The following is a 72089-nucleotide window of genomic DNA, read 5'->3' as shown; positions in this document are numbered from 1 at the left end:
GGAATCAAGTGAGGTTATAGACAGGAAATGGCAGTCACGTCTGCGACGATGTACACCATCACCGCTGCCGGTGATCCCCATTGGACACTGTACTCCGTAGAGCCTTATTTTAGCCAATGGGGAATAGCAGAGCGGTGCAAGACCGCCTTCCGCCATGATGCCTAACACCAGCGGAGTTACATCACTTCCACCTGTCCATACTTACAGGACAGGCGCTCGCCGTTTTATGGTGGTGGACAACAACCAGGAATTGGAAACTGCGTCATTGCTGTAAATTGTACATACCTTGCCATTCACTGTCCGATTACATACATGCTTTGTTACACTGAGGTTGTGGTTCAATTATTCAGTTTGTGACAGCCTTCTCACTCTTGTGTCCCTTAGATACCTAACAATGCGGAGGAATAGGAGGAGGAGACAAGACCCCGTGTATAGACCACTTGTGACCTTGGCTACAGTGGAGAACAGGCACATAATACTGACCTATAGACTGGATAGGGCCACAGGCACAGAGCTGTGGACTCAATTGAGCCTGATCTGATATCAGCTATCCATCATCCCACTGTTATCCCCCCTCTTGTGCAAGTTCTGTCAGTGCTCCATTTCCTGGCAAATGGTTATTTCCAAGTGACAGTGGGCTTGGCAGCAGGAATGTCACAGCCAAAGTTCTCAATATTGCTGGCAAGATTTTTGTCTGCCTTGCTCAAACACATATGCAGCTACATAGCTTTCCCCCAAGTGGAAGATTTGGATACTGTGAAGGCTGGACTCTATGCAATGGGACATATTCCTAATATTATTGGGGCAATTGACGGAACACATAATGCATTTGTCCCCCCTCCCCGGCACAATGAACAGGTGTTCAGGAATTTAAAGAGTTTCCACTCACTCAATGTGCAAATGGTGTACCTGGTGGACCAGTACATCTCCCACGTCACTGCCAAGTATCCAGGGTTGGTGCATGACGCCTTTGTCCTGAGGAACAGTAGCATCCCAAATATGATGGCACAACTACAGAGACATAGGGTGTGGCTAATAGGTGAGCCTGAGTCCCCACCCAATGTATATCAGTGTATGCCTTCAGGAGTCATCCCCCATACCATTGTGTAAGGCCAATGTTTGTCCCTCAATTCTTGCAGGTGATTCTGGCTATCCATACCTGTCGTGGCTCTTGACCCCTGTGAGGAATGCAGGAGGAGGAGATTGGAAATGCCCCTGTGGCAGCAGTGGACCCTGAGGACAGTGAGGGTGAGGAGTCAGAGGTTGAGAATGTGGTCAACAGAACATCAGTAATACGGCAGTACTTCCAATGACACACAGCAAAGACAGTGGAACTGAAGATTCCTCTGATTATTTGTGTTTTTCAGTGTGGCTGTAGCCGGATGGCAGTCACTTCCTTTTCATCTCAAATGACTGTCACCTATGCCTTCTCATTTTGCAGATGTTGGTGTTATTACAACTGTGTACTGATGTGATGACTACAGACAGCTACAGGTCATTTTATGTATGCTATCACAAAGTTCAGGTCAATTGCACAAGATGTAACTGTTAACATAGTGGCACATTTTTATCACATAAAACACTATCACTCACGTTGTGTTCAAGGGTATTTATTGTAGTGAAAACTATAGAAGGAATAGTGCAATGGAATGGGGTGATGGTAGAGGTAAGTAGAGGGTATTAGTCCAGTCTGTTTGTAGTCCAGCTCCAGTGTCCCAGGGGCCATAAGAATGCGGGCAATTGTAGTTCAAAGTGGACAAGGTGACAGAGTGGAACAAAAGTGCGACATTCAGGAGGGTCTCATTTCCTGGCAGTGGTCATGGCCTTGGCAAGTGTCTCTGGCATCTGTCTGAGTCGCAGGGAACATTTGAGGGGTAGTTCACCTTCTGCAGGGGGAGGGGTGCTGGTGGCCTGTGGGTCCTGTGGCAGGGCCTCCAGTCCACTAGCTGCAGCAGATGTGGTGGGTTGTTCAGTTGACTGGCCAGTAGAAGGCTCCTGCTGGTGTGCTGTTTATTTCCTTATGATTTTGCCCATATCAGCCAACACCCCTGCTATGGAGACATTGGTGATGTTGAGGGCCTGCAAATCTTTTTGGATCTCCTGATGGTGTTCCTCCTGCAGCTGCTGGTTCTCCTGCATGATATTAAGAATCCGGCCCATCTTATCCTGGGATTGTTGGTAAGCTCTCAGGACATTGGTGAGTGCCTCCTGGGCAGTCGGTTCCCTGTGCCTGTCCTCCTCCTGGCACACAGCCGTCCTCCAAGTGTCCCTGTCCCCCTGTGCCTGTGTCCCCTGAACGGTGTGCCCACTGCCACTGACCTCAGGACCCTGATTGCCTTGGCTGTGAGGTGTGGACTGCGGTCCCTGTACAGGTGGGCTCACTGCTGATTGACATGTCCTGGGGACAGATGTTGGGTGGGTACTGTGGTGTTGGATACTGACCGAGAAGGCTCTGTGGTGGACTTTGTGTGGGCTGGGGTGGCTGACTGACCAGTGGTCCCTGATGGGCCAGGAAGTGCATCCAGATCCAGAAGTCCTGAGTTACTGTCATCACTGGGGGCATCTTCTGTTGGGGTTCTGGATAGTTGTGACACCTCCTAGCTGCTGAGATTGGCTGGGGCACCTGTGGGGATGTAAGTGATGTATTATGCTTCATGTCTGTGACATATTCTACATCCCTAGCTTCCCCTTTATCGTTGCTGTTGCCCTGACACCTTTGTTTGTATATTGTGATGCATTGTGGGATTGTTAGTTCTCCAGGCTGTGCATGCATTGGTGGTGGGTGCACATGCAGGGCTAGGAGGGCTGTACATGCATTGGTATGGCATGCAGGGCTTGGCATTGGGGTTAGTCAAATGTGTAGGTGCACTGAATGGGATGGAGTGGAATGATGGGAGTCAGGGTGAGGGGGTGAGATGGCATGCAGATATGGGGGGTGATAGGTAGTAAATATTGACTTACCAGTGTCCAGTCCTCCGGCAACTCCAGTGAGTCCCTCGGGATGCAGTATTGCCAAGACTTGCTCCTCCCATGCTGTCAAATGTGGGGGAGCAGGTGAGGGTCCACCGCCAGTCCTCTGGATAGCGAGCTGGTGCTTTGCTGCCATGGAATGTACCTTCCCGATAGGTCGTTCCACCTCTTCCTGATGTCGTCCCTTGTTCTTAGATGTTGTCCTATGGGATTCACCCTGTCCACGATTCTCCGCCATAGCTCCATCTCCTTTGCAATGGTGATTTGCTGTACCTGTGCTCCAAACAGCTGTGGCTCTCCCCTGGCAATTTCCTTCACCATGACCCACAACTCCTCATCAGTTAAAAGGGGGTGCCTTTGTGGGGACATGGGTGTTGTGTGGTGTGTGTTGTGAAGTTGGTGTTGTATAATGTGGTGGGGTGCGTGATGGATGGTTGGGTGTTAGTGGTGTGTGTAGTTGTTGCTGTGATTTGCTTGGCTATCTCTTGGCTATTTTTTGTGTTCGTAATGGATTGTGGGTAATGTGGGTGGGTGTTTTATTGTGCTGTGGGTGGGTGGGTATGGTGGGTGTATCAGTGTCATGTGTGTGTTTTTGGTATTGGCCAATGTTGTGTTTTTTTGTACTTGGGTGGCCATTCTGACTGCGCTGGTGTGTACCGCCAATGGTTTACTGCCGTTGAATGTCCGCCATGGTGATTCATGGGTCATAATGTGGAGGGCATTGTTTTGTTGGTGTGATGGTATGGGTGTTCCCACTGACACTTTACCAGTTACCTTTGGACTGGCGGATATCTGTTTGTGGCAGTATTCTGTTGGTTTAGTGTGTGTGTGTGTCATAATATGGCAAACGGATGTTCGCCGCTGCAACAGTATGTTGGCAGCCGTCACCGCGGAGGGAAGCAGCATTTACTGCCAATGTCATAATGACTCCCTTTGGGTGGTTACTCAGACTCCATTAATTGGTTGAATATCACTGGATCCCTCTGAATCTCTTCATTTTACTGGGTGCAAGGTGGGCGGTTGAAAGAGACCCTTTGAACATTTTGTGGCTTGTTTGATTGAAATGAGGCAAGCCATTTGAGAAAGATGCCCATATGTGCAATTGTGTTGTGCAGTATTTCATCTTCTATTTTGTCAAAGGCTGCCAAAAGGTCAGGATCAAAAGATCACTTTCTGCAGTGATTGGTATGGTCCTGGACAGTGTTGGAACCTGAGTGGTAGACTCGTAGTTGGTTGTGCTGCCCTATGTGGCTTTTAATTTGCAGAACTACTGCTTTCTCAAAGACTGTGCTCATGGATGGGAGATGGGTGATTTGGGAGAGGTTTACCAGGAATTGTAAGTCAATTTGTATTTCGTCGGTAGGGAACAGCTTTGGATGTTTATCAAGAATATTGGGAGAACTCCAGTGTAACAGAAGCTGTCACTGAGTAGCAAGGCCACAGCATTAGCAAGGAAGGACTTGATGATGGATGAAGTGAACAACAAAATCACTGTAGGATAGTGCCTGAAGGATTAGAAAAGAGAAGGAAATATTGATTCCATCAAGGGTACAGGTGACTACCAATATGATGGTAGTCCCAGTTAGATTAAATGCATTGTTTGTTTCAATTGGTACAGTGGTCATTTTGACAACCTGAACAAAAAGATGTCATTTAGAGATGTTTCATGGACTCTGACTCACGAAGGGCCTCCGCACTGGTGGCAGAGGCCTCACAGTCATGGGGACCAGCACTCGTGGTGGGGGCCCACACTCGTGGAGGGGCCTGCACTCATGGCAGGACTTCCACAGTGGGCAAGTGCAGTAAGGAGATCCCGCCATGAATGTAGAGCTGCCAGCATGCCTCCCCCTCCACCACCACGACTGCAGGGCCTCAGCCACAAGTGTGGAGGCTCTCTGTGAATCAAGTCCATTGAATTTAGCTTAAAACTAGGTTTTATGAATCCCTTTGGCATAGGGGGGCTTCAATGAAGACAAGACAGTGTACCAGCTTAACAGTGTACTGTTATTGACATTCAAAATACAAACACGATCATTCAGTCATTGAAAATACACATCACACCCATCAGTGGATTACTCCCCAATTAATGTTTAAAGTGAGTTTATTTAATGAATTACAAATCCCTACAGGAGAAATAAGCAATACTCAAAGAGTGTTCACATTCAAACATGCATTGACGTTAGTTTATCCCACACCCAAACATCCTACAACCAGCCAATGAACATGAGAGAGATCTAGGCATACACAACTATTCATGATCAAAATTTGTGAGATTAGAAAGAAGAAACGTTGATATTGCTGTTTTGGCTGAAAAGGAAATTAATCATCAACCTTCATAAAAATGTATATGCAACACACACCTTCCACAGCATGTAGAATGTAGAGACATAAAGGACAGGGCAGCAAGTTGGTAAGTAATTTCACATTCTAAGTTAGCAGACTTAGTGAATGGAGCATTTCAAAGATTCACAATTTTCATTATCATAGACATATCTGTCAAAGAAGACAAATCTAAAAATGGCAAATGTATTAAGGCACCCAAAAGTCAATATTTTCGAAGTCTTTCCTCAAATGTAACAAGCAGAGGACATTTAGGCGGTCATTCCAACTTTGGCGGGCGGCAGTAGCCGCCCGCCAGTCGGGAACCGCCAATCGGCCGCCATGCGGCAAAAGACTGCTGCCGGCATTCCAACATTCCCGCTGGGCCGGCGGGCGCTAACCAACTTAGCGCCCGCCGGCCCAGCGGGAAGGAGGCCGCAACACATAAGCCGGCTCCGAATGGAGCCGGCGGTGTTGCAGCCGTGCGACGGGTGCAGTTGCACCCGTCGCGCTTTTCACTGTCTGCTAGGCAGACAGTGAAAAGCTGGCCGGGGCCCTGTTAGGGGACCCCTGCACTGCCCATGCCAGTGGCATGGGCTGTGCAGGGGCCCCCAGGGGCCCCTGGACACCCCTTACCGCCAGCCTCTTCCTGGCGGTGAAAACCGCCAGAAACAGGCTGGCGGTAAGGGGGTCAGAATCCCCAGGGCAGCGCTGCCCTGGCAGATTCGCCCAGCCGGGGCAAAAATGGCGGGAAACCGCCGGCCCCGGTTTTCCAACCGCGGCTTTACTGCCGCGGTCAGAATGGGCTTTGAAGCACCGCCAGCCTGTTGGCGGTGCTTCCGTCATTCTGCGCCCTGGCGGTCCAAGACCGCAAGGGTCAGAATGACCCCCTTAGTATGGAGCTATGACTAAACGACTATGAAAGTAAGTGGAAAGCATCCAGTTTCTTCATAGAGCACTTAAGCGATTTTATTGCAGATGGGGATTCTTGCAGCTGTTTACTCAAGTGAAAAATTTACAAAAAAAAATGTTTATGTTTTTGGACTTCTTTCTGGGGTACTTGAAATTGATGTGCGATAAGTTTACCTTCGGATAAATTTGCTCCCTGTACCGTCTTTTTCTAACAGCAATTTTAACACTCGATTTTGAGTTTTTTATGTGGAAATGTTTATATCACACAATTATTCTGCACATTTCCCATTGTTGCAGTCTATATACATTTTGCAATACTGTATTATTGGATTTCTGAATGAAGAGATCACAAAGTTTAAATTAATTTCATTAATTCTTAAACTGCAGTGTCATCCCCTGACTACCACTCTGGGCATATCTAATGTGTCACTGCTGGAAAGTATGGTCCTTTAGCCCATACATGGACACATGCTCCTGTTCAGGGGCACAAGTATGATACTGTGTTGGATAGCCCTGCATGATGGTGTCCCTTCTGCAGACCGTGACTTTTTCTGGCTTCTAAACAGGGAAGTATTGAAGAGAAATGGCCACATGATGCCCCCCCATTGGAGCCTTTCAGAGACTTCCAAATTTGTTGTGGGGTACTGTGGGTAAACTGCAACCTAGTTTCAGGTCGTGTGGGTGGTGGGATGTATGAGGGAGACAGTGTATGATGTTACATGCTTTTCACAGTGTGTCACAAAGGAAACAGTTATATGTTTCATTCAGATTTGTACATTGTATCCAGTACATTGCTAGATATATCATGATAACCAATGACAACAACATAGAGTAGACAACCAACTTTACTTATTGTAAACGTCCTCACATGGAATGTTTCACTCCAATGCGCTAAGGACCAGGCAAGAATTGGCATATCCTGACCATCAGATTGTGGCTATAGCCCTGGTACAAGAGACACACTTACACTCACATTCCGAATCGGGAATTGCACAGCACTGGAATGAGGACAGATTTTTTACTTTCTACTCAAATTATGCTACAGGCGTTTCCATTTTATTAAACTTAGCAAACACCATACAACAAAACCCTAGAGACACACTGCTGTGGAGGGAGTACTTTAATCGTATACTAGGTCCCTATACAGATACGTCTTGGACAAGATCCTTGATGCCATTGGCCGCCAAAGCATTGCAGCAAATCTTCGAAGAGTTTGATCTTATACACATATGGCAACATCAAAATCCAGCTAAGCTTAAAAATACACATAGCTCCTTGGCAAATGCCACACTACATAGATTGGACTACTGTCTGGCTACCTGCTAAATATGCTTGTATATGGGTGGCTGGAGCTCAGCTATTAGCTAGACAATGTGCGATCATTCACCAGTATTACTTACACTAGTGATACCTGTGGAAGCATAGATTATAGCATTTCACCTCAGAAGAGCTACTTATAGCACTTAATTTTCTGTGTAAGTTAAAACTTTCACAATAACAATAACTCAGTACTAGCCATAGTATCTGACAGGCATTTAAGGATTATGCAAGAGGCACCTGTGTTTCCAAATCATGAGGAATTATTAAATCCATTAGTGCCTTGCTAAATATGTTAGAGAAAAAGAGCTTCAGTTTGGAATCCAAACCAGGGGAGATGCTAATGCACAAAGATCTTTTGCAGACTGTACAGGAATATCATGCTAAAGATACGGAAATACACTTCCTGGGGAAACGCCACGCTCCTATTAGACATGGAAAGAAGTAGCGCCCAAAATATTGGTTGCTTTGATTTGTAAACCTTGGCCCACAGGTGGAGTTACTGAGATCCATGCCTCTGAAACATCTTATGAAAAACCATATGAAATCCTGATGACTTTTGCTAAATTCTGCATGTCACTTTAAGAGTCCATAGGAACTTTCACAGAAACCAAAATCAACAACTATTTAGATGAGGTCACCTTTGCCTAGTTGACTAATGGACACCGACAAAATCTGGCCTGCCCCATATCTGAGGAGGAAAAGCTAGGTTGGTGAATGGAAAAGCATCAGTAATGATGGGATAACTTTTGAATTTTATAAAAGATATGCCACACTCATTGCTCCCTACCTTATTAAGGTCTATCAAGAAACTTTTGATGTGGGTCACATCCATACTATAATGCAAGAAGCCCTTTTGATCACTTTGCTTCAGGACCCGACCAAATGGGGGTCATTGTCGATCATAAACACAGAAAACAACGTGTAAGCAGATCTGGCGCCAGCACTCCACTCCTACTCATGCCTATCATAGCATTGCCTAAGCAATCTGGTGTTTGTGCCAGGATGGTCCACAGCTTCTAATCTTCAGACAGTGTTTGCCTTCTTACACTAATTAAGCCTTGAGATTAGCTCTGCAGCAGTGTTTCTTGAAACACCAATGCATCTGATTAATTCGAATGGCCATATTTGTTCCGGCCCCTAGTGGGATGGGCTTTAGTCCACTGTATTTCAAGTGAATGAACTTGCTGCGTGCCCAACCCACAGCAATATTAAGGGTTATGAATATGAGCTCCCGCCTAATACATATTCAGCACAGAAACAAACAGTGCTGTCAGTTATCTCCATTGTTTTTTGCTATTCGGATGGAACTCATTTCATGTTTGCTGCAACAACACCATATGCACCAGGGCCTCAGCTTCTGAGCATTTCTCATTGTGGTGTCTTTGTGTGCAAATGATGTCACTCTCTTTGTTAAAAAACCCTGAGAAAAACCTATCAACTGTTATTAGAGAGTTCATGAAATGTGGCACTATCTCGGGTTAAAAAAATAACCGTCTGTGATATTTCCTTTAACAGAAGTCACACATGGGTAAGCTGGGCATTATCACCAGTAAAGTAACTAGAAAGCCACGTAAACTCAACAGCCAAAAACGTCCTTAGAGGGAATTTTGGGGAAGCTATTATTAAACGTACTGGTCAAGTGGAACGAGTGATAAAATTGCCCCCAAATATAAGTGGGAAAATAGCTTTAATCCACTTGAGCATAATGCCGAGGCTTTTATACCTTCTTCATAATATACCCATGCACATGACAGCTCCAATTGTTTACTTTACAAACTGCATTTATCCAACTCATTTGGGCAGGCAAGCAATCTCGAATAACATAGAGCACATTGATACAAAGATGGTGGCCTTAGCATATCGGATCCAATTTCTGTTATAGTTGCCTGCAAGCACAATTTGTTTTTCACTGGTACCGACGTGAGCCCCCCACTCGGCACAGGGCTGTGGAAACTGATGTAGTCAAGCATATGGCACTAAACACTGTAATTTGCCTGAAGGTGATCCGGCCTACACAGGAAATCAATCCCATGACTGGTACAAATCAGGCATGGCTTCTTCTAGCTGAACACACTGGCTTGTGCACACCATGTGCCAGATTTACTAATAATTCATGTCATTCAACTCAGCGAGGCAACTTGCAGCATTCCATGAAAGCAAGAGAGAGGGAGAGCAGAAGTGGGCCATATCTTCTGAGATATGGCCCACTTCTGCTCTCTCCTAGTGATGGTGCACTATGTGCTTCCTTGTGCTGGTGCAGGCACCTTTGCTTCATGATGCTGGAGTAGCCTCATTACAGACAGGATTGTTTTTGTGCAGGAAAACATATTATCGTGCACAAAATAATCCTAAAAGGCATATTCCTATTACTTTGTGTGCTGCAGAATGCAGCCCACAAGGAAAGACAAAGTAATGAGGAGAAATAAAGATAAATATATGTATCCTTGGCACGCCTCTGTCAGGTTGGTGCACCATTCCGGCACAAACCTGGGTTTACAAGTGTTTTGTAAATCTGGGATTGCATCAAGATACTTGGGTGGACGCATAGTAATGCCCATGCTCCACCCATGTAAAGCCTGCAGAGGCATAGTACCGCAAGGGTGGATAATGCGCTGTGTAGTGTTACTTTGTACTTACTAAAACACTCAACCATGCTTAGTAAATGCCAAAATGGAGTTTGCATCGAGGTGTGCTACAAAAGTGACACACCTCGATGCAAACTCTTAGTAAATCTGGGCCAGAATTCCCCGAAATGCCTTAAATAGCAGAAACCTAAATCAGGGCGTTAGCTGGATAGTAAAGGACACACCACGTTATGAACTCTATTTCAAAACAGGTCATTTGTTACACTTGAGGTTTATCTGGGGAATACTGAAGGATTACCTCTAGAGATATTTTTATATCACAAATAACATTTACAATGAAACAAATGCTAAGCGGTTTTGCAAAAGAACTGCTGTAATTACCATAATTATTATACATTAAAGGGGCTCCCGGAGCTAAACAAATGGTGTCAAATCTATATAATACGTCAGTGACATCTAATCCCAAAATGCTGTTAACAGTTTAAGGGAGAGGGGAACAACACCTCAATATACCAATAACCGAAGAACAATGGGCATGTTACTGTCATCAAACTTAAAAGGTATCAATAAATGGCAGATACAGAGCTATTTATTGCTTTTTTAACAAATGGCATACTCTACAGTGGCCACACCCAGAAGTTTAAAACACCAAGAGGAGGCTGATTGTGAGTGGTGTGGCCACCCCAACACAGATTTTCTACACCTGGCCTTGGACTGCCCCCACATTACACAATACTGGACAAGTGTGCTCAGAGTCCTAGTGTTAATTGTTGACATGCACTTCTGGTACTTGCGATGAGATAGCTGTGTGGCATTTTGCCAATGAAGACAGTCTGCCACAAAGGGTCTGATTTAGAGCTTGGTGGAGAGGGTACCCGGGCACCCTAGCAGAGAGAGCTTTTCATCACCAAGTTGAAAGAATACCTTGTCCACCAAACTGAAGTTCTACCTGCCTCATTTAGAGCCGGGTGGAACTGAAATATGTTAGTGGTAGAGACTATTGTGTCTCCATCGTTAACATACACCTTTGACAGCCCAATGAAGTAAGGGTTGTCTGAAGTTTGCCCATTATACCATCCACCTGATTTAGAGTTGGCAGTCAAATGGCCATTTTTTACTGTCTGTCAGTGCAGGTAAAACCTAGTGGTAAGGGGCTGTGACAACTTGTAATTTGCCCCCACACCATGGGAGAAATCCCCTATGGAGAGGGAGAGTCATTGTTTATTTATTTATTTTTTTGAAGAAAATCCCGCTTTTGTTTTTTGTTTTTGCCAATGTTGACTGTGTCGCCTGTCAAACTTTCAAGGGACTGCTGGAAACTGCCATAACGGCAGTTCCTGACAAGGCAAGAGATGTTTTCTGGGCTCTCGGTTCATCGGTCGGAGTACCCTCAGCATCGTGGTAGTTAGAGTATTCCACCTTGCCGACAGTACATACTCCTTCCACTGAACTCTAAACGAGGCACTTGATTTATTGGAACGAGAAATGGGGATGACGGCCACAACTGCAACACGTTAAAAACAGACCCAAAGACTTTTGCGACCCTTATGGAATTTCCTAGTATCAAATTGAAAATGTTCTGAGTGAGTAAGGTATAGTAGGTAATGTGAGACCACACGAGTTGGTCAACCACTCAATATAGCCATAAGACCAAAAAGAAAATTGCTTGATGTGATTGCCTGTTGTGAGGTGTCAATTTGTTTAGCTATATAATTATTGAAATACATTGTTTTTTTTTTTTTTGTTCGTATCGCTCCTATTGATCTAAATGTTTTGAAATGAAAATAAAGTTAAAAAGAAAACTTTCAGTGACATGCAAGGAATGGCCAGTATCTAAACTGAAAATACATTCCTATATGTTGCTGGATCATGCTACTTAAGCGTTCTCTGTTTCTGGACTAACATGTACCTTAAATATATGAACGGCGCACTGGGAGGAATTATTTACTAAAATAGGAGGGATGTAGCAGATTACAATATACGTGCATTTAAGGAAGGTGTGGCACCTGGAAACTCTGCACTGGAATGCAGTCAATTATGTCCACTGCTACCTACCAATATATTAATTGAGTATAACACAAGATTTTTCTTTCCTGTGGTTTAAAAAGCTAATTGCTATTTGGCAGTCTGTCATCTGCTGCCCTGCACTATTATCTTCACTTTAAAATATATGCTGCTGTTCGCCTTTGAGCACTCCCATTAATAATAACAATGCTCCAGTGGTCTGTCCTGCTACAATGATTTCAAATTACAGAGGTGGCCTAGCCCTCTTTTTCTCCTTTGCGGCCCATTGTACGAAGCAATCTATGTAATAAGTTGTTCACTTGACATTTTTTTTCTTAATTTATTGTAGTGGGTTCTCTACAAACAATACAAAAATGCTTTTCATGTGAAGATGACAGTTTAGTGTGGGAGCTACATCCCCTGTTATATGTACAGTTGACCCAGACCAGACATCTAACTGGGGTCGAACAGAATATCTGATGTGGTGGCTCACAGGTCATTGGTGTGTTCTGATGGTAGGTCAAATACCTCCAGCCCATTAAACTGTGATTTACTGGAATAGTTTGGTGACTGTACAATAGGCGCAAAAGCTCTTTGTCTCAGTGAGGCCATTTCAGCACCGGTACCTGCAGCACACACTATCAGATCACTCTATAAAAGAAGTGGTGTTACCAAGTTAAAAGTCTGGTTATTTGTACAGCACAGCCATCGTACGCAAAATGTGTTACAATTGTACAAAAGGTGCTATACTAACAAATCCTGTTTTGGCTAATCAGCTGAAAAAGGGCTTTAAAATAGTTCACGCATAGCTCGTATTTCTCTCTCTGCAAGTTAATTCCACCACAACTTGATGGGCCTAGATTTACATATACGAAATGTATGTATGTGTCTTTTCCAGCACGGATGTTAGGCTTTCATGCCTGTAGAAAGTGATGCACAGGATATACAAATGGGCAAACATGGGAAAGAGATTTAGGCTTATAAGTGAAAATGTTTCTCCATTTATTAGTTGATTCTGTCGATGGGTTTGTTTGGATAGGTGAATGGATGAAAAAGAGAATGAGTGTATATATAAGTGAGTGAATGTTTCCATTCATTGGAAGATGTATGGGTGAATGCGCAAATGGATAAAGATGAAGGGCTGTTTGAGGGGAGCAAGAATAGGGTAGTGAGGCTGGCACAGTAAGTATTTCAGTGTGGGAGAAGGGGCAGTGGTTGGGACGGGACAGTGAATGGGTAAGTGAGTGCATGGGCGGATGAGTGAGCACATGGATGGATTGGTAGGTAAATGAAAGAGTGAGGGCATGAAATGTATTGGGGGCATAGGCAGCACTAGTGATCAAGCAGTCTGCACATTTCAACTGTGACTTACCTTATCCAGCTTCCTGGTGGGAGGATACTGTATATACAGGTCCACATCCCGTATTTTAAGTCAACAGCAGTGATGATCACATGCCAGATGATGAAGGTAGAGATAAAGGTCTTATTCTGAAGGCCTGCTTTGGTCAAGTCAGTTCCAGGTGGTCACTGAAGTGCGGTGTGCTAGGAGGCCATGATTTTCTACATAAAAGCCCTGTGTCGGGTTGTGCAGTGTTGGCAGATGACAGATCATTCACTTCCCAATCCTCACATATCGCCACTTTTCATACATGTCAACCCACCCCACCACTGTAAGATTGTGTCGATATCTTTCCTACACTCAGTGGAAAAATAAACACTTTTTGCACCTACTTTTCTTCTGTGTATTATCTCATGTAAATGAACAGGTAAAGGTCAAAGCATATTAAACATGTGTTTAGCAATTTTGGTAGTATGCTATGTTAGGTCCAGTCATAAAAAAGGTCCTATGGGGCTAGTACCAGAGATTTGTAGAGCATTTGCTATGTATATACCATATTTTGCGATTCGGTAATCTATGTATCAAATCGCAAAATAGGTTTGCAAGTCGCAATTAGGAGGTGGCGTTCCCTTCCTAATTGCGAGTCGCAGTGAGATGTAGGATTTTTTTGTGACCGTGAATGTGGTAACAAAATAATTGCAGTTAGCACCAATTTCAAATTGGTGCTAACCATTCGCATTCCCCTTTGTGAATGGTAGCAAAAATATTTTTTTCAGAGTGGTTCCAAAGGACCACTGCCTGCTCTGAAAAAAAGGTAAAGAAAACTTTTCATTTTTGTTTTTGAAATGCATCCCGTTTTCCTTCATAGAAAACAGACTGCATTTTTTTTAAAAAACTGCTTTATTTAAAAGCAGTCACAGACATGGTGGTCTGCTGTCCCCAGCAGGCCACCATCCCTGTGAGTGCAGCCATTCCCAATAGGGTCGCAAATTGCGACCTACGTCAGGAATATTAATGAGGTAGGTCATTTACGAACCCACTGGGAATTGCAAACAGTGTGAAGTGCACTGTTGTACATATGGTTTTGCGACTCACAATTTGCGACTCGCAAATGAGTCGCAAAACTCATACATTTGGCCCTAAGTGCTGTTTTCAAGAATAGATTGGCAGATATTGTGCTGGCTCTTCAACCCATAAAGCATCCCATTTGCTCCTACAGAGAAATAAATCTTATGAATATCAACCAACATAATAAAGTATTAGAACACCTCATGAGTTTGTATTCATAACTGCTTGTAAAACGTGTACGTCAATGTATTTGGAATTTTTTACTATGAAATGAACCTATAGGACTCAGTTAAAAAATAAACATTTGCAAAGCCAAATCATCTGGCTTTAATGTGTTAACCCATGGAAAAAAAGCCAGGCACAAATGTGAACGTACTATCCGTGCCATATCTTAGTATAACATAATGCATGGCACCACTACTTAAGAAATAAACAAGCATTTACAATGCAATAGGTCTCACATTTGCTTCAGCTAGAGCTAATGGCATTGTAAATACATAACTGGACTTTTCATACCACATGAATTGGTCAACCCTGCCTCATAATTTCGTCTTTTCCTGCCATATTATTCTGGTGGCCCTGCATAGCACCAAAGTACTTCCATTTACCTTCTTCCTCTATCTGCAGCAAAACAATGAAAATGTTGACAGTTAGTATCATAATTTAAATCTGCCATGCTAATTCAAATAGAATACCACTTTCATCACCCCGCCATCAGAGTTGCTTGCTGGCTAACACAATTCCCCCCAAAAAGACATAAGACAGCCACAGAGGAGACATAAACTACAAGAGTCACCGAAACATATCAAGAGTGTTCAAACAGTTATAGTGTAATAAGGATTACAAAATGACCACGGCACACAGAAATGTAAAGTCCAGATTCGTATTGAGGAAAAGTGTCCCTGGTAGTATGATTCAGGAAGCGGAGAAAAATGTGATGATTCCAGGTTGGTGTTGCACAGTGTCTTTATTCATAGGCACAGTTTGCCAAAGGTTTATGTCATCTTGAAGATACAGCCAACACGTGTTTCGTCACTCAGGTGACTTCATCAAGGCTGGGCCGTCCGGCCAAGGAAATGAGTAACGGCATAGCCGATGTTGAGGTATGTTGGTATTGACGCGCTCCCTCGGACTTATCAGGTTCTCCTCGAACATTAAACAGGGTCTCGACCGGAGGCTTATCAGGGCCTCTTCATTTCAACCCACGATCACTGAATCAGTAAACACTTACTTTTGTCTGGTTTTACTGCGCAATACCAACATACCTCAACATCAGCTTTGCCGTTACTCATTTCCTTGGCCGGACGGCCCAGCCTTGATGAAGTCACCTGAGTGACGAAACACGTGTTGGCTGTATCTTCAAGATGACATAAACCTTTGGCAAACTGTGCCTATGAATAAAGACACTGTGCAACACCAACCTGGAATCATCACATTTTTCTCCGCTTCCTGAATCATACTACCAAGGACACGTTTCCTCAATACGAATCTGGACTTTACATTTCTGTGTGCCGTGGTCATTTTGTATTTGTTGTCATTGTGTACCTTGGTACACAACTTTCTGTGCCTACTAGGGTATTAGGGCACCCGACCATTTGGCACCGGTTTCTCACTTCATTGACTGTGTTCTGTTATACTAGTTGTTACCTTACGGAGGTGCGGCATCTTTCACCCTTCCTACCCTTATGTTCTAGTGTAATAAGGATGTTCAGTTCGCCTGAATTATGGTCATAATTGTAATAAGGAGAGATTGTTAAACATATACAGTTATCACATAAACCTTTATCAGAAATAAACTTTTGGCATTAGACTTAACGCTCAAAATAGCCCTACATGGCACGATAACATAAATATCATTTGGAAGAAACATGGTGATGCAATCATATTGTTAGCCCCTAGAGGAAATAACCCAATAAAAAAAGAAACAATATAAAGTAATACAATTAAATCATGTACTTAATTCCTTGAGGACTTTTGTAGAGCTAGGAGGCCTACTACAATGATATATTACAAACAAGGCCATTAAAACAAAACTTCTTCCAGCTATAAAACAAAAGATCTAGCCATGACAAAGCTTAAAAGACAGTGACTGGTGGGAGGGGTTATTATTATGGGGTTCCCACTAACCTAGTGTGGGGACCCAGAGATGACAGAAAGAACATTTTGAAGGTGATCCTATTGACCTAGCACCATCACAGGTTGAGTTCTGAGCAACAATGTTTTGTAAAAGTAATGCCCTGCGAAGCATTATGGGACGGGTTTTCGTGCTGTGAATATTATAGCATGTTGACTGCAATGCTCAGAACAGCCCCTAGAGAACACCAAAAATACAGCATTTGGAAGACACACGGTCATGTAACCATACAGTCAGCCCTTAGTGAGCATGACCACATGAAAAAAGAATGGGAGAAAGTAATGTAGTATAACCATATTGTTAGCCCCTAGGCAGCATAGTGCATTACACATTTCCAAGGCTAACAGAAATTGCAAGGATATCACAAACAAGGCCCATAAAACATAATTTCTCCTAGTTGTAAAATAAAAGTTCCAGTCGTGAAAAAAACTTAAAAATATAATGAATGGTGGTAGGGTTTATCATTTTGGAGTCCCCACTAACATAGTGTGGGGATCCAGAGATGATGTAGACAGAAAGAGTACATAGTTTTCAATGTTTTGAAGGTGGTCCATTCTCCTTGGACCACCACAGTCTGAGTTAATAGTAAAAAATATTTAGAAAAGTAAGCTCTAGACAGAAAGAGTACATAGTTTTCAATGTTTTGAAGGTGGTCCATTCTCCTTGGACCACCACAGTCTGAGTTAATAGTAAAAAATATTTAGAAAAGTAAGCTCTGCGAGACATAATGGGGCAAGTTTCCGTGCCACAAATATTTTAGTATGTTGATATAATTGTGATGCTTAGAACAGCTCCTAGAGAACACAACAATGAAAATAACATTTTCAAAAAACACAGTCATGTAACTGTATAGTTAACCCCTAGAAAGCATAACCACACAAAACGCCAACAAATTATGCAGTGTAACCATATCTTTAGCCCCTAGAGTGCATAGTACATTCTATATTTTCAGGAACAGAAGACCTATAGTAACAATGTTACAAACAAGTCCCCTAAAACACAAGCTACTCCTAGCTATAAAAACAAAAGTTTGAGCCATGAGAACACTTAAAACAACAATGACTGGTGGGAGGGGTTATTATCATGGGGCCCCTATTAACCTAGCATGGGGACTCAGAAATGATGTAGACAGAAAGAGCACGTTGCTGTGAACATTTTGGTGGTTGTCCTATTTTTCTAGAACCACCACAGCTGAGTTATGAGCAGAAATGTTTTGTAAAAGTAATGCCCTGCAAAGCATTATGGGGCAAATTTCCCTAGTGCAGTGAATATTGTAGTATTGGCTCTCCCACTGTGCCGGGAGAGCCGATTTCACTTTGAGAATTTCTGTTTTAGAAAAAGCATTTACCAATTTCAAGTGTTTTAAGGGGAGAGCCACAAGAAATGACTCTGATTAGGTAACTATGAACAATGTGACCAGCGCACCAATTCCGCCGATCAAGGTCACACTGTTGTGCCTGTTCATGCTGTGAGCGCCATGGCCGCCATGCAGCATAAAGGGGAGAGACAAAAGAAAAAAAAAAATAGCTCACCCACACTGAAGTATATCGGCAATCGAGCAATAATCCATGTAACAGGCAATCTGCAAGGAGTGACAAAAAACAGCCTCAAGGCTGGACAAACAAAGCATTTACTAATGACATCAAGTGATTTTTTTTTAAAGGTAAGCCCAGGAACGAATGAAAGTGATGGGCACGGTTAAAAGCCCACAATACTTACAACAGGTCAAATACGCTTGTGCACTCAACCTAAAAATGAAATGCACAGAAAGTGATAGGCTGCATGGAGAAGAAGCTTAAATAGTCTATTTACATTTGTGCATAGGTGTGTTTACAAACATTAGCATGTTAAAGGGGGACCCACTGACTTACCAGTTGTTTTTCTCAATGAGATACCCTTACTGAAGATTATACCCAAACTGTGAGCCCCATGCTCACTGTGCAATAGAACTAAAACTGTACCTCAATAATGAGTCCCATCAGTCCAAAACTGGCATGGTGTTGCCTATGTCCACATCCAGATGGGAGACACCTTATTAGTGTGGGCTAACTGGCTCCTTTAGGAGCCAGACCAATGCTGTTTCAATACTGTTGGCTCCTGTCCATTATGGCACAGTGAGCAAACGTTTATAGCAGTGGTTCCCAATCTGTGCGCCGCGGCTCGCTGGTGCGCCATCAAAACTAGCCAGGGGCGCCGCACACAGTTTGGGAACCACTGAGCTATTTATAGCCCTTGGGCCAGTTCGTACAAAATAAAACTACTCAGTTGTAGCAGCTCTTTTTTAATTTTGTCCTTGAGCGCCCTCTGGTGGTTAAACACAACTAAAGGGATTCTACATTTCACAATATTTAAACAGTTATGTTATAACTACATAAAAATGAGACCTGCCCATTTTACTAGGGTTACCGTCAACCAATATTTTCCCCTTAATAAAAAACCCTATGCATGCTGTAATTAAACTACTGTTACATTTTTATTTTTTACAGTTATATATAGAATTACAATACCTTCATTGGCGTCATCCCAATTCTTTTCAGGGAGAAAAATGGATGTACTCCCTAGGCCAGGCTTACATCCCCCACCCGCCAACAAAAATTAACATGATGGGGAGCCGCAGCCAGTGGCCAATAGATCAAGGGAGCCGTGGGTCGAAAATGTTTGGGAACCACTGGTTTATAGAATAGAATGTTGCCCTGTAGTTGTGATTAATTTGAGCAAATCACTCATCCATGTGTTTAGTTTTTTTCAGTAGATGCAACTTGGCTCACTGTAGTAGCAGTAGTGGTTACTGTTTGGTCTCATCTGTTATAGCAGCCATGTCTGCTGATGTTGTGACAGTTGTTGTCTCTGCTGTTGTTGCTGCTTTGATAAAAGGTCTAGGGCCATATTTATACTCCGTTTGCGCCGAAATTGCGTCGTTTTTTTTGACGCAATTTCGACGCAAAACTAACGCCAACTAACGCCATATTTATACTATGGCGTTAGAGGCGAATAGCGCCAAAGTTCCCGGAATGTGCGTCATTTTTAGCGTGAACCCCTTCCTTGCGTTAATGATATGCAAGGGAGGCGTTCCCGTCTAAAAAATGACTCCCAGGCCTTTACGTGGTATTTATACTCCCGGGCAAAAGAGACGCCCGGGAGTTGGCGTGGCTAAAAACGGCGCATTTGCGCCACTTTTTAACGCCTGCTCAGGGCAGGCGTTAAGGGGCCTGTGGGCTCAAAATGAGCCCACAGGTGCCCTCCCATGCCCCCAGGGACCCCCCCTGCCACCCTTGCCCACCCCAGGAGGACCCCCAAGGATGGAGGGACCCACCCCAGGGACATTCAGGTAAGTTCAGGTAAGTATAATTTTTTATTTTTTATATTTTTTTTTGGTGGCATAGGGGGGCCTTATTTGTGCCCCCCTACATGCCACTATGCCCAATGACCATGCCCAGGGGACAGAAGTCCCCTGGGCATGGCCATTGGGCAAGGGGGCATGACTCCTATCTTTACAATGATAGGAGTCATGTTGATGGGGGATGGGCGTCGTTAAAAAATGGCGCAAGTCGGGTTAAGACGATTTTTTCGACGTAACCTGACTTGCCCCATTTTAAGACGCCCATGCGCCATTTTCCCCCTACGCCGGCGCTGTCTGGTCTACGTGGTTTTTTCCCACGCAAACCAGGCAGCGCCGGTCTGATTGCGCCGTCTAACGCCATTCCATAAATACGGCGCCCGCTTGGCGCTTCAGAATGGCGTTAGACGGCGCAAAACTTTTTGACGCTAAACTGCGTTATCGCGCAGTTTAGCGTCAAAAAGTATAAATATGGGCCCTAGTGTTGTTGTATTTCCTGCTGAATGTACTGCTATGGTTGCTGCTGTGGTTTGTGTTGTTGTTACAGGTGCTGGTATTGCTGTTGCCAGTGATGTACTGCAGTGCTGTGGTTCTTGCAGTGTTGAACACGATTGTTGCTTTTGTAACTGCTTTGATTTCTGCTTTTGTTCCTGTCTGAGAAGCAACTGTGGTTGCTACAGTGATCTCTTCATTGGTGACAGCTGTGGTGTAAGGCTGTCATAACTGCTGTGCTTGCACCTATTGTTGAGCTGCTGTTGCTTTTGTAGTTGTGGCTGTGCTCACAGCTGTTCTTGCTATGGTAGTCCTTACTGTGGTAAAGGTTTCTTTTGCTGGTATTGTTGCTGATGTGTTGACTGCTCTGATTGACTCTGTTGTCTCTGCTGGTTTAAGAGCAGAGGTCACCCCTTGGATTCATGCTTTGTTTACTGCTATGATCAATGTTGTGCTTGCAGCTGTTGCAATTGTTCTTAAGATAGCTATTGCTGCTTTGATTCCTTCTTTTGTGGCGACTGTTACTGTAGTCCCTGATCTGGTTCCAACTGTAGTCACTGTTGTTGCCAATGCCAATGTGGCAACTGTGGTCAGTGCTTTGTCCCTGACTGTGGTTATGGCAGTTAGCAATGGTAACTGCTTTTGTCCCTGTTGTGTTGACAGCTGTTGTTACCCATTCACTTAATGGCAGCTGTGGCTGCTGCTGTCATGCCAAACATTGATTCTGCTGTAGTCCTCTGCAACAACATAGTAGTAGTTGATGCTGTTGCTGTTGTTCCTGTCAGGGTGGACACTGTGGTATTTGCTTTGATTGTATCTTTGGTTGGTGTTGTGGCCCCTGTCCCACAGGCAGCTATAATTACTACTATGAGTGCTGTTGGAGTTACAGTTGTGGTAGAAGTTGTTGTCAATGCTGTGTTTTCTTCTGAACGTGCAACTATGGTTGGAACTGTTGTTGCTGCAATGGTCCCTGCTATGCTTTCAGCTGGTGTTGCTGTTATGGCAGATTTTGCTTTTACGGTGGCAGTCATTGTTGCTCCTGTTGTCCCTGCTGTAGTGGCAGCTGTTGTCACTGCTGTATTTCCTGTTGTTGTTGTCAATGTTGGCGCTGTCATGGGTACAATTGTGATCACTATTGTTACCCCTACTTTGCTGGCTGATCGTTACTGATCTTGTCCCTCCTAGGGTGGCATCTGTAGTTACTTCTCTGGACCCTGCAGCAGTTATAGCACTGTTTGCTGCTTTGTGCTACCCCTAAAATGGTGGCTGACATTGTTACTGTTGTCCATGCAACAGTGGCAATAATGGTCACTGCTCTGCCTGTTGTTGCTGTTATAGCACATGTTGTGGTTGGTCATACACCATCCTCCCCAGCCTGGGTGAATGTAAAGAACCACACAACACATAGAGCTTTTTGCTGCCTCTTGTTAACCCCTTCCCTGCCACGGGTGTAGTGGTTACGTCTGGTGGCGCGGCGCTGAGGTGCCACAGATGTAACCACTACGTCATGGTATAGGCCCTTGGGGGAAGCGCTGGTGCTCCCCCCGAGGGCCTCCCCCAACTCCCCCAGGGCAGAGCTGGAAGGGGAATCACTTCCCCTTCCACCCCTGACCTCCCCCCGGCCCCCCAATGACGTCTGATGACGTCAGCATTTGAACGCGTGCTGACCTCATCAGAGGTCAACTCCCGTCGCGCTGGAAGCAATTCAGGGGAGGCAGAGAGGCATGAAAAGGGAAGGAAAGGCTTTTCCTTTCCTTTTATGTCTCTGTGCATTCATGCAGCACTATCGCAGGAATGCCCACTAGACACCAGGGACTTTGTTTACTTTAGGTAAACAAAGAAAGGGAGCGGCCCCTTCTGCAAGGGTCGCTCCCCAAGGGGGGCAATTTATTATAAGCACATTTTTGCCCCTCCTGGGGGCAGATCGGCCTATATTAATTAGGCCGATCTGCCCCGAGGCGGGGCCGAAGCCACTAGGCACAGGGATGGATTTTTTTTCTATATTGATAAGGCAAGGGTCACTCCCCGGGGGGTAATTTTTTTACTAGGCCTTTTCTGCCACCCCCCCGCAGGAGCCACTAGACACCAGGGATTTTTAAATTTGTTGATTTATGTTGATAAGTGGAGCGACCCCTTAGACAAGGGTTGTTCCCCGGGGGGGCAATTTTTTTACTAGGCCTTTTCTGCCCCCCCTGGGGGCAGAGTGGTCTATATTAATTAGGCCGATCTGCCCCCAGGGGGGGTAGAAGCCACTAGACTCCAGTGATTTTTTTTATTTGTATTTATATTGATTAGGGGACCGACCCCTTAGGCAAGGGTCGCTCCCCGTGGGGGAGGGGAGAGGGGGGAATTGTTTTTAGGCCATTTCTGCCCCCCGGGGGAAGATCGGCCTATTTCTGTTAGGCCGATCTGCCCCCAGGGTGGGCAGAAACCACTTAGACACCAGGGATTTGTGTCTGTGTAGATGTGTGTGTTTTGTTTGGGGGGCAGCCCCTTGGGCAAGGCTCACTCCCATGGGAGCTAATTACTGTTGCCCATGTCAGCCTATTTTTGGACAGCCCATCTGCCCCAAGGGGGGGCAGAAAGCCCACCAGAGACCAGGGAAGATTTGTTTTTCAAAATAGAAAGGTGAGGGTTTGGCCATACTCCTACCCCAAATAAATGGGGCCAAAGTTGTTTTGCCCACCAGTGGGCAGATGGGGCTATTACCCCTGATTCACACCCGAGCAGGGCAGAAAGTCTACTAGATGCCAGGGAATAAAAAAAAAATATAGTGTGGTGGTGGCTACCAACCAGTATGGCCATGGTTATGCCCCCACCCCAACTGAAGGGGGTAACAGTCTTTCAGCTCTCCCCCGCACACTAAAACATCTTATTCCACAGCAATCAAGAGGACATTTGATTATTTTGGGTTTTGGTTTTACGTTTGGGCCATAAGAGCTTGGCTAATTCTCAAAATCGTCCCACTTGGAATGTTGAGGGCTGCACTTTTTGGACTTTGGGACACTGCCATGTAGAAAACTCCACAAGACCTAGACAAATCTGAAAACAAAACATCTGGGTGAGTCCAGGGTGGTGTGTTTCACATGCACTCCGCACCATTTTCTTACCCACAATGCCCTGCAAACCTCCAACTTCGCTGGAAATCACAAATTTTTTCCACATTTTTGTGATGGAAACTTCCGGAATCTGCAGAAATCCACAAAATTCCTACCACCCAGCATTGTCTCATCTATACCGATAAAGATTCTGCCCCACTTAGCCTAAAAAGTGTTTTTTCAAACTGCCCTTTTGGACCCGCTTTGGTTCCCCCTCAATTTTGACATGCTTTTGGTTCTGCTTTGTCACAGGCACTTGGCCCACCTACACAAGGGAGGTGTCATTTTTACCAGGAGACTGTGGGGAACGTTGGGTGGTAGGAAATTTGTCCCGGTGCAGTGATCCCACATAGAAATGTGTGAAAAATTTGATTTTTTAGCTAAATATGAAGTTTGCTGAGGATTATGGATAAGAAAACATTGGGGAATCCACACAAGTCACACCTCCCTGGATTCCCTCGGGTGTCTAGATTTCAGAAATGTTTGGGTTTGGTAGGTTTCTCTATATGACTGCTGAGCCCAGGACCAAAAACGGAGGTCCCTCCCCCGCAAAAACAGGTAGTTTAGTATTTGATAATTTTGATGTGTACACATAGGCCCTCATTCTGACCCTGGCGATCATAGACCGCCAGGGCCGCGGGTGACAGAAGCACCGCCAACAGGCTGGCGGTGCTTCCTTGCCCATTCTGGCCGCGTCAGTACAGCCACGGTCAGAAAACCGGGTCCGGCGGTTTCCCGCCGGGTTTCCCCCGGCTGGGCGAATCCGCCATGGCGGCGCTGGGGATTCTGACCCCCTTACCGCCATCCTGTTTCTGGTGGTTTTTACCGCCAGGAATAGGATGGCGGGAACGGGTGTCCTGGGGCCCCTGGGGGCCCCTGCACTGCCCATGCCAATGGCATGGGCAGTGCAGGGGCCCCCTAACTGCACCCGTCACACACCTGCAACACCGCCGGCTCAATTCGGAGCCGGCTTCAGTGTTGCAGGCCCCTTTCCCGCTGGGCCGGCGGGAAAGTTGGAATGGCCCCAGCGGTCTTTTGACCGCGGGGTGGCCAAATGGCGGTTCCCTCCAGGCGGGTGGCAACCGCCGCCCGCCGGGGTCAGAATGACCCCCATAGTGTTTTCCACTAGGTGTCTAGTTTTAAAAAATGTACAGGTTTGGTATGTTTCCTGTTAGAATTGGGGTCTTTGGTTGACAGTCAGGTTACCCCCTGTTCAAGCAAGGACCCTCACTCTAGTCAGGGTAAAAGAGAATCACCCTCAGCTAACCCCTGCTTACCCCCTTGGTAGCTTGGCAGAGCAGTAGGCTTATCTTCAGAGTGCTAGGTGTAAAGTATTTGTACCAACACACACAGTAACTTAATGAAAACACTACAAAATGACACAACACCAGTTTAGCAAAATAGGAAATATTTATCTAAACAAAACAAGACCAAAACGACAAAAATCCAACATACACAAGTCAATTGTGAATTTTTTAAGATTAAACTCAAAAATAGCGCTTAGAAACACAAAAAGCTTTGATGAGGTGTTAACACGGCATCGTGACGGAGTCGTTCCCAACAAGCCGACACCAGCGGCGCCGGACACAGAGTCGCGTAGACCCCCAAGTACAGTACCTTTGGTGAAGAGTGAAAACAAGTCGATGCGTGAAGTCGGGGATCGCGGTGTCTGTGTGAAACGCTGAATCCGCACACTTCGAGCGGCGTCGGTCATGACCTGGTGTGGCGACTTCCACGTAGTCACGGACTTCAGCGGGGCTGCAGCGGCGTCGGGCCTGCGAAGGGCGTCGCGTTCCAGCAAAGATCACGGAGTCGGTTGCAGGCGGCGTCACCGGATTCAGCAGCGGCGGCGGTCCGGAGTCGTCCGAAGTCGATTTTCTTGGATTTTCACCAGCTTTCCTTCGAAGGGCCCAGGGACTGGATAGGGCACTACTTGTCAGAGCAGGAGTCTCTCCAGAGACTCCAGGTGCTGGCAGAGAGAAGTCTTTGCTGTCCCTGAGACTTCAAACAACAGGAGGCAAGCTCTAAATCAAGCCCTTGGAGATTTCTTCACAAGATGGAAGGCACACAAAGTCCAGTCTTTGCCCTCTTACTCTGGCAGAAGCAGCAACTGCAGGATAGCTCCACAAAGCACAGTCACAGGCAGGGCAGCTCTTCTTCCTCAGCTCTTCAGCTCTTCTCCAGGCAGAGGTTCCTCTTGTTTCCAGAAGTGTTATAAAGTCTGTGGTTTTGGGTGCCCTTCTTATACCCAATTTCTCCTTTGAAGTAGGCCTACTTCAAAGTAAAGTCTCTTTTGAATGTGAAATCCTGCCTTACCCAGGCCAGGCCCCAGACACTCACCAGGGGGTCGGAGACTGCATTGTGTGAGGACAGGCACAGCCCTTTCAGGTGTAAGTGACCACTCCTTCCCTCCCTCCTAGAACAGATGGCTCATCAGGATATGCAGACTACACCCCAGCTCCCTTTGTGTCACTGTCTAGTGAGGGGTGCAACCAGCCCAACTGTCAAACTGACCCAGACAGGGAATCCACAAACAGGCAGAGTCACAGAAATGGTATAAGCAATAAAATGCTCACTTTCTAAAAGTGGCATTTTCAAACACACAATCTTAAAATCAACTTTACTAAAAGATGCATTTTTAAATTGTGAGCTCAGAGACCCCAAACTCCACATGTCCATCCGCTCCCAAAGGGAATCTACACTTTAATCAGATTTAAAGGTAGCCCCCACACTAACCTATGAGTGGGACAGGCACTGCAACAGTGAAAAACGAATTTAGCAATATTTCACTGTCAAGACATATAAAACACATCACTATGGGACTGATTACAACTTTGGAGGAGGTGTTAATCCGTCCCAAATGTGACGGATATACCACCAGCCGTATTACGAGTTCCATAGGATATAATGGACTCCTAATACGGCTGGTGGTAAATCCGTAACTTTACCGTCACTACCCTAACCATACGCTGCACCCTGCCTTTGGGGCTACCTAGGGCTTACCTTAGGGGTGTCTGACATTTAAGAAAAGGGAAGGTTTAGGCCTGGCAAGTGGGTACACTTGCCAAGTCGAATTTACAGTTAAAAACTGCACACACAGACACTGCAGTGGCAGGTCTGAGACATGATTACAGAACTACTTATGTGGGCGGCACAACCAGTGCTGCAGGCCCACTAGTAGCATCTGATTTACAGGCCCTGGCCACCTCTAGTGCACTTTCCTGGTGACTTGCTAGTAAATTAAATATACTAATTATGGCTAAACCAATCAACAATACAATTTACACAGAGAGCATCTGCACTTTAGCACTGGTTAGCAGTGGTAAAGTGCTCAGAGTTCAAAAGCCAACAGTAACAGGTCAGAAAAAATAGGAGGCAGGAGGCGAAAAGATTGGGGATGACCCTGCATAAGCAAAAAAGTCCAACATTTCCCTATGTGCCGGCTGAGCTAGAGGCAAAAATCCACAGCTGGGCACTTTGCAAAAAACAGCTTTGTTTTCTTTGGGAAAATGTGATGTGTCCACGTTGTGTTTTGGGACATTTCCTGTCATGGGCGCTAGGCCTACCCACACAAGTGAGGTACAATTTGTATCGGGAGACTTGGGGCTCCTCTCAGATTCTAGAACTTTCTGTCAGCAAAATGTGAGGAAAAAGTGTTTTTTTAGCCAGATTTTGAGGATTGCAAAGGATTCTGGGTAACAGAACTTGGTGAGAGCCCCACAAGTCACCCCATCCTGGATTCCCCTAGGTGTCTAGTTTTAAAAAAATGCACAGGTTTTGTTGGTTTCCCTAGGTGTCAGCTGAGCTAGAGGCCAAAATCTACAGCTAGGCACTATGCAAAAAACACGTCAGATTTCAATGTAAAAATGTGATGTGACCATGTTGGGTTTCCTGTCGTGAGCATTAGGCCTACCCACGCAAGTGAGGTACCATTTGTATTGGGAGACTTGGGGGAGCACAGAATAGCAAATCAAGTGTTATTGCCCTTGTCTTTCTCTACATTTTTTTCCTTCCAAATGTAAGACAGAGTGTATAAAGGACGTCTATTTGAGAAATGCCCTGGGATTCACATGCAGGCCCTCCAGAATTCATAGATGTGCAAATAACCACTGTTTCTCTACACCTTATCTTGTGCCCATTTTGGAAATACAAAGGTTTTCTTGATACCTATTTTTCACTCTTTATATTTCAGCAAATTAATTGCTGCATACCCGGTATAGAATGAAAACCCATTGCAAGGTGCAGCTCATTTATTGGCTCTGGGTACCTAGGGTTCTTGATGAACCTACAAGCCCTATATATCTTCGCAACCAGAAAGGTCCAGCAGACGTAACAGTATATTGCTTTCTAAAATCTAACATTGCAGGTAAAAGTTACAGAGTAAAACGTGAAGAAAAATGGCTGTTTTTTTTCACCTCAATTTCAATATTCTTTTATTTCAGCTGTTATTCTCTGTAGGAAAACCTTGTAGGATCTACACAAATTACCCGTTGCTGAATTCAGAATTGTGTCTACTTTTCTGAAATGTTTAGCTTTCTGGGATCCAGCATTGGTTTCACACCCATTTCTGTCACTAACTGGAAGGAGACTGAAAGCACAAAAAATAGTAAAAATGGGGTATATCCCAGTAAAATGCCAAAATTGTGTTGAAAAGTGGGGTTTTCTGATTCAAGTCTACCTGTTCCTGAAAGCTGGGAAAGCTGGGAAGCTGGTGATTTTAGCACCACAAACCCTTTGTTGATGCCATTCTCAAATTTTCGCTGAATTTTGGCTAATTTCTTGGTCTCCCTCAGGGGAACCCACAAAGTCTGGGTACCTCTAGAATCCCTAGGATGTTGGAAAAAAGGACGCAAATTAGGCATGGGTATCTTATGTGGCCAAAAATCTATGAGGGCCGAAGCGCGAACTGCCCCAAATAGCCAAAAAAAGTCTTGGCACCTGAGGGGGAAAAGGCCTGGCAGCAAAGGGGTTAATTCTTTGGTCCCTGCTGTAATTGAAGCTATTGTGGCTGCTCTTATCACTATAATGATGACAGCTGTGTTGGATACTGTATCCCTGCCATTGCTACAGCCTTGGTCACTGTTGTCATCCCTTCTGCGCTTGCAGCTTTTGTTCTTGCAGTGATGGCACTTGTTGTTGCTGCTCTGGTCCCTGCTTCAGTGTCAGCTTTTGTCACTGCTGTATTCTCTACTGTTGCTGTTCTCTTTGCCGTGATAGGAGCTAGGGTCACTGTTGTTGTCCCTGCTTCACTGGTAGCTTTTGTTACTGATGTTGTTCCTTCCGTAGTGCCAGCTACAGTCACTGCTCTAGTCCCTGCTGCAGTTACACCAGTTTTTGCTTCAATGTGCTGTAAGTCATTGTTACTGTTGTCCTTATCATGGTGAAAGTTGTTGTCATTGTCATTCCAGCAGACATGGTCGCTGCTATTGTGACAGCAGAGTTTGCTGCTGTGGTCACTGTAGCTGTTGATGATTTGGTTGCTGTGTAGTCCCTGCTGTGAACGCTCACCAATGTCCCTGGAAGTCCTACAGGGACAATATGTGTAAGGGACACTTTAGTGCAATCACAGAGAAGAATTACTTTTCCAGCCACTACACCAATGTAAAAGCACAGTGAAAAGCATATAACTACTTAAGTTACTAATAAAAGGACCTCTCTGTAGTCCCTTTTTTTAGGTCCAGCTTGACAGTGCATCCAGACCATATGTGATCAACAGAAAAAGTGCTTTAGGAATCACTAATGAGCGAGGTTCTTTGGATATGCCTATATATTGATCTTCATTTCTGCGGACTAGATGAGACTTTGGCTGAAAAAAATCCTGTACTACAGAGATTATGCTCAATGGAGTAGGTCTGGTTTAACCAATGAGGAAGACTAAAGACCTCATTGCTTCATTGGGAAACGTTATGTTGGATGTGATAGGTCTGACCTGTTTATTTTCAAAGTTGTGATAATGCAATATGCTTGACTTCTTTACTGTACAAAGCTCATGTTGAAGCTGATAGCCCATTACAGGGATATTGTTATTTCAGTTTTCTCAAGCCGTTAAACTGGTATTCTGTCACATGGAGTCTAAAAAATTACAGAAGTAGATTATGATTTTGGCTACCTTCCATTACATACAATGTTAAGAGGGACTCTATATTGTTTTGCCAACTGCAGTTTTTCACATAGTAGTATTTTTTTGAATTAATGCCTGCTGGTTGACTTATGTGAATGCTTATGCTCAAAACAATTGGCCTAAATTAGTTATTGTCAAAAGCCAATGATGAAGTCTATGGGCCTGATTGGTTCATTGTGAGATTTTATGTTGAGTGGACTAGGTTTCATCTGTTTCTTATGTAAAATTATGACAAAAACAGTATGGATGACTCACTTTTTTGCAAATAGGCTTTTAAGAGTAATAGTTAATACACTCTGTTAAAGCTTCTAGCTAGTTATTATGTTTGATGGGATCTCCCCGGTTACTGTAGTATGCAAGGGTTTTGGTGTTGGTTACCTATTCTGACAAACCCTGGAAGTAGAAGATTTGCACTGTGAGAAACCTTGATAGGCCCTTTTAGGAGGGGTTGTATATTGTTTCAATAAGTTTAATTCTGTACATATAGATATTTTCATTCATAGAATCTAAGCTATGTATGTATGATCAGGGGCTGTATCATGATTAACTTTTCTGGTGCTGGCAGAACACCTTTGTTATGTGCCTGCAGGGTGTAAAATGAATCCTTTAACTTTCTATTAGTCTATGATAGTACCACATGATCAGATAGCATAGTTATCTCTTCTGTTTCTGGACTCTGCTGTCTGAAATTAAAGCACCAACTCAGAGAAATATTGGGTTAACAAATTAACTTTAAGCTCTGCTGGTGCATAAAAAAGACATTCAACTCTGAACAGCACTAGAAAAGCTCATCATGATATGGACCCTAGCCTGACAGTTCTAGATGTCTGTCAGGCTCTTATAATAATAACAAATCTTACAAATTCATGCATATGTATGATACATACACATGACTCAGGTCAGCCCTCTTTAGCCATTGAGCTGTTTTAGTGCTGTCCACATTCTGCTTTCACCTGTGACATCATGAAGCATGGGGGAATAGACAAGCCCACTTTAGAGTCCCATGAGTGATAGTATCCCCTTAGATCAAATGTGCGCTTCTGACTCAAAATGAATGCACCTCTGATCCTGGGCTGGAGGGCAGGTAATTTTTCATTTTCTCTTTCTACAGTTCCCCTTTCATTTATTTTGCTTTGTAATTTTTTTTGCGCAACCAGCTGTTTTTCAGAGAGTGCTACCAGGCGAGAGGCAGCCTAAACCACGACTCCCTAACAACAAAGTAGTGGACAACAAAAGTGGAACAACGCTTTCGTTAACCACGACTTCCTTGTTTGGTGTCTTAACCACGCATGTGCTGAACCACGCACATGCGTGGTTAAGGCACAGAAGAAGGGAGTCGGCTTCGGAGGAGGACATGATCAGGTAAGTGGGGGTGTTTTAGGGCCGGGGCGTGGTTGGGGGGTCGGGATATTTTAGTTTTAGAGGTGTGGTGGGGGGCCGGGGTGGTTTAGGTTTAGAGATGGGGGACGGGGACGGGGTATTTTTAGTTTTAGGGGCAGGGGTGGGGGTTGGGGTATTTTTAGTTTTTGGGGGTGGGGGTTGGGGTGGTTTAGGTTTAGGGCGGGGGAGGGGGGAAGGGGCATTTTTTGTTTTAGGGGCGGGGTGGAGGTTTGGGGTGGTTTTAGGGGTTGGGGTGGGGAGTTAGAGTGGTTTTAGGGGCGGGGTGGGGAGTAGGGGTAATTTAGGTTTTTGGGGCGGGGTGGGGGGTTGGGGTGGTTTTAGGTTTTAGGGGTGGGGTGGGGGTTGTGGTAGTTTTAGGTTCGGGGTGGGGGGGTTGGGGTAGTTTAGGGTCAGGGTTGGGGTGGTTTAGGGGCGGGGTGGGGAGTCGTGGTAATTTAGGGTCAGAGTTGGGGGGTTGGGGTGGTTTAGGGGCAGGGTGGGGGCCACAGTAATTTTAGGGGTGGGGTGGGGGGTCGTGGTAATTTTAGGGGTGGGGTGGGGATTTGGGGTGGTTTCACGGTAATTTAGGGGTGGGGGATTGGGGTGGTTTTAGGTTTTAGGGGTGAGATGGGGGAGGCAGACATTTTAGGAGCGGGGTGGGAGGTTGGGGTGGTTTTAGGTTTTAGAGGTGGGGGTCAGGAGGGTCGCTTGCTGGAACCATGCATGCCATTCCACGCATGCCTTTACCAGGAATGCCTGTACAACGATATATCGCTGTTAAGTCATTCGTGGTAAAGGCATTAGTGGTAACAATCAATCAATCAATCAATCATAGCATTTATAAAGCGCGCTATGTACCCGTCAGGGTTTCGAGGCGCTGAGGGGGGGGGGGGGAGCGCTGCTGATTTAGCGGTCGAAGAGCCAGGTCTTGAGGAGCCTTCTGAATGCGAGGAGGTCCTGGGTCTGGCGAAGAGATGTGGGGAGAGAGTTCCAGGTCTTGGCGGCGAGGAAGGAGAAGGATCTGCCGCCGGATGTCTTGCGCTGGATTCGGGGTACGATGGCGAGGGCGAGGTTGGCGGATCGGAGTTGACGTGTTGGAGTGTAGAAGTTAAGTCTGGTGTTGAGGTAGGAGGGTCCGGTGTTGTGAAGTGCCTTGTGAGCGTGGGTCAGGAGTTTAAAGGTGATCCTCTTGTCTACCGGGAGCCAGTGGAGTTCCTTTAGGTGAGGGGAGATGTGACTTCGGCGGGGTATGTCGAGGATCAGTCGGGCGGAGGCATTTTGGTCGTGGTCGTTGTTCTGACCGCGCTGTTCAGGCATGCGTGGTTCCAGCATGCATTGTTCCGACATACATTCCTACCAGGCATGTCTTGCCAATAATTTGTCATGTTATTTTATGTCACGGAGATTTGTAAAGTGCACTTTTCACCAGAGGGGTATTCAGGTGCTGGAGTAGGTGAGCAGGCCAATCGGGCTCCTAATCGAATAGCCAGGTCTTCAGTTTCCTGCGGAATTTGAGAAGACATGAAGAGGTTCTGATGTGGACTGGAAGTTCATTCCAGGATTTGGCAGCGAAGTAGGAAAAGGTGCATTCTCCAGACTTGCTCTTTCGGATGCAGGGGATTTGCACGAAGAGGTGTGAGGCATAACGCAGTTACCTGATGGGTTCATGGAAGTTGAGGCGGTGGTTGAGGTAGGCAGGTCTGACATTGTGGAGAGCTTTGTATCCATGAGTCAACAGTTTGAACAGGCATCACTTCTGGATTGATAGTTGGTGTAGCTCTCTGAGATGGGGCATGATGTGTTTGTTGCGGAGGATGTTGAGAATGAGTCTGGCGGCAGCTTTCTGTGTAGTATGCAGTCTTTGTAAAAGTAATTTTGTTTTGCCAGCGTAGAGTATGTTGCCATTGTTGGACTTTTGGCCATACGCATGGTCATCCCTAGTCTTTTTGCCTCCTTCCTCCTGGTTTTTCTGACCTCTCGCTGTTGGCTCTAGGACTCTGAGCACTTTATCATTGCTGACCAGTGCTAAAGTGCAGGTGCTCTCCCATCTAAAGTTGGTATGATTGGCTTATAACTAATTGGCATATTTAATTTACCTATAAGTCCCTTGTACAGTGGTATCTCTATACCCAGGGCCTGTAAATTAAATACTACTAGTGGGCCTGCAGCGCTTCTTGCGCCACCCACTGAAGTAGACTTTCAAACCTGTCTCAGGCCTGCTAGCGCAGGGCCTGTGTGCGCAGTTTTCTGCCACAGGGACCTGGCATCTAAATTTACTTGCCAGGCCCAGAACTCCCCTTTTACTACATGTAAGTCACCCCTAAAGTACGCCCTAGCTAGCCCTATGGGCAGGGTGCCATGTATGTAGAAAGGCAGGACATGTGCCATATTGCATGGCCTGTCCTAGTAGTGACAAACAGCCTAACTTGGTGTCTCACTGCTGTGAGTGCTGCCTTCTCATAGGATTGCATTATAAATGCCCTGCCTTATGTGTAAGGGGTATTGTCTGATTTATGAGGGGTAGCGTAGGCGTGTTTGGTATGGTTGTGATGGTGATAATAAATACTGCTTACTGGTGTGGGTGTATTTTTTATTACTATCACAGAAATGCCACTTCTAGAAAGTGCGCATTTATCTGTGCTTATAATTCTGGTGTTTTGCAGCTTGACTCCAATCCACGTCTGGGCAGAGTGACAGTTGGGGCTTTGTGCATACTTTTCAGACAGCCTGTACACAGGGAGGGTGGAGGTGTCACCGAGGTGCATCTGCATACTGAATAGTCTTCCTGGGCTGAGAGAAGGGAGAGGCGGGGCACACCTGCATTTGTAAAGACTGTGCCCTGGCCTCACACAATAGGGTCGTTAACCCCCCACTGATGTTTGGAGCCTGTGCTGAAAGGAGAGAGGGGGCACTCCCAGAACCAGTTGTAACTGGCTGGAACCTCCTCTCCCTACCATTGTAAAACACTGTAAGAACTGACTATAAGTACAGGGGAATTTTCCCCACAATTTGAACATTCTTGGAACTTGAAACTGGACACAGAACGCTGATGAATGGACTCACCAGGAAACCGCCTTGGACTGCTGCTGCTGTGCTGACCTGTGACCTGCATGGTCACTAGGAGGAACTGCCACCATCTGCACCCCTTGTGCTGGCCTGTAGCTGGGCCCACCAGCCCTGTACCTCTTCCTTGCATTTTCGTTCCCAGGGCAGGGTGCTGTGGCCCCTGGCCCCTGCCACGATCTCCACAGCTTTGCGGAAGCGCTTAGCAAAAGTGCTATCTTTTAAAAGAGCTGGGAAAGATCACCGCCGCAGCCCGAGTTTTAGGTGGCTTTAGCGCTTTGGGAAGCGCTTTATTCCTGGCCCCCAGTGATCACGGGTCCCAGGAGGGGCCCGCCAGGAATGCTGAGAGGGGGCGTGCCGCCCCTCTTAGTCCCAAATATTCACAGGAGGCCCCCGTTTTGCGCAGAGGAGCGCCGGGGGCCCCATTGGTTGTTTTAGGCACTGGAAGTGCCTCCCCATCAAGACAGGTACTTGTTAAACGGACCAATAGAATCATAATTTAAGTTCTTGCTACAGACTTTATTAATTGTGTGATATTACCTACCTGTTCTATGATGCTTTTACATATGTGTGCACATGTTCCTTTTATGGGCATGACTTGCTAATATGTTTCCCTAACTTGCCATAGGTTTTCTAATGTTCCTACTATGGGCGTTTTATGATATTCTTATGACAAGTGTTCTAATGTGATTACGTGTTTCCTGACTACTGCTTATGTTGCAGAATACTGAGTAACCTGTGTGTTATGTGTGACTACTGCTAGTTTGCAGAGTAACTAATGTGTAACGTTCTGACAACTGCTAAGGTAGCAGGATAGTACTGTTATGTGATGTTGGTCTGATAATTACGTTGTGTACAATACAGTATATTTTCATATAATCTGGTGTTGTGTTTCCTTTGTGGTGGGGATATTGCGTCACATGTGTGTGTGTGTTGTGCAAACGCTTTACACATTGCCTCCGGGTTAAGCCTGACTGCTCGTGCCAAGCTACCAAGGGGGTGAGCAGGGGTTATCTTGGACGTGTAACTCCCTTGCCCTGACTAGAGTGGGTAAGTTCTGCCTGGCTGAGGTGCATACCCTAGCCAACCAGAAACCCCATTTCTAACACCATAGTCTAGTCTGCTGGTGATGAGGGCCTGGTTGGCCATGCATCTGGTGTTAGTGGGGAGCCAATAGAATATTTTGTGAAGTATGCATACGTTGAAGGAGCAGGAGGAGGTAACAGCGTTCACTTGTTTGGCCATTGTGAGGTTGTCGTCATGTTGATACTGAGGTTTTGGCATGGCCATTAGGGGTGGGGGTGGGTCCCAGGTCTGTTGGCCTATTGGCTCTTTGGATATGCCTATATATATATGCCTATTGGAGGAGTCCCATGGGGAGCTCTTTTTGAAGAACATCAGGACTACAGTTTTAGCTGTGTAGAGCTTTAGACAGTTCTGTTTCATCCAGTTGGCTATGTTGAACATGCGGGTGTTGAAGTTGGTCCTGGTGATTTTGTTATTATGTGAGGGAGAGGTTGAACTGGGTGTCATCTGCATAGGATACAGCGTTGATTCCTTGGGATCTTATGATGTGGGCGAGTGGTGCCATGTAGACATTAAAGAGGATGGGGCTCAGTGATGATCCTTGAGGGACTACGCAGATAATGTTCTTGGGTTCAGATGTGTAGGCTGGGAGCCTAACTTGCTGGGTCAGGTCATAGAGGAAGGAAGCCAGCCAGCTCAGGGCGGGACCATTTAATGTACAGTGTGCCATGTCCCATATGGCTGCTGCTTCTAAACTAAGCAGCCATCTTGGACTTTATTGTCCATCATGTATCATTATCTTACCATTATATGATGGCCAGCACATTGCTTCTAAATGTGGCAGTCCTGTTTGAAGTTTAAAACAATGATAAACTGTGCACACTGTCATATCAAGATGACTGCGCATTGTAATTTGTACTTTTTGTATTGTAAGCATGTGTTTAAATCATTTAGTCAGCTATTTTCCTATTTTTAAATGTTCTTCTTTTATTTATCTTACATATGCTTGCTGAGTTCGTGTGTATATTTTATTGTGGTTGGATGTCTGCTTGAATGTAAGAATAAGTGAGAGGGTGGATGAAGTGATGTATGAGTGAAAGGAAGAGTGACAGAAAGTACATGAATGATGAGTAATTGAGTGCCCAACCTCGCCAGTGACTGAAGAGGCACTTTCAGTTATAATCAAGACCTAATGCCATTGCCAATACGTGTTAATGTCATATGAGCTCCTCCGCCAAATAAAGCTGTTTACAGCCCAATCTAAAAAAGGTTCTTGATGGGGGGTGCTTCAAACCATTTTAAGAGAGAGGTACACACTCCCTGAGCCTCCATATTGCACTATGAATGCGGCATTAAAACATTTTGCAGGGCTGCTTTTAATTCTCAGTCAAGCCTTGGAGGGAAGCAAATTTATATGTCACATTTCTCAAAAAATATTTGGGAAGTGCTATGAAAATTAGGAATTGTGCTTCATTGTTGAATCTGGACAATCTGGGCTAGCTGTCATTCACGAATTCTTGATGTGGAAATATGTCCTGCAGGAATTGGACTGAAACCTCCTGCTTGGATCACAAAGGCTCCTGAGCAGTTTGTAGATGAGACTCCCTTTCACCACCTACACGCTTGTCACAGGCGCGAGTTGATAACCTAGAAGTACCACATTCTTGGACCGTGTCCCAAATACTGTGGCAAAACCTGCTTACTTTCCAGAACTATAACAATGCATTAAACATGTTACCTGCACTTGTATACTTTCAAACCTGCATATTTCAATGTCTTTACGGCTGTACAATTCCTCTTTCCATATTAGATCTTTTATTTTTCATTTCTATGATCTGACTTTTACCCACGCAAGCACGCGCACCCACGCACAATCTATTTCACTGGCACTCTGTCGAAAATGACTCACTGATAAAGGATAATGTTCCTGAAGAACATGGCTGCCTGTGACTTTATATTGGCTAATATTGGCCCACTAAGAAACATGAATTAAGTAAAAATGTACGAAAAAATATAATTAATGGGTTATTTGGTAAAAAGGCCGCACACATTTTATGAACAAAGCGCTGCACCATTGGAACATGAAGCCCTGTAAAAAGCGACACACTCTACCGGCATCGGTCCCTGTGCAGGGGAGGAACACATTGTTGGAAGGCTTTCAAATAGTCCCTGTGGGATTACAATGCTGGCATGAGCTCATGTCACAATCAAAGCCTTACTTTATTAAAATGTGTTATTTATGGCTTGCATTGAATATTTCACCTCTGTGTAAGAGCAATGAGCTGGGAAATGAACCACTTGCAATTAGCAAATTCAAGTCAAAGCACTTTTTGGTGGGATTTCTCTCTAAAATGATTCATGAAAATGCAAAAACTATGCCACATAGAGTATATCACTTAACATTTTGAGAATCTTAAACCGCGCTTCGAGAATTATTTAGCTGTTAATTGTTTTCCTATTAAGTTACAGAGTTTTAAGGTCTGAAATATAAATATGTGTTTTCTTTGCCTGAAATGTATGCCTTTAAAGTTATTGTTTAGGAATTGTGGTCATGTACCTTAGCACATGCAGTTGAAAGCAAGCTTAATGTTACTTGGTTATTGCTTGCCAAAGTCTGATATCAACATTTGTTCTTGAAATAAGCAAGTTTAATGATGATGTCTTCGTATTTTAAAATATACAATACAGATGAACATGATATATGCATTGCCACTAAAATAAACGAGTTGAAGGAAAGTTACAGTTCTTTAGTGAGACTACTGAGTGAGATACAAATGACGCTAACGTCTTCATTATAAGGAGCTTTATAGCTCTGATTTACTTTCACACAAAACGAGGCATAACAAAGATTTTGGTGCTTACTGCACCAAATCCGTATATCTCAGTATTTTCCAGGCATATTTTGCCAGATAATTTCAGCAGGATTTACCTGCTCATTTGTGTCCCAGGATGCCGATTTTATCTCATCCAGTATTTATTTGCCAGGTGTGGTAAAATCCCCACAACTCATAATTCCGATATGTGCAGTACAGAAGTTGCTGCACATGCGGTGCATTATGCGGTGCACTTGTAATAATGCCCAAAGCCCTTAAAAACCACCGGCTATGGTTAGTTAGACAAAGATAATCACTCGTGCACAGCTCATGAACGTTTATGATGAGATTACAAATAGCATAATTTGAAACTTTCACTGGTGGTGTGACATCCTATAGCACACGAACAGACACTGCCGTTGACTTCCTTTTCCTTACAGTTTACTAGGCTCAAGCTGTGACTATGTTCAAGATCTCTGGCCCCGTAGTTTGGCCTTTCACCTGGCCTGCACTCATTTCCACGTCCCTAAGGGCATACAGAGCTCAACCTTTACATAACTGGCAATCTGCTCTTTTGCTTCTTAAATCTATCCTGCAAGCCACATTCAGACCTCTCTTTTTGTCAAGGAAATGTGACAACATCACTCCCAAGCTAGTTGAGCTACTCTGGCTTCCCATGGAGGCCAGAATCACGTTTAAATTGGGATGTCTAGCCTAAAAAGCAGTCAGGTCAAGCACTCCTTCTTATCTGGCTAATCTCCTCAAGCCATCTGGCAACAAGAGAGACTTCAGGCGCCAAACAACCTTTTACTGGAAAATAACCAATTGCAGAAAATCGTATGTCTTGAATCATTCTGTTTTTTGTGGAACCACGCTCTACTCTGGAGCTCTCTTCCTGCAGGAATTGGGATGACACCTACACTTCACCCCTTCTGCTATCTTCTAAAAACATCTTGTCAGACAGTATTTGCCCCATTAACTCAACTTTACTGTAATTTCTGGTGTTCTTATGTGCTCTCTCCTCTACCTTATAATTTGGCTACCTGTGTACATACAGTCTCTCTCTTCTTTATCTACCAATAAATTGGAACCCACTCTGACCCCACCCTTACCTGACCACCTTTTGCTCCCTCGCCTCTTCCCATCCTACCTCTCTTCTGCCTCCCCCTCTCTTTCCCTTCTACTCTATGATCTATCAGTCCTCTTTCCTGTTAGACCTGACAGCCTAGTGGGTGGTCTTTCCCCCCGACTGCCTACATCCTCCACTTTTCTGACCTAGTTTTTGCTGGCTTTAGGACTCTGTGCCCCTTATCACTGCCAATCAGTGCTCAAGTTCTTGCACTCTCTCCCTTAAGAATGGTAATATTGGCCTCTCCCCACTTGGTATATTTAATTTATTTTTAAGTGCCTAGTACAGTGCACTCTATGTGCCCATGGCCTGTAAAATGAATGCTACTTATGACCCTGCAGCACTGATTGTGACACTCACTTAAGTGGCCGTTTAACCATGTCTGAGGCCTGTCATTGCAGAGCCTGCGTGTGCAGTTTTACACAGCCATGTCGACCTGGCAAGGTAACCCTTTTGCCATGCCCAAAACCTTCCCTTTTTATAAGTATAAATCACCCCTAAGGTAGGCCCTGGACAACCCAAGGGCAGGGTGCAGTGTATTGAAAAGGCACATGTACGTTTAGGTTTTACCTGTCCTTGTAGTGAAAAACTCCCAAAGTCGTTTTTCACTAAAGCAAGGCCTCTCTCTCCCATAGGATAACATTGGGATTACCTTATTGCTTCTTATAAATGTATATCACCATCTTGAAGATATACAATTTTCGAGTTTAGTGTCTCTGGAATCACAATTTAAAAAAGTATGGTGAAGTTGGATTTTAAATTGCAATTCTGAAAATACCACTTTTAGAAACTTGGCATTTTCTTCCTTTAGCCGTTTAGTGCCTTCGCCTGTCTCGGATCACATGTCTGGGGTGTAGTGGCAGCTGGGCTGTGTGTATTCCTCCTAGACAGCAACACACAATGGGAGATTAGGTGTGACGTGATGGGACATCCACATCCTCTGGTGGCATATATACCTCTGACTTGATCCAGGCTACGAAGGACCAAGTAGAGTATTTTCCATACCCCATACAGATATTCTAAGTTATACACTAGAGCACCCTACACCAGTTGTGGCATGTGAAGTACAAGAAAAAACAACTAAGTGTAAACCATTATACAAGGAGCTGTGCGTGATGAGAAACCTAGAAGTAGGCTGATTAAAGGCTAGTGGTCAAGTGTAGAGAGTCAGAGCTAATCAAAACCACAATAGAATTTAAGCTGTCACCAACAGGCAATCCCAAACAAGGTAGTGTATGAATATGAAATAATCATGTGAAGGTACACTGCACTTAGCACCTCTATTAGAGACCACAAGTTAGGTCTTACCATCAAATGAATCCAACAGTAAGTATTAGTCTGCTAGTCTTACCATGTCCTCTTTTTAAAACAAGAAAAATAATTGAACTAACCTCCTAACTAAGAAGTACAAGACTACTATTATGAAATTATTTGTTACAGCCACCTGTCAAACCTGACAAACAACCCCTATCTACTGTAAAAACAATCAGCACAATAGCTGGGCAGAATATATGCCCCTAATACTGACCAGGATAGCTTTCTCCCCCATCTCTCCTCTGTACTAGCTGACTGGTCCCACCTACTGTGGATTATTGGAGGAGACTTCAATGCAGTACTAGATACACAATTGGATAGCTCCCATCCTCCCTAACCCAGTGCCCCGTCCTCTAGAAAATTGCAAGACTGGGAATCAGAGTGGTCAGTAGTTGATGTGTGGAGGGAATTAAATGCAGAGATGCGTGAACCATCTGTCATTTGCATACTGATGAATTTTCCTCCTGCATTTGACAGATCTACTGTCAGAGGTTTTAATTATTTTTAGGGTTCAGGAAAGTAGTGATGTTTGCACATTATAGTTGGAGTTAGAAGAAATCTTGATGGCTACCCTTAATGAAATGGCTAATATTTATATTTTTTATGAAAAAGACAGTTGCAGTGATAGAGCAAATGAGGTTTGTTTTGAAGTCTACTTGTTAATTTCCTCTCAATTTAGAACAGGTTTGCAGAGAGATCTCTCCAGATCCTAAGTGCACACTAGTGTACTGCAACCTAACTCCTCCCAGTTCCCTCTTACTCTACGTCACCCGCTTACTTTTCTGGTAGACTCCTCTGCTGTTTGCCTCCACTATGCCAATTCTGTCCTGCTTTAAAGGATGAACTATTAATATTCTATTTATGACCTATGGGGCCCTGAAGGACAGTGTTTTTTCTCTTCTTCCTATTATGATTTCAGGAATTTGATTTATGCACACAGGAAGAGAATACCCACAACACAAATAGTATTGATAAGATTGGTGGGTGTGATTTCCGATCTCTTTAAAAGATTGTTATTATCATTTTGAATACAGTTTATGACATTTTGCTACCTGCTACACTAACCAGTTTGACTTAGAGGTAATACTACCTAGCCATTAACAAGTTGTGAACACCAGTTACAGTATAATGCACTATTTTCTCCCTTCAGTTTTTTTCTATTACTGTTCCTTTGCTTTTTCTTCTTCTTTTTTCTCCGGGAAAGACACTTCAAAGGGTTACCAATAGTGCTGGCAACCAGTAGATCTGCTATATCAACTAGGTTATTGCACATGCTATGGCAGTTCAAGAAACATATATAAAATGTGTGTAACCGGGTGTACCTAATTAACAAAGGATTGGTAATTTTCCTTTTTAGGTCTGGCGTTAATCAAGATCTTTTGTTTAAAGGGGCTTTCAGAAATCTGTCTTCATCTGATGGTGTGTCATTCACAGTTTACTGGCGCCCACTACAACACTGAGCAGGGGCTCAGCCCACTCCATCCACTGGATAACTTCACTTTGAGTGACTGCACATTTGCACACAATGTAGTTCTTTTCAATATCCATGTATTTTTGTACTTTATTACTTTGGTGTCGACTTTGTCTTTAGAATATGCAGAGTGCTTTCTACCAGCTCTCCATGTTAAGCAGAAGGCACATTCCAACTTCATCAGTTCCTGCTGATGGTGTTGTAAATTCATATTCAAGTGGCCTATTTATTATTTATCTGACTGCTGCTAATTCACAAAATACCAAAACTGTGCCCACTTGAACTGTTCTTCATAAAGTTGTCATTCATTTTTTTTGTATGCATGCAATGAAGTGCCTTTGAAACTGCACCCCTGTGCGCCATGCTTATATGTATTTTATATGCATTTTAACTGAACAAAGCAGTTATATTTGTAAACCAATTTAGTGTGTATGTCTTGCTGATATGACTTTCTAGATTAGTTTCTGTGCTCTTATATGTGATGCTTATATAGACATTTAACTTTTATATTACTAATTGTAGCTATGCTTTTGCCTGTCTATCTATCTATCTATCTATCTATCTATCTATCTATCTATCTATCTATCTATCTATCTATCTATCTATCTATCTATCTATCTATCTATCTATCTATCTATCTATCTATCTATCTATCTAGCCACTTGCGTGTCTAGGGACCTGTCTGTCTTCCTGCCTATAGATCTACCTATCTATCTATCTATCTATCTATCTATCTATCTATCTATCTATCTATCTATCTATCTATCTATCTATCTATCTATCTTGCTGGTGTAGGAAAGTACCATCTTGCCTGGCATGTTACCCCCATATTTCACTGTATGTATGTTGTTTTAGTCCATGTGTCACTGGGACCCTGCCAGGCAGGGCCCCAGTGCTCATAGTATGTGCCCTTTATGTGTTCCCTGTGTGATGCCTAACTGTCTCTCTGAGACTCTGCTAACCAGAACCTCAGTGGTTATGCTCTCTCTGCTTTCCAAATTTGTCATTAACAGGCTAGTCACTAAATTTACCAATTCACATTGGCATATTGGTACACCCATATATTTCCCTTGTATATGGTACTGAGGTACCCAGGGTATTGGGGTTCCAGGAGATCCCTATGGGCTGCAGCATTTCTTTTGCCACCCATAGGGAGCTCTGACAATTCTTACACAGGCCTGCCACTGCAGCCTGCGGGAAATAACGTCCACGTTATTTCACAGCCATTTACCACTGCACATAAGTAACTTATAAGTCACCTATATGTCTAACCTTCACCTGGTGAAGGTTGGGTGCAAAGTTACTTAGTGTGTGGGCACCCTGGCACTAGCCAAGGTGCCCCCACATCGTTCAGGGCAAATTCCCCAGACTTTGTGAGTGTGGGGACACTATTGCACGCGTGCACTATTCATAGGTCACTACCTATGTATAGCGTCACAATGGTAACTCCGAACACGGCCATGTAACATATCTAAGATCATGGAATTGTCACCCCAATACCATCCTGGTATTGGGGTGACAATTCCATGATCCCCGAGTCTCTAGCACAGAACCCGGGTACTGCCAAACTGCCTTTCCGGGGTCTCCACTGCAGCTGCTGCTGCTGCCAACCCCTCAGACAGGTTTCTGCCCTCCTGGGGTCCAGGCAGCCGTGGCCCAGGAAGGCAGAACAAAGGATTTCCTCTGAGAGAGGGTGTTACACCCTCTCCCTTTGGAAATAGGTGTGAAGGGCTGGGAAGGAGTAGCCTCCCCCAGCCTCTGGAAATGCTTTGATGGGCACAGATGGTGCCCATCTAAGCATAAGCAAGTCTACACCAGTTCAGGGATCCCCCAGCCCTGCTCTGGCATGAGCGGGGACAAAGGAAAGGGGAGTGACCACTCCCCTGACCAGTACCTCCCAGGGGAGGTGCCCAGAGCTCCTCCACTGTGTCCCAGACCTCTGCCATCTTGGAAACAGAGGTGTTGGGGGCAGACTGGACTACTCTGGGTGGCTAGTGCCAGCAGGTGACATCAGAGGATCCTTCTGATAGGCTCTTACCTCTCTTGGTAGCCAATCCTCCTAACCTGGTAGCCAAACCTCCTTTTCTGGCTATTTAGGGTCTCTGCTTTGGGGAATTCTTCAGATAGCAAATGCAAGAGCTCACCAGAGTTCCTCTGCATCTCCCTCTTCACCTTCTACCAAGGATCGACCGCTGACTGCTCCAGGACGCATGCAAAACCACAACAAAGTAGCAAGACGACTACCAGCAACATTGTAGCGCCTAATCCTGCCGGCTTTCTCGACTGTTTCCTGGTGGTGCATGCTCTGGGGGTAGCCTGCCTTCACCCTGCACCAGAAGCTCCAAAGAAATCTCCTGTGGGTCGACAGAATCTTCCCCCTGCTAACGCAGGCACCAAAAGACTGTATCACTGGTTCTCTGGGTCCCCTGTCATCCTAACGAGCGTGGTCCCTGGAACACAGCAACTCTGTCCAAGTGACTCCCACAGTTCAGTGACTCTTCAGTCCAAGTTTGGTGGAGGTAAGTCCTTGCCTCCCCACGCTAGACTGCAAAGCTGTGTACCGAGTGATTTGCAGCTGCTCCGGCTCCTGTGCCCTATTCCATGATTTCCTTCATGCACAGCCTAGCCTGGGTCCCCAGCACTTCCTCCTGCAGTGCACAACCTTCTGAGTTGTCCTCCGACGTCGTGGGACCCCCTTTTGTAACTTCGTGTATACTCTGGTCCACTCTTCTTCTAAGTGCCTGTTGGGGTACTTCTGCAGGTGCTGCCTGCTTCTGTGAGGGCTCTCTGAGTTTCAGAGCACCCCCTCTGTCTTCTCCTTCAAAAGGTGACATTCTGGTCTTTCCTGGTCCTCAGCAGCACCCAAAAATCTCTACTATGACCCTTGCAGCTAGCAATGCTTGTTTGCTGTATTTCTGCATGGGAATACCTCTGCAAGCTTCATCGCATTGTGGGACATCCGTCTTCCAAAGGAGAAGTTCCTAGTCCTCTTCTTTCTTGCAGAACTCTAAGCTTCTTCCAACCAGAGGCAGCTTCCTTGTACCTTTATCCGGGGTTTCCTTGAATCCTGCCCCCCTGGAAACTGTCGCGACTATTGGACTTGGTCCCCTTGTCTTACAGGTACTCAGGTCCGGAAATCCATTGTCAGTGTACTGCTGGTGTTTGTTATTCCTGCAGAATTCCCCTATCACGACTATTGTGCTCTCTGGGGGTAGTAGGTGTACTTTACTCATACTTTTCAGGGTCTTGGGGTGGGGTCTTTTTCTAACCCTCACTGTTTTCTTACAGTCCCAGCGACCCTCTACAAGCTCACATAGGTCTGGGGTCCATTCGTGGTTCGCATTCCACTTTTGGAGTATATGGTTTGTGTTGCCCCTATACCTATGCTTGCTTATTGCAACCTATTGTAATTCTACACTATTTGCATTACTTTTCTTGCTCTTACTTACCTAATTTTGGTTTGTGTACATATAACTTGTGTATATTACTTACCTTCTTACTGAGGGTACTTACTGAGATACTTTTGGCATATTGTCATAAAAATAAAGTACCTTTATTTTTAGTAACTCTGTGTATTGTGTTTTCTTATGATATTGTGCATATGATATAAGTGTTATAGTAGGAGCTTTACATGTCTCCTAGTTCAGCCTAAGCTGCTTCACCATAGCTACCTTCTATCAGCCTAAGCTGCTAGAAACACCTCTTCTACACTGATAAGGGATAACTGGACCTGGCACAAAGTGTAAGTACCCACTACAAGCCCTCACACCCTCCATCCCTCTCCTTCACTGTCTTTGTGTGCATCAGCATCATCTGGTGAAGGAGAAGGGGCACAGCGAGTGGGATAGCTGCAGCCCAAGGGACCCAGGAGGCTGATTCCAGCAGAGCCGAGGGGACCAGTGGGATTACAGGGCGAGGGGTGTGCCACAGGGGAGACAGGATCGACAACACCATCTTCAGATTCCTCCTCCAATGGCGCCCCCCCTGGTGGGACTAGACCCATCTGGGACCACCCCAGAACCATCCTTGTCTGCCACCCGCCTTTCCAGCACCGCCATCCCTGTAGCTCCCCATCCAGTTGCCCATGCCCGCTCACCCAGGAGGGTGGGCATCTCCTTCGCCGCATGCACCTCTGCCGCTGCCCCAGTCAGTCCTGCTACCCTCAATGAGGAAGCTATTTACCTCGAGAGGTCCATCTGTGTTGGACAGTCAACCATCGTGAATGCCACCCAGGAACTGGCATCACAGAAGCAGCAGACCAATCTATTCCTGGAAGGCATTCTCATTGCCCTGACTGGCCCTGACTGGCCTGCTGAGATCGCTTGAGGCTCTGGCCTCCTCATTGACGGCCTCCTCAATGACGGCCTCCTCATTGACGGCAGCCAGTGTCCCTTCTTCTTCTGTCCCCCCTCCATCTACCTGTTCCCATTCCCACATACCTCTCCCGTCCCCCATCCAAGGCACACTTTCTGACCAACATGCATCCACATCAACAGACATGGTATGAAAGGATGAACATAAGCACCACAAATGCCACCACCGCCATGCACACGCACAGCATTCCGATGCAGACATGACAACATCCACTCCCTACACCGACTCCCCCACAACTTCCCCCCTCACAGGCACTACACCACTCACTCCTGTAGTCACCTCCTCTTCAGTCCCAGGTCCTGCCCCAAGTGCCCTCACTGCCACCGTCACCACAATATCAGACCTGCAGACATGTGCAATCAGCACGACTGTCCACAACATGCAGCACACCCACCCTACCTAAAGACACCACCCCAACATTCACTCACACATCCCCCACCATCTCCCTGCATCTCCTCACCCCGTCCTCCAACTACATTTAATGGCCCACAGACATCCACCCAACAATCACACAGCACACACATGGCATCCATGCATGCACCCGCACCCAAATCACCTCCACTCCTATCCCTTTCTGCCATGACCTTCCCCATGCCCCTAAAATCAATTCCTGCGTGAATTTTCCCTGTTCCTTACCAGTGACCTAGTCCTTGCCCCTCCCTACCACCCTGTTACCCTCCCCACACCACTGCTTTCCACCTCCTAGTCCTCCCCTGGCGGTAGTCATGCCCATCCCCCACCTAGACATCCACCCCCTCCAAGTCCACAGTCACCCCTCCCAAACTCAAACCCAAGCCCACTCCCCCAAAATCAAAGTCTAAGGCCACACACACACCCAAACTCAAGGACCCCCACAAGCCCAGACCCAAGGAACCCCCCAGCTCAAACCCAAGGACCCCCATCCAACCCCAAACCCAAGGACTCCCTCCAAGCCTAAACCGAAGGACCCCCCCTCTAAGCCCAAACCTCCACCCATGGGCCCCCCCCACCCCTGAAGAGTCTGCATGCCCCAATGATGCCCCTACCCAGTGGAGGCCAGCATTTTGCAGCCAGGAGTCAAGTTGGGGCCTCATTCTGTGCCCTGTGTTGTTGGGGTACAATGGACCATTTTGGACTGGACATTGGGCCTCATTGTAAATAGTTGTTATTTGTTTTGAGTAATTTATTACATCTGCACCACTGCACAATCGGTGTTGATGAAGACAACATTGTCCTGGCTTTCTTCCACATGTATGTGTCGTAGATATGCAATTTGGCGTTTGTGTATGTGTGTGTGTGTGTTTTGGTGGGGGTGGATGTCTCAGAGTTATTCATGTTTAAATTCTTAAATAAATTTAGTGCCAAAGCGCTTTAAGCACCAACTCTGGTCAGCTGGTAGCAGTAGACCAGTACCTAGGTGTGATTTGAAGCAACCACAGTGAAGCACAGGTCAGATACATAAACCAGGTTAGCTGGATCAAACGTTTCACCTGGAAATTAGGCTCAAAATGGAAGTCCAAAATCTTCAGCAAGGCAAGGCAGCAGACTCTAGCCAGGGAGGGCTCCAATAGGGTGGATACCCGTTGAACACGGTCCCGGTAAAACCATTGTTTTTTTGCGGTAAAGCTCAAAGTGGGAGAAATACTTCTGTCATCTTTGTCAATATTTCCACATTCACACTAGTCACTTTTTCATAGCTTGGAATCCTTCAGTGGGGCAAGACTGCAGGATGTAGCCAGAAAAGGCTCCACAAGGCAGGATACAATCTCTGCGAAGTCTCCCTGAACCAGATTTACTGGTGCAGAGAAGCGCCTGGTGAGAGAAACCTAATCTTCAGTGCAACACACCTTGGGCAATTTGACCTGGCAAGCTTGTTCAGGTTTATGTTTATGTATTTGTGAAGCACATAGCTACCCTAAGGCATCCCAGCGCTAGGTGAGAGAGAGCAGGTTATATAGGGGTGCAAAGTGAAATGGTGATCCCAAAGTTGTTGTGGGAATAACCAGGCTTTGACCATTTTCCTGAACCTTGGATCTTCAACGAAATGTCGAAGCTCCGGGGCAGTGAGTTCCAGAGTTTGGAAACCAGATACGCAAAAGACCTTTCTCCCCATCTTGCTCTCTGAATCTTTGGAATGGTAAGTAGATGACCCTGAGCGGATCGAAGACATTAGGTTGAACGATATGAGGAGTTGAGATCTCTGATCTTCACAGGGCCCTTATTCTTCATTGCTCTATGAGCCAAACAGTGATTTCAATTTGATTCTGACTTCAGTGGGTAGCCAGTGTAACGTTCTCATGGCTTCTTTCATCATTTCCCCTCTGGGAATATTGCAGAGGATTCTATTGGCTGCATTTTGGACTTCCTGTAGTTTTTTTGTCACATATTTTGGTGACTCAAGATAGAGGGAATTATCAAGGATACCCAAAAAAGTATACATGGGGATAGAGAGATATCAAACTAGATGGTTTCACATTCAGGAATTGGTAGGGGAGTGATAAGACATCCATATATGTCTTTAGTAATAATTGCGATTCCGTACCCTGATTTACCACTGAGAATAAGGTAGCCTTGTGGGAGCGCCAACAATATATCAGGACCTGAACTCTCCTGATGCCACGTTCCGGTCAGAAACAGTGCATCCAGTTGATCCAGCTCTAACATTAGTCTGATCTCAGTTTTATGCTGTGGTAGGGACCTGAAGTTAAGTAGTCCCATCCTCCAATAATTTATGCCCCATGGTGCAGCGCTCCAACCTGGTTCTTCAGAAATCTTGAAGTTGAAAACGTTTCTAAGTCCTAGCATTTCAAGAGTGGTCAGAGAAGTCCAAACAGACACAGCCAAGGGTTTCATGACCTCAGGAACATCACTTGCTGGTCAGTACTCACTCCAGCAAGGCCACCAGCAGGGTCCAAGTTATGTCCAGTTGGAACTGTTCTGTTGGACGTTAGCAGGAAAAGGTCTCTGGTAGATTGTTGTGTCTCTTTAGGTTGAATTGGTGGTCAGCCTAATGTCCTGGGTACGTGAGGGAGTAGGTCCAGTCATTCAGGACTCCTCTCATGATACAGACAGCAGGTCCAGTCCTCCCCTTTTCTTCTCAGGTCCAGAAACTGGTCTGAAGAGAGTGCCAGGGGGTGTCACATTTATGCTTGGCACTAGGTTGTGGGTGGCGGGTGACTCCTGCCTCCTTCCTAACCAATGGAATAAAGGTTCCATTGGTTAGGGAGGAGCCAGTTGCACCAGTTTCACTCTGGCCTACTTTAAACAATCCCACAGTGTTTCCCATTCCTAAAATCGAAAATGGTGAATTGCTTCTCCCCTTGTAAAGAGCCTCTCAGAGGTGTGGCCAGGGTAATGAGAAGTTCCTCCTAGGTGGTCTCTGCAAACCAGTTCTTGGGGCACCTCACCCCTCACTGGGTTTCAAGCAGGTCTGACTGGGAAGACAGAAATGGGGACTGTCCAGGTGTTATCTGACATCTGCTTGTGACAGGGGAGGCATCTTTGAAATAAATAAAGTTCTTGGGTATAGCCCAAATGGTCATCATGCCAGAGGAATAAATATACCCCCCAATCTTATCAATCAATCAATCAATCTATTTATAAAGCGCGCTACACACCCGTGAGGGTTTCAAGGCGCTGGGGGGAGGGGGGCTGCTACTGCTCAAAGAGCCAGGTCTTGACGAGTCTTCTGAAGGAAAGTAGGTCCTGGGTCCGTCTCAGGTCAGGCGGGAGGGTGTTCCAGGTCTTAGCAGCGAGGTAAGAGAAGGATCTGCTGCCGGAGGAACTGCGCCGGATGCGGGGGATGGAGGCGAGGGCAAGGTTGGTGGAGCGGAGAGATTCCGGGTGGGGGTGTGGAAGCTGAGTCTGCTGTTCAGGTAAGTAGGTCCGGTGTTGTGGAGTGCCTTGTGTGCGTGGGAGAGGAGTTTGAAGGTAATCCTCTTGTTGACGGGGAGCCAGTGAAGATCTCTTAGGTGGGGGGTGATGTGGCTGTGGCGAGTGATGTTGAGGATGAGTCGGGCGGAGGCGTTTTGGATGCGTTGGAGGCGTTGTATGTGTTTGGAAGGGATGCCGCCATAGAGTATGTTGCCATAGTCGAGTCTGCTGCTGACGAGGGCCTGGGTTACTGTTTTTCTTGTTTCGGTTGGGATCCATTTGTAGACTCTGCGAAGCATGCGGAGGGTGTTGTAGCAAGAGGAGGGGACGGCGTTGACCTGGTTTGACATGGAGAGGGATGAGTCGAGGATGAATCCGAGGTTCCGTGCGCTGTCGGTGGGTGTCGGAGGGGAGCCCAGCGAGGCCGGCCACCATGAGTCATCCCATGCGGAGGGGGTCGGCCCAAGGATGAGGACCTCTGTTTTGTCCGTGTTCAGTTTTAGCCGGCTGTCTCTCATCCAGTCGGCGATGGCTTTCATTCCCTCATGGAGGTTGGTTTTGGTGGTGCGTGGGTCCTTGGTGAGGGAGAGGATGAGTTGGGTGTCTTCGGCATAGGAGATGATGTTGAGGGTGTGCTGACCGGCCACTTGTGCAATGTAGATGTTGAACAGCGTCAGGCTGAGGGATGAGCTACGGGGTACGCCGCAGATAATGTTGTAGGCCTTAGATTGGAACCGGGGGGAGGCGGACTCTTTGGGTTCTGCCGGCGAGGAAGGATGTGGTCCATTCGAGGGCCTGTTCTTGGATTCCTGCTTCGAGGAGGCGGATTTTTAAAGTGTGGTGAGGCGGCCGATAGATCTAGGAGGATGAGGGCTGATGTTTCTCCATTGTCGAGGTGGCTTTTGATGTCGTCTGTGGCGGCGAGGAGGGCGGTTTCGGTGCTGTGGTTTAGTCTGAAGCCAGATTGGGAGGGGTCGAGGATGTTGTTGTCTTCGAGGTACCGAGTGAGCTGTGTGTTGACGATTTTCTCGATAACTTTTGCCGGAAAAGGGAGCTGGGAGATGGGCTGGAAGTTCTTCAGGTCTTTGGGGTCCGCCTTTAGTTTTTTGAGAAGGGCGTTGATTTCGGCGTGTTTCCAGCTTTCCGGGAATCTTGCGGTTTCGAAGGAGATGTTAATGACCTTCCGTAGGTGTAGTGTGATGGCTGTGTCTGCTCTGTTGAAGATGTGGTGTGGGCAGGGGTCTGAAGGTGATCCGGAGTGGATGGAAATCATGGTCTTGCGGGTTTCGTCGTCGTTGAGTCTGGGCCAGGAGGTCAGTCGGCTGGAGCGGGTGGATTTCGTAGGGGGTGGAGTGGGAGTGACCGAGGTGTGAAGGGTGTTGAAGCTGTCGTGGATGTCCCTGATTTTTCAGTGGAAGGCGGTGGCTAGGGCGTCGCATAGTTCTTGGGAAGGAGTGATGTCGTTGACGGTGGCGCTTGGGCTGGAGAGTTCTTTTACGATGTTAAAGAGTTCTTTGCAGTCGTGGGCATTGTTTTCTAGGCGGGTTTTGAAGGAGGAGAAGATGGGGTCAAGAGTGTGACCAGCTGTGTGGGTGGGTGTGTTGAAGAGCTGCATGAAGCCGAGTTTGGCGAGGTTGTCGGTCAGGGTGGTGGTGTTGGTGTCATTGTTGTTTTCGAGGTGAAAGTTAAGGTCCCTGAGGAGGATGTAGTCCGTGGAGGCGAGTGCGTGGGTTCTGGCGAGGTCGGCGATGGCGTTGCTGAACGGTGCCCTGGGTCCTGGAGGGTCTATAGATGAGTGTTCCTCTGAGCGTGGTGTTGGGGTCGGTGTGGATTTGAAAGAGTAGGAGTTCGGCGGAGCTGAAGGAGTCGTCCGGGAGGGTCTTGACTTCGATGCTGGCTTTGTGGACGATGGCTATTCCGCCTCCGGCTCTGTTGGTGCGGTCTCTGCGAGAGACCTTGTATCCGTCCGAGATGGCTATGGTGATGTCGGGTGCTGAGGAGTCGTTCCACCAGGTTTCGGTTAGAAAGGCCACATCTGAGGTGGTGGAGTCGAGCAGGTCCCTGAGTTCGACGGCGTGTTTGCGCGCTGAGCGGGTGTTGAGGAGTATGCAGCGAAAGTGGTTTGTCTTGGTCCTGGTAGGTTTGTGGGCTCTGGTGCAGGTGAAGCTGCAGTTGTGGCAGGAGAAGGGTCCGTGCGTGCTCTTTGGAGAGACCTGGAAACAGGTGGTGTCTCGGCTGGAGTTGAGTGCGCGGAGGGCGTTGGCGTTGTAGCGGGTGCTGGGGATGTGGTTGTTGCGCGGTCCAGGGGGTCTGGCGCTAGGCGCGGTCCAGGCGCGGACGGGCTTGCCTCCGGCGTGCCATCGGCGCGGTCACGCAGCGACCGCCATTAAGAACGGAGGGGGAGGGAGGAGCCGCTGGGAGGCGGGAGGTGAGGGCGAATGGGGGTGCGGGGGGAGCGGGAAAAAGGAGCGGGAAATGGCGCAAAGAGGAAAAGAGTGAAAGAGGGCAAAAAGCCCCAAAAGAGCGAGAAAAAGAATAGAAAAAGATAGAAAAGTATGAAAATGGGCTGAGTGAAGTAAGTATGAGAAAGTGGCAGAGAGTGGAAGCCGAGACAGGCAGAAAAAAGGCAGAGGAGAGCAGAGAAAAGCTTGACAGAGCAAGAGGAGCTAAACAGAGGAAAACACTCTAGCGGATCGGGGTCAGGAGGGCCTCGATCCCTAGAAGCAGCGAGGGCGGGGAGGGGGAGACACAGGCACGGCGTGGTGGTGCTGTGCGCACTAGGTCTGTCTATGCTCTGAGAGTAGTTTTCAGAACTCTTTCAGGGGCATTCACCAGCTGGATGATAGTTAGAAGGCTCATGTACGTTAGCCAGCTGTAGTTTCAGGCACAGAAAATATAACTTTCTAAAAGTAACTTTTCCTTAATATTTATTACAAATCGAATGTCACCATTGAATTGAGACTTTAATAAATATTTTTTTTAAAGAGCTGTGGAAACATGTTTATAACTGTGTCCTAACTGGAGATAGCAAAATTAACATTTAATATTGCTTCTCACTGTTTCTCCTAGGTCAGCAAGACTTCCTACAGTGAAAAAAGCTTTTGGGCACTAGACACTGTAAGGACATGTTAACATTACGACTCTACATGTACTACTTTTAAATACTAGGAATCTTTCCTTCTGAGTGTGCTGAGAGTTGACTTATTAATATGTAAAGGAAGTTTTAGACTTGTGAAAAGGGTTTATTTTGACAGGTTGAATTGCAATTTTTACACTACTCCAAACAGACTACAATGATAGGTATGAAGCCGTGTTTGCACTGTGACTGTAGTGGATGGCACTCTAGGTGCTGCAGTCCACTATTGGCATTTACCTTTCAGATCCTAAGAATACTTTGTACCATATACTAGGAACCTATAGGTAAGTTAAATATGCTATTTAAAGTTATGACAATTCAACCATGTAGAAAAGGGGGGGGTTGAGGTGGACAGGCACTTCATTGCTAGTTCACAATGGTAAAATGCACAGAGTTCTAAAGCCAACAGCAAAGATAGGGTCGCGTAAAGGGAAAAATCCAAGGTGGTCAATCAGAAAAGACAGATTCATAATAATAATGATAATTATCATTATCATTATTATTATTAGCATTAACGTTATGATAATAATACTGATAATAATAGGGAGTATTTTTTACATGTGGGACTTGGCAGAATCTTTCTAACTTGGGATATCAACCTAGAACTGTAGCATTTACTAGTTGTGGTAGCTTCATTTGTCCAGAAGAGGAAAATAGCGCTGAAAGAAGCTTCAGTTTAAATTATAATTCCACTATCATCTTAATTCAAAAGAATCACAACAAAGCTAACCTCACCAGAGGTAAGTTTATGTTTTACCCCACCCAATACAGCCCTCCTCTATTGTTGCCTTTATCAGGCTGACAATATGGTTTAATTTAGTTATTCTATCATGGTTGCCATCACCTGTTATCTGGAGGTTAAAAGATGGAATCTGGGCAAGGCTAACACAAACTGTCATTTTTCCGAAGTAGGTAAATTAAGTTCTATTAATTTGGATTGTAATAATGCCCATTATTGACAGTGCTTAGAAGCGACAGAAGTGTTGTCTTAAGCGCGTCCTAACTGTTTTTGGTGATAAGGGGCCGTGGATTTTTCTTCCATACTGGTTACAATAACAAGAGTTTGGAAAGAGATCTCATCTTCAGTTTAATCTGCTGCAGGAAATAAAAAACCATAACATGAATATCTGAGTCATATTTCAATAAATGAAAGTGAGACCCCAAAAAATTACATAAGTGGATGTAAAGTAGGCTAACATAAGATAAATTACTGAGCTGGATGGCCTTTAGGGAATTACTTCGTCTACTGTTTTCCTGACGCTTGGCTGTAACGTGCAATCACATTTTATTTTGCATTATTTTGAATTTTCAAGGGACAGCAACATGGTCAAATTAACACCGATGCAGTAGATCGCCGCCTTTGTACATTGGGACATTTAAAGATCCCACCAGAATTTCTTCGTACAAAATTCTTACATTTTCTTTATATTACAATCGTAAGTTCTGTTGACAAGTTCATCTGTGTCTGTCAGTAGCATCCCCATAACCTTCTGCACATCTGAACATGTGCATGAAACCTCACCTCATTGTCAAATGAATGTTGTGCTGTAAATTATCCCACCCAGGCTGCTGTGGAATGGAGTTCAGGGTTTACCTGACGAGCCCCTGGAGCAGTCGGATACCAATCCGATTGCCAGCACAGGGACATAAACAGGAAAGGGCTCCATCCCAACATGTACTCCCAGGGGTTCATTTCATCAGCGTCCCCTTGGGGCACATTCCACGGCGTCCCCACCTGCCTACTTTAACACTGCTGATCAATGAGCTTTTTGAACTGAAATTGAACTCGGTGGAAAGGGGTAAGATTCCTAGCCCTTCATCATTGCCAGTTGCCACGGTTCCATTTTAAAAATAGAGTGCGAGGGCTGCAGATAATTTTACAAAATGCTCCAACTAAGGAAATGGATGCTTATTAAAAATGAAACTCAGGGAGATAATTTGCAGTTTACGATACAATCAAAGAGTTCAATAACATGGAGACTACACTGAGCGAAAAATAAATTAAAATTATTATGTGAGACCCAAATTATCTTTTGCCAGGCTCGTGTGTGAACAAACTTCAGGACGTCAAAAACATGCACAAACTCCAAGACGTCAGACTACATTCACAGATGCTTGCTGTCAGGATGTCATTTGTTAACCTTAATTTTGGTTCCCACTAGACCTAACTGGCAATTTTTGAATCATTGGTTCCCCTTGGCTCGATTTCCTCCCACAAGGACCAGCTTTGGGATGTGGATATAATCAGTATCTTTCAATAACATCGAAATAAAAGTGCACTGACGTTTGGTGTGCTCTAATGCAATATTTATGTCTCACTTAAAAATATGAATTAATCATTTATTTATTGTTGATTAATTGTCTTTTTGGTTTTCATACATTGGGCTCGATTTATATGTGGGCTGAGGTTGAACTATGTTGCAACTGAGACAGAGTTCCCTCCCCACCATCACGGCAGTTCACCCACCTGATTTATTTGCAGGTGAACCACGGGTTTGGCACACCATGGCCAAACTTCTCTGACACCCCAACGGCGTAAGGGCCATTGGATAATTGGATATATATGCCTGTCAGCCCAGTTAGGAAAGGTGGACATCGTGCCTTTGCTGTACTGTCCATCACAGGGAGGCAAATCCTGGTGGTAATAGTTGAAAAAAAAATAATGCCTCTCGCCAGTGGAGATGACTCCCATGACGAGGGGGCATTATCTTTAATATTTTCAAAAAGAAAATCCCACTTTGGGATTTTCCTTTGGAAAATAAAAAGAACACTATTTGCTGCAAGGCTCCATCATGTTGACAGGGCCCTGCACCAAACAGTGAAAACCATTAAAAGAAGCCTCCATGATGGTGGCGTCTGCCAATTCTATATAAATGACCAATTTATGGTGGTGCCTGCCAGTGCTATATAAATGACCGCCAGCTTGGCAATCTGTTAGGATATAAATCGGGCCCCAAGTTACACATGGAAAAACGAATCCTGATGCCATTGTACAGATTGCTCCAAATGTGCTAGCCTGCTAGGATTTGCAGTGGGTAGCATATTGCACATAGTGTCATGAGTTTGCCTCTAGTAAGTGAAACACACAATCTAGAACATCCCTGTTGAAGACCATTTGAATTCATCAGTAGTTCCACCTGCCTGCTTGCATCTCTTCACTGGCAAGGGGGGGTCATACATGACCCAGTCTTTAAATATTTGTCCTCCAGCAATCAAAATATTAACCTGATTTTTAACTGTGAAAAGTGAGAAATGTGCTGATCTTTGCTCTCAAACCTTATGGCACACGGAGGATCACAACAAAATACATTGCTGTACCACCATGTGCAGATAACATTGCATATCATGGTATCATGTTGCTTTTTGAATTCTTGGTTTCCGTCTCCCTCATTGGGAATTCCTTCAGAGTAAATATTAAGCATTGCCATGTTACTCAAACGTGAGATAAGGATACTTTTGGGGACCTACCCCTCTCAGCCTGTCAGGAGATATTTGCACCAAGACATGTAGGGTGTTCTGAAAAAGATCACAGACTTCCTGGAGTTTCTGTGGATGGCATGACCCCAGCAGGCATGCATTCAAAACAGTTTGCCATTCAAAGTGCGTATGTGTGAAGAAGGGTAAACGCAGATTCCAAAGTAAGGGCAGTGTATCTGTAAGAGGGCTCAACGTCAAAGCCAGCGGGCACAAAGAATTGATGGTTTCAGACATCAATGGAGACTTTAAGGGACTGCCAGACAGCATTCCCTCCGACATGATACCCCAATATATGAGAGGAACAGCTGACAAACTCTACACTTCCCAGGACACGTTGAAAGCGTTTGAATTTTCATAATTATTATTGCAAAGACCAGACCAGCACCCATATCAAGCGTGTTTTAAAGCACATTGTTGCGGTTCAGGAACACAGCCGGAACAGATTTTGTAAGTAAACGAGTTTAATGTGTGGTAAAACAGGAGCGACCCACAGCGCGTCCTTCTGGCCGCAAGCCAACCGCCGATCTGCCTCCCTACGTCCTCCCCGTTCCACATTCCACCGCTCCACCTCCCCGCGCCCTACATTCCACATTATAAATAATACCAATACATAACATAGCATCTCTCCCTTTTAAAAACACAAACAACAAAAAAACACATTCAATAATGGGGTAGAGTCTAACTAGAGATTAAGACTCATCAGACCTCAATTTCCATGGTAAAAACTTTTCCCGGGAAGATCTACACAGAGACCCTTCCGAAAAATTCGTAGCTGAACTCTGAGCATTGGACTCATACGAACTCTGGACATGCACCCTCGAATTTCCACTATTACACACCTCACCACAACCATAATTTTGGCGACGAGGGTGGGATACGAACCCACGCGTGCAAAGCACAATGGATTAGCAAAAATAAGTACATCATCCTGGAACACTAGTACTCCATCAATATCCCTCAATAGATGTGACATAATGCGCTGGAAAACAGATGCTGCTGAAGCAAGGCCAAAAGGCATCCTTCGAAACTGAAAAGTACCAAAGGGTGTGTTAAAAGCTGTACAATGTTTGGAATCTTCTTCAAGGACAACTTGGTGGTATGCCGAAGCCAAGTCAATTTTGGAGAACCATTCAGCACCATTGAGTTTACCCAACAAATCATTTATTCTGGGAAGCGGAAAAGAGTCCACCCATATCTCCTTGTTCAAACTTCTTAAGTCAACGCAAAGGTGCATTTCACCACTGCGCTTACGAGCAACTACAATGGGAGATAACCACAAACTAGACTCTACCTGTTCAATTACGCCTGCTGATTGTAACTTTTCCAACTCTAATTTAAGATCTTCTCTCAGGCTGAAAGGGATCGCTCTCAATTTGTGCTTAATGGGAATGGCGCCCTGTTTGATTCTGATCTTATGTTTGAACCCCTTAATACAACCCAGTTTTTTCTCAAACACACCAGGGAAAGACTGATGTAAAGTCTGCAAATTTAAACCACCACCATCTTTAACAACCATGACTTGCTCAGCGGTACCTGGCCTCAGTACCATACCAAAGAGGCCTTGGTGGAACCATCCTAATATGTTAAGACCCTTTACTGCCACATACACCTTTCCTCAGATTCTGCGCCCTTTGAACTCCAAAATATCCTCAATTAATCCTTCAAGTTCGATCTTCCTTCCTTCATAGGAGACAGGAGTTCTGTCAGGAGGAAGTAATGTTCTAGAACCCCAAGTTTTCTTAAACAAGTCCGATGTCACCATAGTGATACGTGCACCGGAATCAACAAGTAAATGAAGTATCTTGCCACCCACAGTAATGTCTACATAGGGGTCAATACACTCTTCAGGAATACCTGAAACAACCTGTTCATCCGTGACCACAACAATCATATCACGGAACTGACTTTCCAAATCTTGATCAGTTACCACAGGGGGTTCACACACACTGTTAACTTTGACATTCTTGCTCACATTACTCTGACAAACTTTAGCAAAGTGACCTATACGGCCACACTTATGACACACCACATTCTTGGCAGGGCATCCCTTAGAGTCTTTCACATGTGGTAAGTTACCACATCTAAAGCAAATATTTGTTTGTTTAAAAAAATGACTGTTCATAGATTTCTGTTCTTTGCGTGTAGAGACAACGTTAACAAAGGCTTTTTCTTCTTCCTTGCATTGAATTGCAAGTTCTTTAAGTGATGCTTGAGCCATTTCTATGCTCTTAGCTTGCTTGATAACGGCATCGAGTGAAGGGTCCCCCATTGTGAGTAGTCTTTGCTGAATATGTTTGTCAACACAATGTCCTATCAGCTGGTCCCTGATAAGTTGATCACGGAAAGTGCCAAACTGGCATTGTGCACACAGTTTACGAAGTGCACTGACGAATTCATCAATGGATTAATTTTGTAACTGGCTCCTCTTGAAAAATTTGTGGCGTAAAACAACTAGACTCGGCAGTTTATCAAACCTCAGAGCCAATTTTTTAACAGTTTCTTGAAATTCATCCAAATCTTCATTTTCCAGAATTTCGATATCTGGGAGAAGTTTAAGAATTTCACGGCCTTCAAAACCCAGAGAGTGTAACAGCAAAAATGTCTTTCTCTCTGGTCTAAAACGTGAGGCTCCAATCGCACCCAACTAAGTCTCAAAAGCGTCGAACCATTGAGACAATAGCACAGGTGGTTCTCCAGGTGTTTCTAAGAAAGGCGGGGGAGCGGTAACAGATTGCATTATGAAAAATACTTAGTGTTTTGTCTGTAACTTTTGACTGAAAATACAATGTTCTGAACCAGAGAACGTAAATTGATATTTGATGGAAAAGTGTTGAAACAAAACACAATACCAAAAGAACTTAACTTGACCACTTAAGAAGGACCAAAACTGCAAAACACAATTTTAGTATAAATAATAGTCAGTGATATGGCCCAGATTTGTAATTAAAACTCTAAGGACAAGTATAAAATACGTGTTTCAAAGCGAAAAGGAAAATTCATCCATGTAAACACAGCAGCTGCTTGGATACAGAATAAATAATGAAAAAGACTGTCACGTTGGCAGACGTGCGTCAGTAAAACAAAACACTTCCGTGTAAACACAGCGGTTGCTTGGATACAAAGTAACCAAATAGTCAAATTTCGACGTAGACGGACGTGCGCACAAACTCTTCAGTATAAACACAGCGGTTGCCTGGATACAGACGCGCGCACCTCCTCTGCTCACGCGCTCTATGCTTCAGTGCGTGCTCGAGCTAGCTGGTTGCTAGGCGCGTATAACTTCCGAATAAGAAATTAAAACAAAATGGAAATATCACCCTGAAGAAAATGATCCTCCGTGAACATCGATAGCAGGATAAAAACTTGTGAAGGAGACGACTTCACCACTTGAGAATGCAAATGACTTGGAAATTTCACGTAGGTTCTGAGGTGGCTCCAGTAACTGCTCGTCGCCAAAATTATGTTGCGGTTCAGGAACACAGCCGGAACAGATTTTGTAAGTAAACAAGTTTAATGTGTGGTAAAACAGGAGCCACCCACAGCGCATCCTTCTGGCCGCAAGCCAACCGCCGATCTGCCTCCCTACTTCCTCCCCGTTCCACATTCCACCGCTCCACCTCCCCACGCCCTACATTCCACATTATAAATAATACCAATACATAACACACATGTTCGGCCCACGACACATAGGAAGTTTTCATTCATGAAGCCAATGCAGCTGACTTTGCCAAGGTCCGATTTCAAATGCGCAAAAGTGCATACATTGTGAGTATTTCCAAGGAGCACGGGTAATTGGCCAGCAAAGTTGTTTTGTCCATCTCCTCACTAAGAAGCTGACAAACTGTTCAGTCAATCAACAAACATGTTTGTTTAGACCTTGGTCTTTAAATAACTTCAATATGCATACATACATACAATGGTTCTACATATAATCATTAAACCCTGCCAGTATATTAATGACCATAATAGTAGATACAATCATGAAGCATGCTTTGCAATTGGTCAGATTATTGTATAGTGTATTATGTCAGTTTCGGACAGTCCGCAATCTGCACGTGCAGTTAGCATGCATCCAAAGGAGCAGAAAGCAATCCCACGAGCCACTGCAGGCTCTCAATGAAGATGCATTCATACTGTGCATCTTTTTGTGGCATTGTGACTATGGGCCAGATGTAGGAAGCAATTTGCATGTCGCAAACAGCAAATTTCACTGTTTGCGATGTGCAAACTGCACTTTGCAATCCTATGGACCACTGCCTGCTCTGAAAAAATGAAACCAAAACGTTTTGTTTTTTAGTTTTGTGATGCATCTCTTTTTCTTTTAAGGAAAATGGGCTGCATTACAAAAAAAAAACTGCTTTATTTAAAAGCAGCCACAGACATGGTGGTCTGCTGTCTCCAGCAGGCAACCATCCCTGTGAGTGCCGCAAGTCTCAAGGGGGTCGCAAATTGCGACCCACCTCATGAAAATTCATGAGGTGGGCATTTGCGACCTCCTTGCGAGTCGCAAACAGTGTCAGGGACACTGTTGTGCATAAGGTTTTGCGAGTCGCAAATTGCGAGTCGCTCTGACTCGCAATTTGCGAGTCGCAAAACCCAACTTACCTACAACTGACCCCAAGTCTCGTAAGGTTCAGGCACTGAAATGGAATGCTGAGACACAATTGTCTCTTGAAGAGTCTTTCTGAGCATTAGATTTTGTGTGCAACGAGGCACAGCACTGATGTGAGCTTCACAACTTACAGCTCTTTTAAACAACAGATTGTGAATCTTTTGAAGGCAAAGTCCCTGATTACTCACAGTGCAGATGTTTTGCATTGCACCATGAGCAGCATTTTTGAAAATCTGAGTGGACATGTTTCTAGTTTCTCACCAGTAGGAGAAGTGCAGTCAATGAAAGGTAGCGAAGTTAAAGTAGACAGAGACATAGGGAGAACCTTACACTGTTAGAGGATGGCATAGGAGGGCAACAGTGCAATATCTGCACTGCAGAGTTTTTGGAATGGCATATTTTAATGCCACTGTTCCGACTCATGCAGTGCAGGGTTGTCAGTACAATGAGGACTAATAGGTGATGCTACAGTTTTCAGGCTATGCTGCTCATGTGCCCCTACTGTTTTCAGTGGTGTGCAGCACTTATACCACAGCCATCGTAGAATAAGTGATGTTAGCTAACCTAATTATCAGTGGCTGCTGGTGACCTTTAAAAGTGGTGGGGCATAACCCTTGGCTTGTTTTCCAAAGAGATTTTTCTTGAAGGGTTCTCTCCCAATTTCTTGCACTAAATTTACAGTCTCACTATGACTGACTCCGTCTCACCTGGTCTCACTAATTTACACAGTCTCACTCATTCTACTATGGGCCACTCTGTCTCACTCAGTCCCACTCAATCTGAATTACCGAGTCTTACTGTGACTCAGTCTCATACACAGTAACACTCAGTTACACTCACTGTCATACTCCTTCACTCGCTCACATTCATTCTCATACATACTGGTCCTTACTGTCACTCATTCTCACTCACTCTATCTCATTCCTTCACCGACTCTCACTTTAACTCAGACACATAGGGGGTCATTACGGTAATACTGCAAACAGGCCGGCAGACAAAAAAAGGGAATCATGACCCTGGCGGAAACCGCCAACAAAGACAGCCACTTTAACACTCCGACCGCCACAGCGGTACAGACAAGCAGCGCGGCGGTTACCGCCAACAGACAGGCGGGAGACAATGTACCGCCCACACTATTACAACCCGCCAATCCACCACCTTTTCCGGGGCGGACGCACCGCGGATAAAAACACGGCAGAAACAGCTTTTGCAATGGGAAAACCCTCACCTCAACACATCCCACGAGGAAGGAGGACACCATGGAGCCCGAATTACAAATCCTACCTGCCCTTGTTTTTCTGCTCCTTTATGACCAACAGCTACGTAGGCGCAGAAGATACCGGTGAGTACTGCACCTACGACACGGGGGACGGGGGGAAGCAAAAGTTAGGGGGACACCCACCAAACACCCCCACCCTCGCATATCACAACATACACACCAATGCAGTCACAAAAATCACAGTAACAACCCACAATCCCCCCGGAAGAATGCAAAGACAATGCGAAAATCGGGCAAACATTGTAATGCGCCAATATACATGTCATACAAAAATATACAGATATACATATCTCAAAATCACTCTTATTTACACATACAATCCGAGAAGTAGTGCAGATATGTACACAACAATGTCCGTGCACCAACAGTCCAAAAAAGCATGGGCGAGGCCCACAATAGATACCTGACCAAAATCGGAGAGAACACTGCCGGGGCATCAGATAGAAACACTACAGGCACCTCAGGGGGAATGGAAGGGGGGGCACCTCAGCCAGATGAATGCGAAGCCAGATCCACGACGGGGCTCCATGCCCATTGATGTATCCTGGGGAGTGCAAAGCCACAGTCTCATAAGTCACTACAGAGGGTGGTTTGCCCACTGTGCCATCCTGGGGAGTGCAAAGCCAAAGTCTCTCAAGTCACTACAGTGGGTGGTTTGCCCACTGTGCCATCCTGGGGAGTGCAAAGCCACAGTCTCACAAGTCACTACAGTGGGTGGTTTGCCCACTGTGCCATCCTGGGGAGTGCAAAGCCATAGTCTCACAAGTCTCTACAGTTGGTGGTTTGCCCACTGTGCCATCCTGGGGAGTGCAAAGCCACAGTCTCTCAAGTAGATGCAGGTCTCCACTGGTTCTGGAGGGGGACTGGTGCCCAGACTGGATGAGTCTCCACGTGAAAGTACCTGTCCTGTCACCATCCCAGCTGCACATGGGATAAGGATGCCTGATGTGGCGGTCCATTCATTCCTAGACGGTGCATGCCCTGTTCAGCGGTGCTTTGCCATGGCGGTCTTTGCCCTGTTCAGCGGTGCTTTGCCATGGCGGTCTTTGCCCTGTTCAGCGGTGCTTTGCCATGGTGGTCTTTGCCCTGTTCAGCGGTGCTTTGCCATGGCGGTCTTTGCCCTGTTCATCGGTGCTTTGCCATGGCGGTCTTTGCCCTGTTCAGCGGTGCTTTGCCATGGCGGTCTTTGCCCTGTTCAGCGGTGCTTTGCCATGGCGGTCTTTGCCCTGTTCAGCGGTGCATTGCCATGGTGGTCTTTGCCCTGTACAGCGGTGCTTTGCCATGCGTTTCAGGACTGTTCAGCTGTGCTTTGCCATGGCGGTCTTTGCCCTGTTCAGCGGTGCTTTGCCATGGCGGTCTTTGCCCTGTTCAGCGGTGCTTTGCAATGGCGGTCTTTGCCCTGTTCATCGGTGCTTTGCCATGGCGGTCTTTGCCCTGTTCAGCGGTGCTTTGCCATGGCGGGCTTTGCCCTGTTCATCGGTGCTTTGCCATGGCGGTCTTTGCCCTGTTCAGCGGTGCTTTGCCATGGCAGTCTTTGCCCTGTTCAGCGGTGCTTTGCCATGGCGGTCTTTGCCCTGTTCAGCGGTGCTTTGCCATGGCGGTTCTGATACGGACATTGGTGTGTGGCATGACGATCTCTACAATGGGCATTGGTGTGTGGCATGACGTTCCATCATTGCCAAGCGGGGCTGTGGCATCCTGGCCCCTCCTGGGCTGTGACACTGGCGGTGGTCTCTGGACCAATGACGATACTTGTGCCCTCCTGGGCTGTGACTCTGGCGGTGGTCTCTGGACCAATGACGATACTTGTGCCCTCCTGGGCTGTGACTTTGGCGGTGGTCTCTGGACCAGTGACGATACTTGTGCCCTCCTGGGCTGTGACTCTGGCGGTGGTCTCTGGACCAGTGACGATACTTGTGCCCTCTTGGGCTGTGACTCTGGCGGTGGTCTCTGGACCAGTGACGATACTTGTGCCCTCCTGGGCACTGACTCTGGAGGTGGTCTCTTTACCAGTGACGATACTTGTGCCCTCCTGGGCTGTGACTCTGGCGGGGGTCTCTGGACCAGTGACGATACTTGTGCCCTCCTGGGCTGTGACTCTGGCGGTGGTCTCTGGACCAGTGACGATACTTGTGCCCTCCTGGGCTGTGACTCTGGCGGTGGTCTCTGGACCAGTGACGATACTTGTGCCCTCCTGGGCTGTGACTCTGCCGGTGGTCTCTGGACTAGTGACGATACTTGGGCCCTCCTGGGCACTGACTCTGGCGGTGGTCTCTGGACCAGTGACGATACTTGTGCCCTCCTGGGCTGTGACTCTGGCGGTGGTCTCTGGACCAGTGACAATACTTGGGCCCTCCTGGGCACTGACTCTGGCGGTGGTCTCTGGACCAGTGACGACAGTGCTGGCGGTTGTGTCTTGACCACCGGATATGATGGCGCACTTCTCCGCCGTGACACTCACAACAGGCTGGGCAGACTTCCTCTGGACCTTCCACACCTTTGTTGGAGTTACAGCTGACTCACCAATCGCCTCGATCCCATGTCACTTGTTGTCCCACCAGGAGTCTTAAGACGGTCCCGTCGTCCACTCTCCATTTTCAGAGCCTTTACAGGGGGTGGGCTGCCACTGCCTTGGCTCCGGGTCCTACTGCCTGCCCTGGTGGACGGTGCACTCCAAAAACCTGGAACACGCACCACTGGTACTGAAGGCTTTTTGGCTGAGGCACTACAACGGGACTGATGAGTGGGAGGGGGGGGCAAAAAGGTCAATTTGACAGAGGGACAGTTTCTGACGAACACTGGGATGGGTAGCTGGAGGGGGTCTGGGAGTGGAGGAAGAGGAGGTGGTTGTAGGAGGTGTCACTTTAGGTGTTTTGGGTGGAGGTGCAGGTACTGGAGGCTGTCGTGAGGTGGATGGATGTTGGGTGAGTGATTGCCGGCGTTTGGGTACTTTGGGAGGGGGCGTCACAGACACATTGGGAGAGGACACAGGGGATGTGTAAATGGCAGTGGAGGTGGTGAGTGCAGGTGAGCGGCTTGTGGTGCTGGGTGTCCTGGTGCGAGTCCTAGTGCCTGTAGATGTGGTGCATGCAGGTGTGTGTGTAGACGAGACTGGGAGGGAGGATGGAGAAGCGAAGGAGGGGGACACAGTGGAGACAGTGGATGTTGCTGTGTCTGTATGTGGGTGAGGCTTGCATGAGTGCCTGTGGTGTGTGTGGTGTCTATGTTTGCTTGAGCTACTTGTGTGTGTTGACTTGTGTGCATGCTGGTCTGTAGGTGTGCTTGGGATGGGCTGGGGTACAGGAGATTGGGTCTGGGTGGAGGAAGTTGGAGGGGGGAGGCTGGACACAGGGACAATGGCTGCCATCAGTGCTGAGGCCAGAGATTGCAGGGTTCGCTGAAGGACAGCCTGACCAGAATGAATGCCCTCCAGGAATGCATTACCGTGTTGCAACTCCCTCTCCACACCCTGGATGGCATTCACAATGGTAGACTGCCCAACAGTGAGTGACCTGAGGAGGTCAATGGCCTCCTCACTGAGGGCAGCAGGGGTGACTGGGGCAGGGCCTGAGGTGCCTGGGGCGAAGGTGATGCCCACCCTCCTGGGTGAGCGGGCACGGGGCGAAGGCTGAGGGGCTGCTGGGAGGGCGGTGCTGGTAGGGGGAGCTCCCATCGGCGGACGAGTCCGTGACGCTGGTTTGTGATCCGGTGGCCGACGTGAAGCTCCCCTCGCCCTCCGTCCCACTGGTGCATTCAGAGTCTGTGGTGTGGCCCTCCATGGCCATGTGGGATGCAGCTCCCTTGTGCTCCGGTGCCGCCTGATGATGCTGATGTACAAAAGGACAGGGAGAGCAGGAAAAGGGGGGGAGACAGAACAACAAGAGTTTTAGTGCATGGCATACCGCTACCGTTGGCGGACAAGACAGACGCAGCAGCCCCCTGCATTACACTGTTCTCCTGACCTCTGCACATGCAATTTCTGGGACATGGCCTACATGGCAATGGTGGGAATCTGCGCACATTGATGCCACAGGGGCAACTATACCTCAACATGGCACTCTGCTGAGGTGGGGTTGAGTGCCACATGGCCTACATAACGGAGGGGCCTTGCCTAACTAACTCGCCCTGGCCTAGGGACACCCACAGCCCACCTCCCCTACCCAGACACCTATTCTGCATCTATTCTGCACGCAAACTCCGCTGAATGAGGTTATACTCACCCCCTTGTGTCTGCTGTGATGTCCTCAAGCACCCATCCAACTCCGGGTAGGCCACCGCAAGGATCCGGAACATCAGGGGGGTCATGGTGCGACGGGCACCACCTCCCACGTTGGGAGGCCATCCCCAGCTGAGCCTCCGCCATCTTCTTGCTGCAGCGGCAGATGTCCTCTCATCTCTTACGGCAGTGGGTGCCCCGTCTCTGGTGGGCCCCCAGGGTCCGGACCTCCTTGGCGATGGCACGCCAAATGTCCCTCTTCTGGTGGGCGCTGACCTACATGACATGCACAAGGAAAGAGGAAGAGTCATTACCAACTGCACCGTCAATGTGAGTGGCCCTCTCCCTACTCTGGCCATGTGGCCCATTAATTACCATGCATGACTGTTCTATGTACTCTGCCCCCTTCCCTCTTCCACCCAGCCCTCTCCACCAAGGCCTAGCCCATTTAACGTGCTCCCTTGTTACTAACCTGTTGGTCTGGAGGACCGTAGAGTAGCGTGTACTGGGGAAGGACCCCATCCACAAGTTTCTCCAACTCCTGTGCAGTGAAGGCAGGGGCCCTTTCCCCAGACGCAGCAGCCATCGTCGCTTCCAGACCGAGGTCACAGCACCACTAGCAGTGTAGGTCCTCTCCTGTCGAAGGTCAGGTATCTAGTGATTGAACAGATAGAAAATGGTGCTGACGTCCGCGGCGGTGCGCATCATCACCGCCGGCGCACCTGCTCATTGGCTCCTGGGACCCATAGGGTCCAATATTAACCAATGCAGCATTGCGCCGCGGTCTACGACCGCCTACCGCGACCATGTGCAACGCCAGCGCAGTTACCCCACAATCCCATTGTCCCAGTTTAGAGGTCAGGCAGCTGCCATTTCAGGGGCCCATCTGGCTTCATTTACTACTGCGTCACACATAGCTAGGCCTATACTCAACACACATACAGGAAGGCTTTTTTTGTCATGTGTAGTCTTGTGTGTAACTGTGGGTACATACCTGGAGGAATAGTGACTTGTTCTTCGCTGTTGTCCTTCTTAGGCACCGTCAGCTGGGACATATGAGAAGATGGTGGAATCCTCCGGTGTACCGACCGCTGGTGGAACTGTTGACAATGGAAGAAAGACACATCATCGTCACCTACCGGTTTGACCGTGCCACAATCCAGGAACTATGTACCCAGTTGGAGCCAGACCTGATGTCACCAATCCGCCATCCGACTGGAATCCCCCCTGACGTGCAGGTGCTGTCAGTGCTCCATTTCCTTGCAAGTGGGTCATTTCAGACAACAGTGGCCATAGCATCAGGGATGTCCCAGCCTATGTTTTCCAACGTTTTGTCCAGAGTGTTGTCTGCCCTGCTGAAACACGTAAGGAGATAAATCATTTTCCCTGAGGTGGAGGATTTGCCTACAGTGAAAGGTGACTTCTATGCCCTTGGACATATCCCCAACATCATAGGTGCCATTGATGGGACCCATGTAGCTCTGGTCCCCCCCCGCAGGAGTGAACAGGTGTACAGAAACCGGAAGAGTTATCATTCCATGAATGTCCAGATGGTCTGTTTGGCAGACCAGTACATCTCGCAGGTAAATGCAATGTTCCCTGGCTCTGTGCATGACGCCTACATCCTGCGGAATAGCAGCATCCCTGATATGATGGGCCAACTCCAGAGGCACCGTGTATGGCTATTGGGGGACTCTGGTTACCCCAACCTTTCGTGGCTATTGACCCCAGTGAGGAATCCCAGGGCAGAGGAACGGTACAATGATGCCCATGGGCGGACTAGGAGGGTAATTGAACGCACCTTCGGCCTTCTTAAGGCCAGGTTCAGGTGCCTCCATATGACAGGTGGATTCTACTCACCGAAGAAGGTGTGCGACATCATCATCGCCTGCTCCATGCTCCATAATTTGGCATTGCGACGCCAGGTGCCTTTTCTGCAGGAGGATGATCCAGATGACGGTGTTGTGGCAGCTGGGGAGCCTGTGGAGCCAGTGGACAGTGATGAGGATGAAGCTGAGGATGAAAAAAACAACAACAGGGAGTCAGTCATACAGCAATATTTCCAGTGACACACAGGTGAGAAAATTTTCTGCTTTAAAATTACATTTACTTTCACACGTCTACCTCTAGCCTGTACCTACATTTCACTAACTATTTGTTAATTGAGTTGTACCCTTCCATTTCAGTTTCACAAGTGTGGTAACCTACGTGTCAACTTCTTGCATCCTTCAAGGGCTTGTGATGTGTGACATTGGTATGTTAGCCTTACAATGGGTAACCCATTATGACACTGTAATTAATAATACAAAGTTCCAAATCATAGACTGACTCAAGATTTTTTTGGCTTTCAAGGGTGTTTAGTTAAGTGCAAAAAAAATCAAGGAAGGTTGTACAATGGTGATGGGTGATGGTGGAGGAACGTCCATGGCAGAGTCCAGTCTATTCGTCTCACAGGTGCACTGCCCATCTGGGCATTGGAAGTGGAGCTGGGGCAGTTCCAATCTGGACAGGGTGACTAAGTGGGACAGTGGGGGGACAATCAGGGTGGTCTTATTTCCTGGCGGGGGTCTTGCCATCTTGTTCTTTCCTGTTCCTGGATCTCAGGGACCGCTTGCGTGGTGGTTGTCCGTCTGCAGGGGATGGGGTGCTGGTGTGTTGGTCCTGTGGCGGGGCGTCCTGTCCACCACCGGCGGAGGTGGTGGGCAGTTCGTCGTCCTGGCTAGTGTCAGGGGCCCCTTGGAGTGCCATGCTGTCCCTCAAGGTCTTTTGAATGTCCGTCAGCACCCCTACAATGGTGCCCAGGGCGGAACTGATGGCCCTGAGCTCCTCCCTGAACCCCAAATACAGTTCGTCCTGCAGACGCAGGGTCTCCTGCAACTTGTCCAGGACTGTGGCCATCGTCTCCTGGGAGTGGTGGTATGCTCCCATGATGGAGGATAGGGCCTCGTGGTGTGTTGGTTCCCTTGGCCTGTCCGCCCCCTGTCGCACAGCAGCCCTCCCAGTTCCCCTGTGTTCCTGTGCCTCCATCCCCTGGACCGTGTGCCCACTACCACTGCCCCCAGGTCCCTGTTGTTGTTGGGGTTGTGGGTTATCCTGGGTGCCCTGTAGTGGTGGACACACCGCTGATTGACCTGTCCTGGGTAGGGAGGTTTGGGCCCGCTGGGTGGGTGCTGTGCTGGCGTTACCAGAGGGTGGCAGTGCGGTGTTGGGCTGTGGCTGGGCAAGTGGAACCGACTGTCCTGAGGCCCACAATGGTCCGGGCTGGTCATCAGGATCCAGTGGGGCAGAGCTGCTGTCGTCACTGTGGGCCTCTTCTGGGGGTGGAGTGGTGTTGTCTGGACCCTCTGGTGTGGTGACGTTCCTTCGGGTTCCTGCAGGGGTAAAAGCACATGATTATTGCATCTGTGTGTGTAATGGTGTGCAATGGTTGGGTGTGCGTGATCCCCAGTGCAGGCATTTCTGTGTGGAGGCTTGTGTGATGATGGTTGGGGGGTGTTCTGGGTATGTGCAGTGGGCATGCTTTGGTGAGGGGTGCCCATGCTTAGTTGTGTCATGCAGGGCTTGGTGTTGGGATGGGTGCTTGGAGTCATGTGTAGATTGGTGAGGATTTGGGGTGATAGGGGAGGGTGTGAGGGTGGGGGTGTGTGATAGCATGCAGGTAGGGTGGGGGATGTGATAGTTAAGATTTGACTTACCAGTGTCCCATCCTCCACCGACTCCTCCGAGGCCCTCAGGATGCAAGATGGTCAGGACTTGCTCCTCCCATGTTGTTAGTTGTGGGGGAGGAGGTGGGGGTCCGCCGCCAGTCCGCTGCACCACGATGTTGTGCCTGGAGACCGTTGAACGCACCTTCCCCCGTAGGTCATTCCACCTCTTCCTGATGTCGTCCCTATTTCTTGGGTGCTGTCCCACTGCGTTGACCCTGTCCACTATTCTGCGCCATAGCTCCATCTTCCTGGCTATTGATGTGTGCTGTACCTGTGAGCCAAATAGCTGTGGCTCTACCCGGATGATTTCCTCCACCATGACCCTGAGCTCCTCCTCGGAGAAGCGGGGGTGTCTTTGGCGTGACATGGGGTGTTATGTGTGATGTGTGGGGTGGTGTATGTGTTGATGAGTGTGGTGAGTGTAGTGGTATGTGGTGTTTTGTGCGTGGATGTTGTGTGAGTGTTGTGTTGTGTGCCTCTGTGTGATGGGGTTGTCAATAGCTGTGCTGTCTCTCTGGCCTTCTCTCAGAATTTCTGGTTGTAGGGGTTTGTGTGTGATGTGGGTGTGTGTTTTATATTGTGTTGGGTGTGTGGGAGTGGTGTGTGTATGTGTATCAGGTGTGTGTATTTGTAATTGTCCAATGTGGTGGTGTTTTGGAGATGTGTGTGTATTTTGAGCGCGGAGGTGTGTACCGCCAATGGAATACCGCGGTTGAAAGACCGCCACGTGGATTCGTGGGTCGTAATAGCATGGGCGTGTTTCTGTTGGCGTGGAGGTGGAGGATTTGTTTCTGCCAGTTTATCGCTGACCTTTGGTGTGGCGGTGTTGTGTGGGTGTCTGAATTTCGGCAGATTCCATGATGTGTGTCATAATAGCTGTGGCGGTCTATCGCGGCCGCGGCGGTGTGTTGGCGGTCTTCTGCATGGCGGTAAGCGCCTTATACCGCCAATGTTGTAATGACCCCCATGGTCACATAGACATGCTCACAGTGCTAGGATTTCACCAGCTCTGAACAGTATCTCTGATGGCTGTCGCAGGCATCTTCAGGCACATGTGTCAGTAATCAAACAATGTCACCAGCTGCCTCAGTTTGTTGCTGGACCCAAAGAGGATCTGCATTTTATTTTTGATCATATCAAGAGTGAATAATCAGTCACTCTTGATACAATAAAATTGACCACAAAACAAAGAGGGTCTAGGGTAGCTGTGGAGCCCATAAAGGAGAGCCGCCATTGGTCCAGGGACACTGTTAGAAATGGGGTTTCAAGGTGGCAGTCAGTTTACACCCTTTCCAATTCAGGACTCTCACTTTAGTCAGGGTAAGGGAGTCACACTCTTAAGACAACCCCTACTCACCCCTTTGGTAGCTTGGCACGAGCAGTCAGGCTTATCTAAGAGGCAATGTGTTAAGTATTCGTACCTACACACAGTAACACAGTGGAAACACTACAAATGGACACAACAGTTTAGAAAATAGTCAGTATTCATCTAAGTAAAGCAAGACCAAACAACAAAACTCCAACATAGATTAAATCCCAAT

This window comes from Pleurodeles waltl, chromosome 9 (assembly GCF_031143425.1).
Source record: "Pleurodeles waltl isolate 20211129_DDA chromosome 9, aPleWal1.hap1.20221129, whole genome shotgun sequence".
Taxonomy (NCBI): domain Eukaryota; kingdom Metazoa; phylum Chordata; class Amphibia; order Caudata; family Salamandridae; genus Pleurodeles; species Pleurodeles waltl.
Note: the sequence above shows the minus strand (reverse complement) of the source record.